At 37.8% G+C, this 72,089-nt stretch overlaps 3 protein-coding genes across 3 annotated transcripts; all 3 read right to left on the bottom strand.

The window, feature by feature from the left end:
* Nucleotides 1–4,509: 4,509 nt before the first annotated feature.
* On the bottom strand, nt 4,510–5,457 carry LOC123810099 (olfactory receptor 4A5-like). Its single transcript, XM_045825552.1, has one exon. The coding sequence runs from the start codon at nt 5,455–5,457 to the stop codon at nt 4,510–4,512; it is 948 nt and encodes a 315-aa protein (XP_045681508.1).
* Nucleotides 5,458–29,339: 23,882 nt separating this feature from the next.
* Nucleotides 29,340–30,287, bottom strand: LOC123809941 (olfactory receptor 4A5-like). The gene has a single exon (XM_045825163.1). The coding sequence runs from the start codon at nt 30,285–30,287 to the stop codon at nt 29,340–29,342; it is 948 nt and encodes a 315-aa protein (XP_045681119.1).
* Nucleotides 30,288–53,202: 22,915 nt separating this feature from the next.
* Nucleotides 53,203–54,150, bottom strand: LOC123809939 (olfactory receptor 4A5-like). Its single transcript, XM_045825162.1, has one exon. The coding sequence runs from the start codon at nt 54,148–54,150 to the stop codon at nt 53,203–53,205; it is 948 nt and encodes a 315-aa protein (XP_045681118.1).
* Nucleotides 54,151–72,089: the final 17,939 nt, after the last annotated feature.

Genomic DNA, 72,089 nt, shown 5'->3' with positions numbered 1-72,089 from the left:
ATGATTTTCATCTGTTTATTGATATGAATCACTTGCTGTTGAGACACTGTGTAATGGTTTTTTCCTTCAGCTCTTTAAGCATGATTTTCTTTAGTTCTTTCATATTTTAAAATAACTACAGTCTATGCCACTGATCTTACAAGTTTCCCCATTACTCAGAAGCATCTGACATGATAAAATGATAAAATGGGATGGTGAAGTCTCTTATGACAGTGCCACTTGAGAGAAAAGACAGCACAAAACAATGCTGGTTTCTTTTCCCAAAGATATGGTATACACTTCAGCCATGCCTATACTTAAATAGAGCCATCTCTCCTGTGCAAAGAATGGACAAAAGTTAGTGAATCAAATGTGGACTCCAGAATGACCTTCATCATTCTTACACCTATTACACATAATATCCCACCTAAGGTATTTTTTATTGAGTTACTTGGAAGTTTGAGCTTGGTATGCCTGAAAGACCTAGTGCCCACAGAGGAATACTTCTAAAAATGAACAGAGTCATTGTTCCCTTAGGTTTCCAATGGAAAATGTCCATGGTTATGTTGGGCTCCCCAAGCTCATGGAACAGGAACATCCCTGTACTGGGTTGAGTGCTTGGTCCTAATTAATGACAGAAAATTACGTTGCCACACACAAATGAAGGCATGAAATACAATGTCTCCTTCTACTGCCATACCCAGAAGACAGCAAGGAGAAACAGGGGGAAACCAACAAAACAGAACCATTATAGATTTGACTCCCATGGTAATTCGGGTTTGACTCATTTAAGTGGATAATATTCTCTGACTAGCCAAGAAATTGGCAGAAAGTGAAAGGAATACAAAATTGGTGGTTGAGAAGTTATGATTGTTAACTTTGATCACATGACAATCTGTGGAAGCTTAGACAGAAGTGGATGTTTTGTCTTATGTAATCATTTCCTTAGGTCTTTCTCTTCCCCCCTCTGCTACTTCATATGAAGAGCATTGGTGGTTCATATTTCAATTAGGTTTGAAGTGGGAGTATGTCTGAGCTAAAATCAACTGATGATATGGAAGTTAAAGGGACTTTTTTAGTCTCTTGCGTTACAGACAGAGTTTTACTTTCCATCCAAAATTTAACTGAATAGTAGAATCAAAAAGGGTTGGGTGTTATGGATGTGCTACATTTGCTCCTGTAGATCCAGCTCTAATCTTTTCGATTTTATTCTGGGCCCTGAGAAACTGGCCACTGAAATGGTCATCAGCCAAGTTAACTCACCCTTTAGCTGTTGGTTAAGTTCAGCCAATAGAAGGAAATAACAGGAGATCAGACAGTGAAGGGACATCAAGGTATTAATTCATCTGCTACTTTCCTTCATGGACCAGTTTGGAAATGGCTGTCTCCCTACTCAAGGCACAGCTCCTGTCAAATGACCCTCCTTCTTCTTTTATAGCTATTTCCCTGTTCAGAAAAAAAAATCTATTCCATTTTGCCTTCATAACTGGGATAGTAATGATGTCCCACCATTGCTAGTCCTGGGTACTTCACCATTTTTTAAAGTTCTTTTGTTTTTAACATTTTTTATTGTTGTTCAAGTACAGTTTTCTGCCTCCTCCCCTCACCCCTCCCCACCTCCCCAGCCCTTCTAACCTCTCTCCCCTGTTTCTACCCCTGCCCCGGTTATTGTCCATGTGTCCTTTATAATTGTTCCTGCTAACCCTTCACAAGTTTCCCCTATAATCTCATCCCCTCCCCCATTTGGTCTTTAATCTTGTGAACTTTTTGTAAATAGTTTACATTTGTTCCTTTGAAGAGTGATACCTGTTCCTTGGAGGACACTTGAGATGATAATTTTTAATGAATACATTTTTATAGAGAAATACCAGAGGCATCCTCATTAGAACTAAGAATAAGACCAGGTTCCCTCTATTCACAGTTATTGTATCATTCTTCCTCTTCTAAGTAATATAAAATGAGAAATATGATATAAAATAATAGAAATATGTTGGAAAGAAAAGTTACTGATATCATTACTGCTTAGCAATATTCCAAAAGGTAACTGAAACTTAAAGTCCTACATAAATACTAAGATTTTTCGTGTTCCTACAAACAATGATTCAATGAGATCAATATATCAATTCTTTTCCAGGTTAATTAGACATTTAATATTCTATCTGTCAAAATTCTGGTAGGTTTCTAAGACCTCTAAAATTATTTTAATAATTATGTGGAAATAATTGTTTTAAAGAGAAACCATTGTTTTTAATAAGAATATTGTGTAGTCAGTATCTTAACATATATGAAAATGTACTTACATGACCCAAAATAAGGTAGTATTGGCTTAGGAATAATAAACCAATCAAAAGAAAAGAGTCTAGAAATAGGTACATATGTATTTGGACTTTATCATAAATATGCCATATCAGTTTAGAACAGTAGGTTGCATTTTTTTAAAAATGTGTTGAAAAACTTGCTTTTATCACAAGAGAAAGCCCATTGTAAAGTAGATTTAAATTCTTTACACACATGCATACACACAAATGCACACATATAAACACAGGCAGCAGTGTAACTGATAAGGTATCTTTAGGAGAAAACTGTAACCATCCATAAAAGTGAACATGCAAACACCCTACTTAAAACGAAGTAATTTCCTTCAGGATGTCCATAGCAGCATAGAGTAGCATCCTGGCCAAATGGGTTCAGAACACGTGGTATATTTACACATGGAATAATGCACAGCAGGTTACTGGTGGGACTACAGAGACAAGTGGCAACATGATTGAATTAGGAAGTCAACATGGTTGATAAAAGACTCAAAAAACTTTGTCCTATGTAGCATAATTTTAATAAAGGTAAAGAATATGAAACTGTATACTCTATAACTTAAGGATACGTACATATGCAGTTATTTTTAACTATGATTAATAAAAAATTCAACATTGGGATTACCTCTGGAAGGAAGGAGAGAAATGGTATACACAGGTAATTTCAATATTGATCAAATTCTGGGTATGAATTGCATATGTTGTTGGTATACATGAAAAAATTCATAACAAAATTTTGAAGTGAGAAAAGTTCTAATTTTTTTTAGTTAGGAAAAAAACTCTTACAAAAGATAGATGATGTTCCTACAAAAGCAATTCCATCTTCTTCCTAGTTTGTGATGTTCTTTATGGGCTACACGCTGAGAAAAAAAAAATTTTAAGATAAGATTGATAATCAAAAATGTTTTTATATAAAAACAGACCATTATTAAGCCTATAATTTAAAGTATTGAAGTTGAATACAACTTTTAGGAAACACATTGCTGTGCAAAATAATACATTTCTTTGCCCAATCTTCTGTGTCATGAAGACAAAATAAGCTTGATATATTCTTTAAAGAATGGCAAAAAGGCACATAATTGCTAGTGAGGAAAACCACGAAAATATGTTTATGACTTGGATTAGTATAGCACTTATACTCTAATCAAGAACTAGAATGTGTTTCCAATGTCAACCATCCCAATCGGGTTCGTCCCAACCTGTGAATATATCTAACATCCCATCTAACAGAACTGCTCCATGATTGTGCATTTAACCAACTATGGTATCATCTGCCATCTAAACATCCTGAACTTCAAATGCACAGGCATCAAAATGAGAAACAAAAGTAATCTTGAAGACAAAATAATTAAGGCAGCTGCAAAAATATGTTGTATGCATTCAACAACAAACATTTAAATTTTAAAATAAAGTACAAACTGAAGTTACCAGAGGGTTTATGGGAGAGGGAAGCTGGGGGAAAAATAGGAGAAGGGCCATCAAGGGTCATGTATTAAGGACACATGGACAAAGCCAAAGGAGTTGGTTTGAGAATGGGAGATGCAGATGTGTGTGGCAGGAAAGTGTGGTGGGGTGAAAATAGAAACACCTGTACTTAAACAATAAAAAAAATAAATAACTAAATAACAACCACTGTTTAAACATTAGAGATTTGTTCTAAACTTTTGCCAAATTGATTTCTCATTATTTGGGCTTAAAACATATTTTCAAGGGTAGCTTCTTTTTCACTTTCCAGAGAAAACAAAACTCTTCTAAAGCCCATTCCATTATGAACAATAGAGAACAAACTGAGAATGACTAGAGTGGAGGAGGTAGGGGGTTAACAAGGAAAGGTGTAGGGGCAAGCCAAGACATCCAAATGAGGAAGTCATCGCCATGGACAAAGTGGAAGACATTGACTGCCAAAGTGGGAGTTGGTGCTACAGGGTAGGGAAGATCAACAGGGAAAAAAACAAGACAACTGTAACTGAACAATAAAAAAAAGTTACAAAATGAACTTATTTTTCCTAGTAATAGGAAAATTACCTGTGCCTTTTTAGTCATCCTTCAGAATTTCTGTATTAAATCAATTCTAACCTCAAAGAATAATTTGTTCTAATTTTTGATATCTTTGTATGAATACAGACAAGCATCCCAAGACAACACATTGAGTTGACTAAGTCATCCCTTGTTAGAATGCATTGCCTGTTTGTTGCTTCAGAATTAGTACCAAGTGCATTTAATTTAAATGACACATTCTCATTCTGTCCTTAATTAACTTGTTCCACCAGAGTTTTTTCATAGCATTTCTCATTTCTGCATTTCTCAAAGTGTATATTAGAGGATTCAACATAGGAGTAATAACAGTATAAGCCACACTTACAAATTTATCAACAGGGAAGTTAGAAACAGGTCTCACATAAATAAAAATGCAGGGAACAAAAAAGAGAACAACAACCATGATGTGGGAACCACAGGTAGACAGGGCTTTGTGCCTCCCTTCCTGACTGTGAGTTTTAAGGGAACTTAGGATGACTCCATAGGATATTAGTAGACAAATAAAGATGACTATAGCCATTGCTCCACCATTGGCAACCATAGAGAGACCTAAGATGTAGGTGTCAGTGCAGGCAAGTTCTAATAGTGGGTACATGTCACACATGAAGTGGTCAATGACATTGGGGCCACAAAAGGGAAGGTTGTACACAAAGAGAAGTTGGATCAAAGAATGCACAAAACCTCCAGCCCCAGACACCATCATCAGCAGGAAGCAAACCTGTCTATTCATGATGGTTATGTAGTGCAGTGGCTTACAGATGGCCACATACCGATCATAGGCCATGGCCACCAGAAGGAACACCTCAGAACCTCCAAAAAGGTGTTCCAGAAACAGCTGTCCCATGCAAGCTGAGAAGGAAATTGTCTTTTGACCACAAAGTAAGTCTAGGATCAATTTGGGTGAAATGACAGTGGAATACACTGCATCAATGAATGACAGATAGATGAGGAAGAGGTACATGGGGGAGCCCAGGGAGGGGCTGGCAAGCAGAGTCACCACAATGAGCAGGTTGCCCACCACTGTCACAATGTAAATGAGAAAAAATATGACAAATAATGCTTTTTGGCCCCCAGGATCCTGAGTGAGGCCCAGGAGGACAAATTCTGTCACATTGTTTCTATGTCCCATTTATTCTTCTCTAAAGCCTGTTTCCAGGGTGAGAGGTCAGGAGAAGGGACCTGTAATGAAACCATGAACACACTATGAAAACATCCATTATGTTTTGGAGCACATCTTCATTATTTTATTTTCTACAGCACTTTACACACAGTAAACATTTGGTGAATATCTATGAGTTCTTCTTCCTAATACCCGATTGCACCTTCCCTTGACAATTCTGTTTCTCCTCAGAAGATTTTTTTTAGGCTACAAGTCAAAGGATCTCCCTCTAAGTCTTAGTGAATTGTCCACAAAGAAAAGTATCAAAGGCCCCACAGCCAGTTGTGTCTTTAATAGAGCCTTATTTGAACTGTCAGTCCTGGGCACACAAGTCAGCAATGACTTACTCTCTGCTGGTGGCAAAAAAAAATCTTTAAATATTTGACATGAAGTCAGTCCTCTGAGTTGTTACTACTTGTGGTGAGAACCTTTATAATATAATTGATGTAGCACCAAAAATCATGCCTCTTTGGAATAACTCACTTAACACTATGAAAAGTTGCTATTAGGTACTCAGTCCTGCATATCTCAAAGGATGTTCAGTCTTCATGGATCTATCATTACATTTCCACACACTGGAATACATCAGACCATGACATTCCTGGCACATTATTCCATAAAGCAATTACTCAGTTGGACTCTGTCACTGTCAGCAAGCTTTCTTTCTTTTTTTTTTTTTACTATCAGTTTCATAAGAAGTTGTAATTTGATCTATGTAATCTTTGTTATCCTATAACCCTTGACACAGAGGCACTATTTAGATTTTCACCAAATATTTTTGAACTTCACTGACTCGTGACTGTCATGAACTCTTATGTTACCAGCGGGTATTATTTTTTCAAAACTCTTGGGGTGACCCTGATATTGAGGAAGGGGAACACAGACACTGAAAAGAGAGGTACAAGACAATGAAACATGGTTATACTTAAAATTTTACCAAGGGGCTGAGAGTGCTCTGAAATGGGGCTTTGGTGCCCAGGTTCCAACAATCAGCATACTCAAGGGAAGAGCCCAAGGTCACTGTAAGAAGGCATGAGATTGAGTCATTTCTGAATGTAATTGCATCTCTATCTCAGTTTCCTCTTTGAGAAGATAAAAGGCTGGAACTAGACAATCTCAGAAACCTTGTCCAGTCTTACTTTCCATGGCACTCTTTGTGCAACCCTATCTTACTTTCTCTTCTACTGGCTTTTTCATATTTTTATAATAAAATAGAAATTTCCAAGCCGATAACTGTTCCTCTAAAAATGTTAACCAGGGGGGAAGAGAGTTTTTATCATTACAGACACCAAATACTGATTTCAAGTTACTCTATTCAGTGTATACTTGTTTATTACCCAAAACACCCTTTGAGGGAGAGTGTACCACAGTAATCAATCACATGGACTCTGGAGATGCATTGCCTGTGTTGAAATCCCAGCCTTGCCACATACTACTATGGGACCTTGGGCAATCCAATAACCTTATCTGTGCCTCAGTTTCATGCTTTTTAGGATGGGGATACCAATAGAGCCTGTCCCTTGGATTGTTGTTTTATTACAAGTAAATACCTAGAATATGGGCTGGCACCCAGTAAGCTTCAATAAATAATAGCTATCATTAATGTTCTTCAACACTTCACTATCAACATTCTATCACAAGGAATCATTTGCATCATTGTTAGTGGAGTAAGAATTATAGGCATAGAAAAGGATAAAAAGAATATTATAATTAATGAACCCCTCTTTAGGCAAAGACTGTATATCACAGGAATTATCTATTTGATTATACATGAGTAGTAGTATTCACCTGTGGTGGAATGTATTTGGACTAGAAGCAAGCAGAATAACAGGGAAAAAAGTGGAATCCATCCATCATAAGAAAAACTGAATAGCATAATATGATGGAAAAAAAGGATCAAATCAGAAAGGAGAAATTATATTTAAGACATAAATATCCACTGGAAATAACTATATTAATGTGATAATTAAGTGAGACTAGTAGTCTTTTAAAATATCTTCTTCAGGAAAATCTTTTCTTGAGGGAGTGTTAGAAGCCTGATCCCCAGGGATCTTCAAGGGAACACTCAGGGAGCATCTTAAGACACCATAAGAAATCAACACAGAGCACAGTTTAATAAAAAAAAAAAACAAGAAAATTTTTAAAAAATAATGATTCCTCAGATTCTCTACATCTTACGGTAAAGGAAAAAATTAAGAAACAGAGAAGAAGTGGCCAACTGTAAATACAAACCTAAATTTTTTGCTTATTTGTTGCAGAGGAAAATCACAAAATCACTTAAATTCAAAGATAGACAAGCTGATTTCATTCCCATAGATTTGGCCGAGGGGGGGGGGTGGATGTGGAGGGAGGATGTGCTGAAAGGTTGAGCCTTCTTTAGAAGGCAGCTGTGAGGACCATTCTGCATGCCTCATTCATGTTGCTGCTTCCAGTTCATTGAGAAGCTCTACCATTGTTGAAGCTGTACTCTGATAAAGACACACCTTTTGAGGTACAGGAGGATATAGGTAGTCTATATCCAATTCTCTTTTTCTCACTCCTTATTTCATGCAGGACTACCTAGGGCCCTACTCTTATTATTCATCAATGTTAGAATTGTCCAAAATAAATCTCTTACTAGCCAGTTAAATTATTAGATATAAAAACTGGGGCTGGCTGGTGTGGCAAGTGGATTGTTATGGGCCTGTGAACCAAAGCATTGCAAGTTCAATTCCAAATCAGGACACATACCTGGGTTGCTGGCCAGGTCTCCAGTGGGGATGCACTAGAGGCAACCACACATTGATGTTTTCCCCACTCTTTCTCCTTCCTTTCCCCTCTCTCTAAAAATAAATAAATAAAATATTTTTTAAAAACTGGGTATATAATCTATTCTCTGTTGTTTAAGTCATCAAAGATCTAATACTATAAAAACTCACAGATAGTATTATTAGACTTTCAACTTAAACTGCTAAGTTAACATTCCTCTATTTGAAAAACATCATTTAACATAGTTTCTTAACAGTAGTATAGCCTTTTAAAAAGATAAAGTAAAATTCCACAGTAACAAAAATATCCTCTGAAGTACTTTAAAATTACAGTTTTATGACTCCACAAGTGATAATAAGCAAGGCACTTCCCTAAACACAGGTTTCTTTCAAATATGTACCATATGGGTTGCTGTGCTAATTTTTATTAAATTAATGGGATAGTATTAGTTAGTAAGCTCATATTGGTTTCAAGGGTACATTTCTATGATACAAGATCTGTGTATTGCACTGTGTGCCTACTACCCAAAGTCAAATCATCTCCCATCACCATAGATTTGGCCCCCTCTACCCTTCATTACTAACACCTACATTCCCTCTGCTTACCACAGTACTGTTGTCTGTGTCTATGAATTTCAGTTTTGAAAATGTTCACACATATCTACATTCCATATCAAAATCAAAATCCCACATGGGGACTGTGGTCAGTAATGTTGTAATAACTATGTATGGGGCAGGGTGGGTACTTGAAGTATCAAGGTGAACAAAATGTGGAGTATATGATTGTGTGGCCACTATGCTATAGCCCTGAAACAAGTACAGAATAATATTGAATGTAAAGTATAATTTTAAAATTTCAAAATGAAAAATTCAAAATCTCTTACAAAGCTTCTAAAATAGAAGATTTCACTTCTCCTTATTTTAAAGCACATGTTATGTTACATCTTTAAATTCTCTCATTGTTTTTAAATTAAGTTTGGCAGGTAACATAAGATATATGCACCCCTATGTTCATTGCAGCCTTATTCATGGTGACCAAGACATGAAAAAAACCAAAGTGTCCCTCAGTAGGTGGCTGGGTAAAGGAGATGTGGCACATGCACACAATAGTACTCCACCATGACAAAAGTTGAAACCCTGCCATTGTGACAATGTGGATGGACCTCAAGATTCTACTAAGTGAAAAAAGTCAGACAGAAAAAGTCAAGGACCAGATGGTTTCACTCAAATGTGGAAAAGAAAACAACAAGCAATGCATTAACAAGGAAGAAAAACAAAAAAATAAAAACCTCATGGTCACAGACAACAGTATGGTGGTTACCCCAGAAGGAAGGTGGGAGGGTAGTAAAGGGTAAAGTGGGTCCTACATATGGTGAGGGGAAAAGATCTGAGTTTCGGTGGTAAACACACAATACAGTATACAGATGATGTATCATAAATTCTCTGATTTTAAGGTGATACAATAATTAGAAATATAAATTTACCATGTAAAATATAATAGCTCATGAACCAAGACTATGAACACATTAGGTTACTTCAAATGCATTCCATGTTTCTCCTTGTTATTTAACAAAACAAACAAGAAACACCTGGCAGGCTCCAATGCTAGGAACCGAACACATTTCATATATTCTGGTTCATTTCCCTATTTTGCTAGCTTAATTTTCTTAATTCAGATTTCTTCCAATGAAAATGTGTATATCTAAGACATGAGCAACATTTAAATATTGTCTATGATTTTTGGTTGTTCTAAGAGCTCACCTCAGGTCTTTCCCTTAGTCTTAAAATTCAGTGCTTCTGTCATTGCCAGTGACTGTGGGTACCTCCTGTATCTATGTGAGACCATGGAACACTGAGTAATGTATAGTGATCAGTAGATGTGGAAATAGCTTCATGTGGCCACACTTCCCATGTTTCCACACAGACTCCGCATCCCCTCAGTCTTCCAGACAAGGGTTGCAGTATCCAACACACATATCTAGGATACAAAGACACTTAAATAAAACATAAATATTTACTTGTAAAATACTTGAACACTCTCACATTCAGGGAAAATTTCTTCAAAGAAAAACAAAGATGCGGTGTTCTCATGGTTTTGTAAAATTGGCCGAATTTGTGGAAATTAACTTGACCAAATCTATTCTTTGCCAAAACAAAAACCCCAGAAATTTTAAAACACTGGATGTAGTTATTTGAATGTACTTCTCCTCAGTCAATTGAGGTAAGGTAAATTAAAAGTACTTTCCTATCAACATTTAGGATAACATTTGTGTCTCTGACCATTAGTCTCTGTAGCTAACAAGACAAATGCTGGGATTTATCTTCCTCAAATACCAATGACTGGGAGTTCTCCCAGGTAGTAGAATTCTTCAGCCTTTCAATCACTCAAACAGTGCATATCCCTAAAGACAGTTTTTCCCTAATTAAATGTATGTCTCTTCCTCTCCCCAACTTCATCCCAGAAAACTGGGACTTTACACAAGTTTCTACAAGCAACAAGAGATATCTATGTTGAGGAAAATATAACAAGGAAATATCAAAGAATCAGACACAGTTGAAGATAGACTTCAGCTTAGGCAGAAAGTTGAGTTTCCAGAAATCTCTCAGGTATTTCTATTAGAAAACTAATTCTTCCACATTTATGGGCAAATCCAGCCTCTCTGGATTTTTACATCAGTTCTGTTTTAAGGAAAAGGGAATGAAAGGTTACTATGGATTAGTATACTAGAATATTTGGAACAAATTCAAATGAAGTAATGACAGTTTTCTTCCCTAGAACAATCCTTAGAGAAAAAGATTTGGGTCTTGCCAAGAAAGAATGAAACACAGTCAAGTAGATGAAAAGCCTGTGCTTTGGAAAGAAAAAATTAAATAAAGTGAATAAAAACTAATGGGTTTCATTTTAGGAAATCTTTAGATAAGGCAAACAATATTTAAGTTTGAATGAAGGGAAAACTAGTTTTGAGTCCTTTTATCAACCATATCCCTAGAAAATGAGGTCCTTACTGCCAGGAGTGTCTAACCTGCTACCCACAGGCATTTAGAGCCAAGGCTGGCTATGAATGCAGCCCAACACAAATACATAAATTTACTTAAAACTTTTTTTGGCTCAACAGTTTCTATTAGTGTTGAGAATTTAATGTATTGTGTGAGACAATTCTTCTTCCAATATGGTTAAGGGATGCCAAAAGTTTGGATACCCCTACTAGGTGTTACAGGTCCAGAGCTCAAAGTCAGAAAAGTGTGGGCTTTGGGGATTTATTGATTTTGATGTTTCAACTATTGTATGGACAAGTAATCACAGTTGTGTAGTTCTGCAGGACTGAATCATTTCAGTGGGATCATAATAACTTCTAGTCCATTAATTCAGTTCTTTATTTTCAGCCTACTACCAAGTAAGTAACTTGCTACAAGAAAGGAATTATTTTCCAACAAGAGCCTGCCTCTACATCAAGTCTGTGATGGCTCCTACTGTAACTTCCCTAGGATGATTTACTATGGTCTGCACTGAGCATCTCCACATCCACATATATTGTCATGAGGGCCTTAGATAAGGAGACATTAAATACCTATCTGAACCAGCTGAAGATTTTAATTATGTGCTAAGCCCACCAAAATTTGGTGCTTTCCAGCTTAAAGAAAATGGACACAATCTACCAACTACAAATATTACACACATTACTTCTAAGATTTAAAGGGTACATCTAAGCACTGTCCTTCTCTTCAGATTAAGTGGCAAAATATGGAGAAGATATCCTTAATTTTAAAAAACTATCTCATATGATAAGAATACTCTGGACTAAATTAGGACTCAGAACTGGAGAACAAATACATGCATAGGTTCAATTCTCCACATTCCTTTCACTGAATGCAAAGAACTATTAATGCTTTCTGTTCATCTGAATGATAGATGTTCACTGGATATGATCATAATTACAATAGCCCTGAAGCTAAATGTACATACTTCAGTAAGCACAATACACTGCAAATATTAACTGATACAGATCTTGCCTCAAAATATGCAATGATCCACATGAATTCTCTATTAGCCATATCTATTGTCATGTTTGGAAAGGATATTTAGATATGAACATACTCTCAATAAGTCAAGCTATTACATTGATAACATCATAAAAGTTTCTTAAATGAAGATGTTTGGGAGGATATGGGAGCTATGGTAAACATTTTTAGTCAACTATCACATTTCAATCTAGTCAAAACACCAAGCCTACACCAACTGGAAAATATATGGGAATAACATACTCCATGACCATTGGAGAATTCTACAAATCCTACCTAATCCATTATGATCTCTCTCACATCCTAGTATAAAACAAGAAAGAAAGAACCCTGACTCCAGGGGACTGAAATGGGAAATTATTCATACAGTGCCATTGGAACCCCATAATGCTAGTGCTCAGATGTTCTTGGAAGGGTCTACTATATGAATATTTAAAGCCTGGGGACTTTGGCAGAAGCCTAATCCCAACATCCTGTTGTGAAAACTTGAATTGGAGATTCAATAATTCCCTAAGGCAGTCAACACATGCAGCTCATTGGAAAGAAAACTTCTGGAGGTCATTGGATTTTCATAGAGTTACAATTGAATAGCATCACAAGTGCCCTTTATTTCATAGGTGATGTCAGAAGGTCATTCCCAAAGGCATGAAAGAGCATAATAAAGCTCCCTAAAGACATGGAAACAGTTTATACAGAAATATGTTATGGTGGACCTAATAAAGATAAGATTTTTAAAACTCATTAAAATAGAAGCAAAGAAAAGCAAAACAGCCGAAAGTTGGTACCTAGAGAGAAAAGAGAAAAAAGACAAATTATTCATATCATAAATAAAAGCAGATGAACATCATACAGATCCCTTATGCAGAGTAAAAGGGGCTAAAACCATGGCAACAATGGATTTGACTTTAGCCCTGATTGGTGTGTCTCAGTGTGTTGGGCATCATTCCACAAAATGAAAGTTCACCGATTCTATTCTCATGCCTGGATTGTATACCAGGTCCCTGATTGGGAAGGTATGGGAGGCAACTGATCAATATTGCTCTCCTTCTTTGTTTCTCGCTTCCCCCCTCTCTAAAAATAAACAAATAAAATCTATATTTAAAAAAAAAGAAGATTTGACTTTGGGTAGTGAGAACACAAATCTATATACAGAACACATGTCATAGAAATGTACACTTGAAACCTACATAATCTTATTCAGCTATGTGACCCCAATAAACTTAATTTTTAAAAAATGTGGAAAAAATAAATAATACTAGGATCCTCAAAATCAACCATTCCATCTAAAGTAGACTGGGAGCATTTCCCCCATTATCTCAGGGGAACTACCAGTGCACTTATAGGCTACTGTGGGCTACAAATTAAACATAAAATGTTCCATGTTAAGTCAAAAATATAATTTAAAAAAGAAAAATAAAATATAAGGCATAATCAACTGTAGTTATGAAAATGTTAACTCAGTGAATTGGATAACTTATATGAAATGGGTGAAGTATGAGGAAAACACAACCTGCTGAAATGACTCAAAGAAATTGATAAGCTAAGTACTCCTTTATCTCCTAAGAAATGAACCATCCTTTTCTGCAGATGATTATGTCATGGGAAACACTAAATAACCTTCAGAGATTACTAGAAATAATATGGAAATTTAGCAAGTCTATAAAATTCAATGTCAAAAAAATTATTCAATTTCACTTCTATATATTAGCATCAACAACAATTGGTAAATAAAAACAATTGAAGCACCTTTTACAATAGCATCTGAAAATATAAATACTTAGGAAAAAATGAGCAACATCCCTGTCTAAAAACTACACATCTCTTCAGAATTAAGATTTAAACACCCAAATAATTGGGTATATTATGTTCAGGAATTAGAAAATTCACAATTGTTAAGACGTTATTTATTTCAAAATGATCTCTATATTCAACTCAATCAGAATAAAACTGAGAGCATGCTGTTTTGGAAATCTGAACAACTGTATTTCCACAAAACAAATACAATCTCTCATCCCACGTGCTGATCTGCAATGTGACTTTGCCACACCGTCATAAATAGCACTGCTGTGAACATAGACATACCAAAAGATGCTCAACACCACTAGCCATCAGAGGTGCAAGTTAAAACCACAATGGGATACCACCTCACACCTGTCAGAATGGCCATCACTAATAAATCAACAAACAAGTGCTGGGGAGGTTGTGGAGAAAAAGGGAACCTTAGTCCACTGTTGGTGGGAATGCAGACTGGTGTAGCCACTGTGGAAAACAGTATGGAATGTCCTTAAAAACCTAGAAATAGAACTGCCTTTTCTTATTGTTGCTCACTTTTGACCCAGAAGAAAAGAAGGCGCTCCTACCATTCCTGAAAGCTTGGATGGAACTGGAGAACATTATGCTAAGTGAAATAAGCCAGGCAGTGAAAGACAAATACCATATGATCTCACCTATAAGAGAAACCCAATGAACAAAATACACTAACAAGCAAAATAGAACCAGAGGCATGGAAACATGGAACAGACTGAAGGTGAGGAGAGGACAGGTGGGAAGGGAATAAGGTTGCAAAGAAGGGGAAGGAACTATGTTCCTTACTAGGATACTAGTAAGGAACATGTATGAATGCCCCAAAGACATGGACAACAGGGTGGGGAATGACTGTGGCAACCAGAGGAGGGGTGTCGGCTAGGCAGAGGAGGGCAAAAGAGAAAAAATTGAACCAACTAATACAATGACAATACAGTATTTTTAATGGATATTCAGGTCCTTTAGCTATTTTTACAAGGTTATTTGAGAATTTTTTCCTACTGAGTTATAGAAATTCCTCATCTAATTTGGATATTAACCCCTTGTGAATTATATGATGTGCAAATATTTTCTCTCATTCTGTGGAGCACCTATTCCTTTGGTTGGTTATTTCCTATGATGTGCCATGGAGTCTGGATTTCTAACTTCAGACCCTGGACTTCAAGCTGATGTGAGGATGGGATGAGATCTTAACTGCCCTGACAGCTTCTGCCACCTCCCACTGGAAGTCCTGAGTTGCCATTTAACAAGTCTGACAATGTCACTGGAGACACTTTGTCTATATAGTCCTTTATCTACATGGAACGAACATAAAAAGAAGGACCCAGAACAACAACCTAATCTCCCAACCATTACTGCTAGGCACTATTCATATAAACAAAATTATCTAGGACACTCCTTAAATGGTCAGCAGTCATCTCAATACTAGAGAGTGACTTCAGACCACAGCAAAAGAATTGTTCAGTCAGGTTTTCCATGAACTAACAGCAGGAGGAGAAGGAGAACCAAGAGCAACAGCCCTAATATTGAACCTTGTAGGTGTATAAAGTTTGACACAGTAAATAGAAAGGTTTTACTTATTAATGGAATAAATAATAAAACAAACTATTTTACCTATTTGGAAGAAATAAGCTTAGATATTTTATCATCATAAAATAAATTCTAATTGGGTTTACAAAATATTTAAATGTCATTTTAGAAACATAAGTTGTTATAAATCATAAAACCTTTTAATTAGAAAATGGAATTTTCCAAATGTGATATGATAAAAAAATCAAAAAGTGAAAGAATATTAAAATATAACATATTTCTGTAAAAACACCCATGATTATAGCATAAATAACATAAGGGAAATATTTATAGCAAATATCAAAAAAGAAAAATTTGTAGCAAATATGCATGTAAATTTAATCTAGAAAGAGTTCTTCAAAACTCATCAGTAAAATTCTCATTGCAATAGATCAAAAATTCAAGAATAAAATTGACAAAGTCAATGGAGTGGATTCTATGTCTCAGCCATTGTGCAGGGAACAGAGAGCACAAAGACAGTGAAGTAGCTTTCCCTGACTTCACAGAGACCATTGGATGCAGACAATTAACCAAGACTTTTATCTTATCACATGAAGTAACTATACAAATTTAAAAATTAACTAAATGCCTGTCTCTGTCCTTTTGAACTACCATAACAGCATATCATAGACCGCTTGGTATAAAACAAATAGTTACTTCTCACACTTCTACAAACAGAGAACACCAAGTCAAGGTTCTGGTAGCCGCACTGTCTGGTGAGGACGTGCTCTCAAGTTCACAGACAGCCATCTTCCCTGGGTCCTCACCTGGCATAAAGGACAAGAGAGCTCTCTGTAGTCTCTGTAATAAGGACATGAATCCTTTTCATAAGGACTCCATATTCATGACCAAATCACTTCCCAAAGGCCCCACTTCCAGATGTAACCATATTAAAAAATATTTACCTCTTAACTCAGCCTCAGAGGTACAGGGAGAGTCACTGGGGACTGTGAGGCCGAAGGTCCACAGACAGTATGTATCACTCGGTACGCATATCTTCTAATATTCAAGGAAAACAGATAAGGGTGCAGCTTCAGTGAAAATAAACAAAACTTATTGCCAGTGTCTAACAACAGAATGTGTCTCTGAGACTGTCTGTATTGCATGGATCCACAGGAACTTAAAACAGCCTGGACTATGTGCAGAACTGTGTCTGGGTGTCAGTCCTTTACAGGAGCTATCACATTTAAGGCTCAACTTTGTGAGGTCTATGAAGTGTCAGACCCCAACATGACAACTATTTAATTATAGACAGCATCTACTATACTACTGAAATCATAAACTACACAACATTTACAGACACTGTTGGGAGGAGATGGCAGCGAGGTAGGTGAGAGCAGAGCCCAGGACTCTCTATGCCCAGCTGGAACACCTGGCTGATCTTTGGAGAAAAAGAGTGAACAGCCAAAGGAATCTCAGTTTATATGTAGTTCAGAGGCAAAAAATTGAAGAGGCCATTCAAAAACAGATAATAAGGAGATTGCTGTAGGACAGTAAGGCCCATGGGATCTGCTCAGGGACCAAGGCTGCTGTGGCCCCCACCCTGTGCCTGCTGAGGATATGGGGAGGACAGTTAGAGCACCAGCTCCATCCCCTACCAGAGCAGGGAGGGCAGCCTGCCACCAAGAAGGACCTAGATGCTGGAAATCTCTGGGGGGAATAGAGATGAAGTGGGAGACACACAGAGGCAGTATACATCCATTGGGACTGTGGACACTGGCACCAGACAAATTGGGGTCCTGGCCTACACCTGGAGAAGGGAGAATTTGGGCATGTGGGATCCTAACTCAGATAGTCTCCAAACCAGGTAGAAGGGTGGGCTGTGTGAAAAGCCAGGCACTTGTGAAGAACATCACACAGCTGCCTTGTAAGGAACTCTTAGCAGTGGCTGCCTGAACCCAAGGGTGATTTCAGCTGCACATGCCCAGAACCTGACAGCAGAGCAGAGCAGAATGTGTGCCCCACTTACTCAGCCTCTGCACCCAAGATTGACTCACACTGGGCACCTAGAGACTGAGTAGCTGAGCAGAATCACAGGCCCCACTTGTCTTGGGCCCCCTCACCCAAGATTGACTCATGCTGGATGCCCAGAGACTGAGTAGCTGAGGAGAACTACACACCTCACTTGTCTCAGGCTCCATGCCCAATATTGACTCACTGTGTGGGCCCAAAGCCTGAGTGGCTGATTTTAGCCTAGCAGTTAATAGAGGAACTGGGCCAGCAGAGGCCAGGAAACTGTGAATATTGCAACCCAAACCCAGTCCCCATCCTCTCAAAACCATAGGAAGGGAGAAAAGCAAAACCCAGCCCACCTCTTCTTGTGGCATCTACGAAAACCAGCAGAACTCATTCAACAGGTTTAAAGTCAGCAGGAGGTTTATCATTTTTCTTTCTTTTTGGATCCTCTCTTTTCTTTTTCTTTCTTTATTTCTTCCCCCAGGGAGACCATGAGACTCGGAGTTATAAAGATTCCAGAGACAGATGAAAGTGGAAGTACAAGGTTAACACCAAAAACAGAGAAACTGAGTAAATGTCACTTTGCTAACCCATGGAGCTGGGATTTTACTGTTTATGTGTATTATTATTATTATTTTTATCATTTTTATTTTATTAGTGCTTTTATTTCTCTTCCTTATGTTTAGTTTTCCTCATTTTCTTTCTCTGTTTAATTGCATTGTTTGACTGGTTTTCCTTATTCTCTTTTTATTCTCTCTTTAATTATCGCTTTAATTTGCCTTCTTTCACTTCACTGGTGTTCCAACAGCACACAACTCTTGATCAGGTACTTTCTATTCCAGTTCTCAAAACTATATTTTTATTGTCATATTATTGTTGTCCAGAACTACTGTACATAATTGTTATTCCATACAATTGTACATACTACACAGCAACTCTCTCTGATCTTATGCTACTTCTCTTCAATCCTGAGCATTATTATTACTGTAGTTAACTCTATTATATCTCACACTACACCTACTTTTTATCTTTTACTCACACTATATCTCCTCATCTAACCTTGCTCGGTTTTCTATTCAGCTCACAATCATCTTCCCCTCTAACAGAGGGGTGAATATTTCTCTTTCTTTCTCTTTTGTAAAAAGTGGCTAGTTGGATGAGTATCACAGTTAACACTGTACTTATCCAAAGAATCTCCTATGTCTTCTCCACTTGCTGGTAGTTTAAACCCCATAAAACGCTCTCCCACTGTCTTAATCCATTTTCCTTACCCCCTGCCACTGATCACATACAAGAATAGGTGGGAGCTGCAAACATCAGTACACTTGCTGGAGGAGAGAAACCACCAACAAAGGAACCACCAAAATGTAAAAACCAAAGTATAACTAGAGAGCCCACACAAACAGAAGAAAGGACAAACATAGAGCATCCAGCCAAGCAGATCAAGAGACCACACCACTCAACCTCATTGAATTCCTATGACAGAAGTTCATCTTACAAAGAGCTAGCAAAGCAAAACATCAGGAACCACAGAAACAAAAAGAGTCACCTAAAATGGAGAGACAAAGAAAGAACATGCAATGCAAAGGAATAACAGACTCTCTACTAAAAGAGCTAAATGAAAGAAAGGTAACTAAACTATCAATATAGGATTAAAAATAATGGTTATAAAGATGCTCAAAGGACTCACAGACAACTACAAGGAACTGAGTGAGAACTATGTCAGTATGAAAAAGGAAATAGAAACTATAAACAAAAACCAGAAAGAAGTGAACAATAAAATCTCATAAATAACAACCAAAATAGAAGGAATTGCAAGCAGGCTGCATGAAGCAGAGGATCAAATCAATGAGCTGGAGGACAAGGTAGAAAAAAAAACATGCAGATACAGCAAGAAAAGCAAAAGAGATGCAGAAAGAATAAACAGGTGGTAAGGAAACTGCAGGACAACATGAAATGGAATAATAGCCGTATATTAGGGATACCAAAAGGAGCAAAAGAAGAGCAAGGGATAGAAAACCTGTTTGAAAAAAGTAATGATGGAAAACGTCCCTAATTTGAAGAGAGAAAATGTCACACAAATCCAGGAACACAGAGAGGCCCAATCAAGAGGAACCCAAACAGGCCCACCTCAAGACACATCATAATTAAAATGGCAACATTTCAACACAAAGAGAGAATCTTAAGGACAGCAAGAGAGAAACAGGAAGTCACATACAAGGGAGCCCCAGTAAGACTAGCAGCTGACTTCTCAATGGAAACGCTCCAAGCCAGAAAAGACTGGCAAGAAATATTCCAAGTAATGAGAACCAGAGGTCTGCAACAAAGGCTACTTTACCCTGCAAGGCTCTAAATCAAGATAGAAGACCAAATAAAAGCTCCACAGACAAAAGAAGTCTAAAAGCATACATCTCCACGAACCCAGCTCTGCAAGAGATGCTAAAGGGACTGCTTTAAGAAAAGGAAGGAAAAGAGTGAGAGAGAGAGAGGAACACAGGTATGAAATGGAAATGAATAAGAAGCTATCAATAATAACCTTAAATGCAAACACATGAAATACTCCAATCAAGAGACATAGAATAGCTGAATGGATAAGAAAGTGTAACCCACACATATGCTGCCTACAAGAGATCCACATCAGGACTAAAGACCTACACAGACTGAAAGTGAAGGGCTCAAAACAAATTTTCCAAGCAAACAAACGGGGGGTGGAGGGGTGGGGACCAGAGTTGCAATTCTCATATCAGACAAAATAGACTACAAAAAATACCATAAAAATAAACCCAGAAGGTTACTTCATAATACTCAAGGGAAGAATCCATCACAAAGACATAAATGTTGTAAATATATAGGCACCCAACATAGGAGCACCAAAATACATAAAGAAAATCTAGGAGGACTTCAAGAAAGATATTGACAGCAACACAATTATACTAAGGGAGTCAACATCCCACTGTCAAAAATGGATTGATCTTTCAAACAAAATACCAACAAAGATATTGTAGCATTGAACAATGCCCTAAAGGAAATGGACTTAACTGATATATACAGAGAGAGCCCTTCATCCCAAAAAAGCAAAATACACATTCTTCTCAAAAAGCACATCAAACATTTTCAAAGATAGACTATGTGATAGGACACATAACAAGCCTCAACAAATTCAACAAAAATTGAAACTATATCAAGCATTTTCTCTGACCCCAAGGGATGGAAACTAGAAACCAACCTCAAGGAAAAAACTCAAAAACACTCAGACTCATAGAGATAGAATAGCATGTTATAAATGAATCGTTCAAGAATGAGATCAAGGAAGAAATCAAAAAGATGCTGGAAACAAATGAAAATGTACTAACAACAATCCAAATCTTAGGGGACACAGCAAAGGCAGTCCAGAGAGGGAAGTTCATAGTGATACAAGCCTACCTAAAAAAAAAAAAAAAATAGAAACACTTCAAATAAATAACATAACCCTACACCTACAAGAACTCAAAGAACCACAACAAAGACAGCCCAGAGCAAGTAGAAGGAAGAAAATAAGCAATATCAGAGCAGAATTAAACAACATACAGACTAAAGGCACAATTTTAAGAATCATTACATCCAGGAGGTGGTTCTGTGAAAAAATAAATAAAATTGACAGCTTTTAAGCAGACTCATCAAGGAAAACAGAGAGAGGACCCAAATAAACACAATCAGAAATGAAAGGGGACAGATTACCACTGATGCCACAGAAATACAAAGGATCATAAGAAATTACTATGGAAAACAATATGCCAAGAAACTTGAAAACCTAGGTGAAATGGAAAAATTTCAAGAAAAATGTAATCTTCAAAACTTAATGAAGAAGAAGCAGAAAGCCTGAACAGACCAATGACAGCTGACAAAATTGAAGAAGTAATCAAAACACTTCCAAACTACAAAAGCCCTGGATTGGATGGTTTCACAAGAGAATTCTACAAAGTGTTTAAGAACTAACCCCTATCCTTTACAGACTTTTCCAAAAAATCCAAGAAGATGGAAGACTCCCAAATTCTTTATATGAAACCAGCATTATCCTAATCCCAAAACCAAATAACAATCAGACAAAGAAAGAAAACTTCAAGCCAATATGCCTGATGAACATAGACACTAAAATCCTCAACAAAATATTGGCAAACTACATCCAGCAATACATTAAAAAGATCATACACTATGACCAAATGGGATTCATCCCAGGGATACAATAATGATACAATATTCACAAATCAATAAAGATGATATATCACATAAACAAAAGCAATGACAAAAATCACATGAACATACCAATGTATGTGGGGAAAAAAACATTGGATAAGGTACAGCAACCATTTATGATAAAAACACTCAGACAAGTGGGAAGACAGAGAGCATTCCTCAATGTAATAAAGGCCATATATGATAGACCTACAGCCAACATCATATTCAATGAGCAAAAACTGAGAGCTTTCCCACTGAGATCAGGAACAAGACAAGGATGTGTGCTTTTACCACTTCTATTCAACATACTATTGGAAGTCCTAGCCACAGCAATTAGACAAGAAAAGGGAGTAAAAGGTATTCAAATTGGAAAAGAGGAAACCAAGCTGTCATTCTTTGCAAATGACATGATAGGGTACATAGAAAATCCTATAGACCCCACCAAAAAACCGCTTGACCTAATCATTGAATTTGACAAAACAGCAGGATACAAAGTCAATACTCAGAAATCAAACTCACTTTTGTACACCAACAATAAAAAAGCAGAAACAGAAGTCGGGGGAAAAAACTCCCATTTGATATAGCAACAAGAAAACAAAATACCTAGGAATAAACTGAACCAAGGAGGTAATGGCTGTACTAAAAAGGTACACAACATTGAAGAAAGAATTTAAGGAAGACACAAACAAATGGAAATATATACTGTGGTCATGGATCAGAAGAATTAACATCATCAAAATGTCCTTACCACCCAAGCAATTTACAGATCCAATGCAATACCTATTAAAGTACTAATGGCATATTTCACAGGTATAGAACAAACACTTAAACAATTTATATGGAACCATAAATGACCCCAAATAGCTGCAGCAATTGTGAGAAAGAAGAGCAAAGCAGGAGGGGTCACAATACCAGATGTCAAACTGTATTACAAGGCCACTGTAATGAAAACGGCCTGGTACTGACATAAGAACAGACACTTAGACCAATGGAACAGAATAAAGAGTCTAGAAATAAACCCAAGTCTCTACCATAAATTAATATTAGACAAAGGGGGCTCTGAATAGCTCTATGTACCAATTCCCCTAACAGGATCATCTCAGTGACCTATCCTCACCTTCACTGACTTCCTTCTGCTCGCTCAGATCTACTGTTGAGCCACTTTAGCAGATTTCTTATTTCAATTATTGTTCATAATTTATTTGTGTTCTTTTTCATAATTTTCATCTGTTTACTGATATAAGTCACTTGCTATTGAGAAATTGTTTCACAGTTTTTTCCCTCAGCTCTTTAGACATATTTTTCTTGAGCTCTTTCAATATATTAAAATAACTACAGTCTATGCCACTGATCTCAAATATTTCCCCATTACTAGGAGCATCCAACATGATAAAATGATGACATGGGATGGTGAAGTTTCTATTACAGTGCCATTTGAGATAAAAGACAGAACAAAAAATGTTGGTTTCTTATCCTAAATGATATGGTATATACTTCAGCCACACCTATACTTAACATCAGGCCATCTCTCCTGTAGTCAGAATACACAAAAGTTAGTGAATCAACTGTGGAGTCCAGAATGACCTTCATCATTCTTACACATATTACACATAACCCACCTAAGGTAGTTTTGATTGAGTTCCTTGGAAGTTTGAGCTTGGTATGTTTGAAAGACCTAGTGCCCACAGAGGAATGCTTCTACCAATGAACACAATTGTTGTTCCATTAGGTTTTCAATGGAAAATGTCCATGGTTATGTTGGGCTCCCCAGGCTCATGAAACAGGAAGATCCCTGTACTGAGCTCAGTGCTTGGTCCTTATTAGTAATAGAAAACTAGGTTTCCACAAGTCAAATTAAGGTATGAAATACAATGTCTCCTTCTACTTCCATGCCCAATAGAGAACAATGAGAAACAGGGGGAAAACAACAAAACAGAACCATTATAGATTTGACTGTAATGATAACTAAGGTGCCAATCACCCAACTGGATAATATTCTCTGACTAGCCAAGAAATTGACAGAAAGTGAAAGGAATATAAAATTGGTGGTTGAGAAGTTATGACTGTTAACTTTGATCACATAACAAGCTCTAGAACCTTAGTCTGATGTGGATGTTTTATTTTATGTAACCATTTCTTTATCTCTTTATCTTCCCTCCTCTGCTACTTCATATGAAGAGCATTGGTGGTTCATATTTCAATTAGGTTTGAAGTGGGAGTATGTCTGAGCTGAAATCAATTGATGATATGGAAGTTAAAGGGACTTTTTATGTTCCCCGTCTTGGGAAAAGAGTTTTACTTTCCTTCCAAAGTTGTAAGTGAATAGTAGAATCAAAAAGGGTTGGGTGTGATGGATGTGCTACATTTGCTCCTGTAGATCCAACTCTAATCTTTTCCACTTTATTCTGGGCCCTAAGAAACTAACCAGTAAACTGGGCATCAACTGTTTTAAGTTCAGCCAGTGGAAGGAAATAACAGGAGATCAGAGAGTGAAGAGACATCAAGGTGTTAATTCCTCTGCCACTTTACCTCATGAGCCACTTTGGAAATGGCTGTCTCTCTACTCAAGGCACAGCTCCTGTCTAATGATGCTCCTTTTCCTATTACAGTTGTTCCCATGTTGAAAAAAAAATCTATTCCTATTTCCCCTTCATATCTGGGGTAGTAATTATGTCCCACCATTGCTAGTCCTGGGTACTTCACCATTTTTTAAAGTTCTTTAATCTTGTAAACTTTTGGTGAATAGTTTCCAGTTGTTCCTTTGAAGAGTGATATCTTGTATCTAGGAGGACACTTCAGGTGTTAATTTTTAATGAACACATTATTATAGGGAAATCCCACAGGCATCTGCATTAAAGCTAAAAATAAGTCCAGGTTTTCTCTACTCACAGTTATTATATCATTTTTTCCTATGCTAAGTAATATAAAATGAGAAGTGTGATATAAAGTATTAGAAAGATATTGGAAAGTAAAGTTATTGATACCATTACTGCTCAGCAATATTCCAAAAGTTAACTGAATCCTTAAGACCTAAATAGTGAGATATTTCTTTCTTTAGCTTAACTTCTTTATTTTTAATATATTTTATTGATTATGCTATTACAGTTGTCCCATTTTCCCCCTTCACGCCCCTCCACCCTGCACACCCTCTCCCACCCACATCCCCTCCCCTTTAGTTCATGACCATGTGTCATACTTATAAGTTCTTTAGCTTCTACATTTCCCAGACTGTTCTTGCCCTCCCCCTGTCTATTTTCTACCTACCATCTATGCTACTTATTCTCTGTACCCTTTCCCCCTCTCTTCTCCTCCCACTCCCCTGTTGCTAAGGTCCCACATGATCTCCATTTCTGTGGTTCTGTTCCTGTTCTAGTTATTTGCTTAGTTTGTTTTTGTTTTAGGTGTCATTGTTAATAATTGTGGGTTTGCTGTCATTTTACTATACATGTTTTTTATCTTCTTTTTCTTAGATAAGTCCCTTTAAGATTTCATAAAATAAGGGCTTGGTGATGCTGAACTCCTGTAACTTGACCTTATCTGAGAAGCACTTTATCTGCCCTTCCATTCTAAATGAAAGCTTTGCTGGACACAGCAATCTTGGATGTAGGTTCTTGCCTTTCATGACTTGGAATACTTCTTTCCAGTCCCTTCTTGCCTATAAGGTCTTTTGAGAAATCAGCTTACAGTCTGATGGGAACTCCTTTGTAGGTGACTGTCCCCTTATCTCTTGCTGCTTCTAGGATTCTCTCCTTCATTTTTACCTTGGCTAATATAATTATGATGTGCCTTGGTTTGTTCCTCCTTGGGTTCAAATTCTTTGGGACTCTGAGCTTCCTGGACTTCCTTGAAATCGATTTCCCTTGCCAGATTGGAGAAGTTCTCCTTTATTATTTGTTCAAATAACTTTTCCACTTGTTGCTCTTCCTCTTCCCCTTCTGGTACCCCTATGATTCAGATGTTGGAATGTTTAAAGATGTCCTGGAGGTTCCTAAGCCTCTCCTCTCTTTTTTTTGGAATTCTTCTTTTTTCATTCTTTTCTGATTGGATGTTTCCTTCTTCCTTCTGGTTCACTCCATTGATTTAAGTCCCAGTTTCCTTCCCATCACTATTGGTTCCCTGTATATTTTCCTTTATTTCACTTAGAATAGCCTTCATTTTTTCATCTAATTTGCAACCAAATTCAACCACTTCTGTGAGCATCCTGATTACCAGTGTTTTGAGCTCTGCATCTGATAGGTTGGCTATCTCTTTGTGGCTTAGTTGTACTTCCTGTGGGGCTTTGATCTGTTCTTTTGTTTGGGCAATTTTTTTTGTCTTCACATGCATGTTATGTAGTAAGGGGTGGAGCCTTAGGTGTTCACCTGGGCGGGGCAACCCAGTCACTGGGTTGTGACACTGTTTGTTAGGCAGGCGTCTGAGAGGAAACAATGGCATTTGCTCCACTCTCTGCTAGATTTCAGTCACTTCCCCCACTTCCACCATGCAAATTGAGTCCTTCTGGTGCTGATTTCCATGTGGGTGGGTTTGTGTACGTTATATGACCCTGTGGGTCTGTCCAATGAACTCTCCTGTGAGGCAGGGAGTCTCTCCTGGCACCTCAACCCCCACACATGTTCAGTCAGTGTTTTGAGGCTTTATTTTCACTGCACCTGGACCCTGGGTTACACAGTCTGCCTCACTCCCCATTTTGCCCGGTTTATCTGCACACAGATATGGGACTGCCCAGTTCACCAACCACTTTGTACACCACGCCCCTCCACAATCAGCCACCTCACTGGGTCTGCCCACTGCTGCCTTGCATGCCCAGGGCCTGCCAGCCACCACTTTGCTGCAACCCCTCTCCACCCAGCCTCCTGACTCCACCCCTCCTATTAGTCTCTATGAATGTGTCTACTTTAATTCCTTGATTGTCAGACTTCCATACAATTCAATTTTCTGTCAGTACTGGTTGTTTTTTGTTGCTGAATTGCTGTTTCCCTTATTTTGGTAGTATGAGGAGGCACAGTGTGTCTACCTACACCTCCATCTTGGCCGGCAATCTTGATTCTAAATACTGAGACTTTTCATGTTCCAAGAAAGAATGACTCAATGTGATGAAGACATCAATTCTTTTATAAATTAATTAGACATTTAATATACTCTCTGTCAAAATCGTACTAGCTTTCTAACACCTCTGAAATTATTTTAATGATTATGAAGAAAATATTCGTTAGAAAAAGAAAGCATTGTTTTTAATTAGGCTATTGTGTACTAGGCCTCTTGAGAGATATCAAAAGCTACTTACATGCCTTAAAATAATGTACTATTGGCTTAGGAATAATAAAGCAATCAAAAGAAGAGTCTAGAAATAGGTAAACAAGTATTTGGGCTTTATCGTAAATATGATATATCAATTAGGAAAGTAGGTTGCATTGTTTTCAAAGTGTTTAAAAACTTGATTTTATCACAACAGAAAGCCCTTTGTAAAATAGATTTAAATTCTTTACACACATGCACACACACAAATGCACACAAATAAACACAAGCAGGAGTGTAATTGGTAATACACTTCTAGGAGAAAACTGTAACCATCCATAAAAGTAAGCATGCAAACAGCCTATTTAACACAAAGTAATTTCTTTCAGGATGTCCATAACAGCACAGAGTAGCAAGCTGGCCAAATGGGTTCATAACATGTGGTATATTTAGACATGGAATACTACACAGCATGGAACTGGTGGGACTACTGAGACATGCAGCAACATAACTGAATTTTAGGAAGTCAATATTGTGGATAAAATACTCATAAAACTTTGTCCTGTGAAACATAACTTTAATAAAGGTAAAGAATATGAAATTGTACACTCTATACCTTAAGGATACATACATATGCAGTTAAACTATTTTTAACTGTGATTAATAAAAAATTCAACATTGGGATTACCTCTGGAAAGAGGAAGAGGAAAGTTATACACTAGTAATTTCAATATTGATCATATTAGGGTACAAAATGCATATATTATTGGCATGTATGAAAAAATCCATACTAAAGTTTTAAAATAAGAAATGTTCTATTTTTTTTTAGTTAGGAAAAAAACTTACAAAACATAGATGATATTCCTATAATACAGTCAAAGCAATTCCATCTTCTTCCTAGTTTGTGAGGTTCTGGAGGGGCTACACACTAAGGGAAAAAAATTTTTAAGATAAGATTGAAAACCAAAATTTTGTTTATATAAAAACAAACCATTATTAAGTCTATAATTTAAAGTATTGAAGTTGAATGCAACTTTTAGGGAACACATTGCTCTGCAAAATAATACACTTCTTTACCCAATCTTCAGTGTCATGCATCTCTTTACCCAATCTTCAGTGTCATGAAGACAAAATAAACTCCATCTACTCTTTGAACAATGGCAAAAGTGCACATACTAGTAAAGAAAAGCAAGAAAATATGTTTATGACTTGAATTAATATGGTATTCTGTACTCTAATCAAGAGATAGATCTATTTTCACTGTGAACCATCCATTTGGGTTCATCCCAATCTCTGAATATATCCAACATCCATTCTAACAGAAATGTTCCATGATTCCTCATTTAACCAAATATGGTATCATCTCCCATCTAAACATCCTGAACATCAAATGTACAGGCATCAGAATGAGAAACAGAAGTAATCTTGAAGACAAAATGTTTAAGGCACCTGCAAAAATCTGTTGTATGCATACAACAACATTTAAATTTTGAAATAAAGTACAAACTGAAGTAACCAGAGTGGTTGGGACAGAGGGAAGCTGGGGAAAGTAGGGGAAGGGCCATCAAAGAACATGTATGAAGGACACATGGACAAAGCCAAAGGGCATAGGTTCAAGGTTGGGAGGGGAAGATGGGTGAGGAAGAGAAGTATGGTGAAGTGAAAATGGAGACAACTATACTTGAACAACAATAAAAAATGAATAAATAAAAACCACTGTCTTAACCTTAGAAATTTCTTCTAAACATTAGTCAAATTGCTTTCTCATTATTCTGGATAAAACAAATTTACAAAGTTACCTTGTTTTTCACTTTTCAAAGAAAAAAAAACCCTTCTAAAGCCCATTTCATTATGAACAATAGAGAACAAACTGACAATGAACAGAGAAGAGGAGGTAAGGCATTAACGAGGAAAGGCGCAGGGGCAAACCAAGATATCTGACTGAGGAATTGATGGACATGCACAATATGGGAGGAATTGACTGTCAAGGTGGGAGTTGGTGGTACAGGGCAGGGGAGAGCAATGGGGAAAATATCAGGACAACTGTAACTGAACAATAAAAAAAAAGTTACAAAGTGAACTTAATTTATTTTTCCTCATAATAGGAATAATACCTGTGCTTTTTTATTCATCCTTCAGAATTTCTGTATTAGATTGATTCTAACCTCAAAGGATAATTTCTTCTATCTTTTGATACCTTTGTATGAGTAATGAAAAGCATCCCAACAGAACTCATTGGGTTGACTAAGTCATCCCTTGTTAGAATGCAATGCCTGGTTGTTGCTTCAGAATTTGTAACAAGTGCATTCAATATGAATGACACATTCTCATTCTGCCCATAGCTAACTTCTTACACCAAAGGTTTTTCATAGCATTTTTCATTTCTGAATTTCTCAAAGTGTATATTAGAGGATTCAACATGGGAGTGATAACAGTATAAGCCACACTTATGAATTTATCAACAGAGAAGTTAGAAACAGGTCTAACATACATGAAACTGCAGGGAACAAAAAAGAGAACAACCACCGTGATGTGGGAACCACAGGTTGACAGGGCTTTGCGCCTGCCTTCCAGACTGTGAGTTTTAAGGGAACTTAGGATGATGCCATAGGATATTAGTAGACAAATAAAGATGACCATACAGATTGCTCCACCATTGGCAACAACAGTGAGGCCTAAGAAGTAGGTGTCAGTGCAGGCAAGTTCTAATAGTGGGTACATGTCACAGATGAAGTGGTCAATGACATTGGGGCCACAAAAGGGAAGGTTGTACACAAAGAGAAGTTGAACCACAGAATGCACAAAACCTCCAGCCCAGGACACCACCAACAGCAGGATACAAACCTGTCTATTCATGATGGTTATGTAGTGCAGTGGCTTACAGATGGCCACATACCGATCATAGGCCATGGCCACCAGAAGGAACACCTCAACACCCCCAAAAATGTGTTCCAGAAAGAGCTGTCCCATGCAAGCTGAGAAGGAAATTGTCTTCTGACCACAGAGTAAGTTTATGATCAATTTGGGTGAAATGGCAGTGGAATACGCTGCATCCATGAGTGACAGATAGATGAGGAAGAAGTACATGGGGGAGCCCAGGGAGGGGCTGGCAAGCACAGTCACCACAATGAGCAGGTTGCCCACCATTGTCACAATGTAAATGAGAAAAAATATGACAAATAATGCTTTTTGGCCCCCAGGATCCTGAGTGAGGCCCAGGAGGACAAATTCTGTCACATTGTTACTATGTCCCATTTAGTCTTCTCTAAAGCCTGTTTCTAGAATGAGAGCCCAGGAGAAGGGACCTGTAATGAAATGGTAAACAAATATGAATACATCCATTACATTTTGCAATACACCTTCATTATTATACCTGTTTACACAAAATAAACGTTTGGTGAAGATCTACAGGTTCTTCTTCCTAATAGCCTACTGCACCTTCCCTAGACAATACTGTTTCTCCTCAGATGATTTTGTATGGGCTACAAATAATAGGCTTTCCCTCTAAGTCTTAGTGGATTGTGGACAGAGAAGATATCAAAGGCCCCACAGCCAATTGTGTCTTTAATAAAGCCTTACTTCAACTATCAGTCCTGGGTACACAAGTCAGCAATGACTTAGTCTCTGGTGGTACCAAAAAAACCTCTCTAAATAAATTGGCATGAAGTCAGTTCTCTGAGTTGGTAGTATTTGTGGTGAGAACCTTTATAATACAATTGATGTAACACCAAATCTAATGTCTTTTTTGTAATAACTCACTGAATACTACAGTAAGTTGCTATAGGTATTATCCTTTTTGTCTCAAAAGATGTTCAGTCTTCATGAATCTCTGATGAAATTTCCTCATACAGAAGTGTATCCAACCATAACATAATTAGCACATTGTTCCCTGAAGCAATTACTCAACTGGACACTGTGACTGTCAGCAAGTTTTCTGTTTCTTTTTTTTTTAACTATTAGCTTTTTAAGAAGTTGTAATTCTCTCCATGTAACCTTTGTCTATCCTACAACCCTTAACATAGAGACACTATTTATATGTTCACCAAATATTTTTGAACTTCACTGCCTCATGACTATCAGGAACTCTTATGTTACCAGTGGGTATTATTTGTTTTCAAAACTCTTGGGGTGACCCTGGTATTGAAGAAGGGGAACACAGACACTGAAAAGAGAGGTACAAGACAATGAGATATGGTTATATTTATCATTCTTCCAAGGTACTGAGAGTGCTCCAAAATGGAACTTTGGTGCCCATGTTCCAAAAATCAGCACACTCCAGGGAAGAGCCCAAGGTCACTGTAAGAAGCCATGGGGTTGAGTCTTTTCTAAATGTAATTGCAACTCCATCTCAGTTTCCTCTTTGAGAAGATAAAAGGCTGGAACTAGACAATCTCAGAAACCTTGTCCAGTCTTACTTTCCATGGCATTCTCTGTTCAACCCTATCTTATACTCTATTCTACTGGCTTTTTCAGATTTTTGTAATAAAATAGAAATGTCCAAGCCTATAACTGTTCCTTAAAAAAGGCTACCTACGGGTAAGGGGGATTTTATTATTACAGAGATCAAATACTGCTTACAAGTTATTCTATTCACTGTATACTTATTTAATACCCAAAACACCCTTTGGGGAGAGTGTAGCACAGTAATGAATCACATGGACTCTGGAAACACATGGCCTCTATTCAAAACCCAGCCTTGCCACTTACCACTATGTGACATTGGGATCTAAATAAACCTTTCTGTGCCTCAGTTTCATCCTATTTAGAATGGGGATACCCATAGAACCTGCCTTTTGGGTTGTTGTTTTATTACAAGTAAATACCTAAAATACTAACTGACACCCAATAAAGTTTCAATAAATGATAGCTGTCATTAATGTTCTTGAATGCTTCACTATCAACATTGTATCACAAGGAATCAAATAGATCTTTGTCAATGTGGTAAGAATTATAGACATAGGCCAAGGATAAAAAGAATATTAAAATTTATGAACCCTTATTTTGGCATACAATAAGATTGTATGTCTCAAGAGTTATCTATTTGATTGTACATGAGTAGTAGTATTCACTTGTGATGGAATGTATTTGGACTAGAAGCAAGCAGAATAACAGGGGAAAAAGTGAGATCCATACATCATAGGAAGAATTAAATACCATAAAATGGAAGGAAAAAAAAAGGATCAAATCAGGAAGGAGAAATTATATTTAAAAATAAATATCCACATGTAATAAGAATATTTATGTGATAATTAAGTAAAATCATAGTCTTTTTAAAAATCTTCAAAAAAATTTCCTTTCTTGAGAAAGTCTTTGAAGCCTGATCCCCTAAGACTTCCAGGGTTTTACTCAGGGTTTCTTATGGCATCTTAAAATGCCATAAGAAAAAAACACAGAGCACAGTTTAATAAAGAAAAGCAAAGAAAATTTTTTAAAAATTAATTCCTCAGATTCTCCTACATCTGATAATAATAGACAAAATTAAATAAGAGAGAAGAATTTTACAACTATAGATACAAACCTAAATTTTTTGTTCATTCGTTGCAGAGGAAAATAACAATATCACTTAAGTTCAAAGATAGACAAGCTGATTCCATTCCCAAAGATTTGGTACATGAGGGAGGGAGAATATGCTGAAAGTTTGAGCCTTCTTTAGAAGCCAGCTGTGAGGACCATTCTATATGCCTTATTCATGTTGCTGCTTCCAGTTCATTCAGAATTTCTACCATTGTGGAAGCTGTAGACTGCTAAAGGCACACCTATTGAAGAACATGAGGATATAAGGTAGTCTATATCCAATTCTCTTTTTCTCACTCCTTACTTTATCCAGGATCTATCTCATGCCCTTACTCTTATTAATCATGAATGTTACATTTCTCCAGAATAAATCCCCTACTTGCCAGTTAAATTATTTAGATGTAGAAACTGGGTTTACAATCTACTCTCTGTTGTTTAAGTCATCAAAGATCCAATACCATAAAAACTCACAGATAGTATTATTAGACTTTCAACTTAAACTGCTAAGTTAACACTTCCTATTTAAAAATCATCATTTAACATAGTTTCTTAAGAGTATAGCTTTTGAAAACATAAACTAAAATTCCATAGTAACAAAAATACCCTCTAAAGTACTTTAAAATTACTGTTCTATGACTCCATAAGTGATAATAAACAAGACACTTCCATGAACACAGATTTCTTTCAAATATATACCAATATGGGTTGCTGTCATAATTTTATATGAAATTCATTGGGATGGCATTAGTGAGTAAGCTCATATAGATTTGAAGTGTACAATTCTGTGATGCATGATCTGAATATTGCACTGTGTGCCTACTACCCAAAGTCAAATCATCTCCCATCACCATAGATTTGGCCCCCTCTACCCTTCATTACTAACACCTACATTCCCTCTGCTTACCACACTACTGTTGTCTGTGTCTATGAATTTCAGTTTTGAAAATGTTCACACATATCAAGCTTCCATATAAGAATCAAAATCCCACAGGGGAAATGTGGTCAGTAATATTATAATAACTATTTATGGGGCAGGGTGGGTACTTGAAGTATCGAGGGGAACACACTATGAAGTATATGATTGAGTGGCCACTATGCTCTGAAACTACTAGAGAAAAATATAGAATGTAAAGTATAATTTAAAAATTTCAAAATAAAAAATTCAAAATCTCTTATCAAGCTTCTAAAATAAAATAGGAATTTATTTCTTCCTATTTTAATGCATTTGCTACATTACAATTTTAAATTCATTATTTTCAAATTAAGTTTGGGGGGTGATATAAGATATATACACCCCTGTATTCATTGCAGCCTTATTCATGGTGACTAAGACATGAAAACAACCAAAGTGTCCCTCAGTAGCTGGTGGATAAAAGAGATATGTCACATACTCACAATACTACCCCACCATGAGAAAAGATGAAACCCTGCTATTGTGACAATGTGGATGGACCGTGAGATTCTACTAAGTGAAATAAGTCAGACAGAAAAAGTCAAGGACCATATGATTTCACTCACATGTGGGAAAGAAAACTGAAAGCAATACATTAACAAGGAAGAAAACAAACAAAAACTCATAGGCACAGACAACAGTATGGTGGTTACCCCAGAGGGTAGGAGGGAGGGTAGTAAATGGTAAAGGGGGTCAAATATACGGTAACAGAAAAAGATCTGACTTCAGGTGGTGAACACACAATGCTGTATACAGATGATGTATCATAAATTCTCTAAATATCTTAAAATAATAAGAAATGTTAATTTACTATGTAAAATACAATAGCCCATGAACCAAGACTATGAATCCATTAGTATATCTCAAATGCATTCCATGTTTCTCTTTGTTATTTAACAAAACAAACAAGAAACACCTGGCAGGCTCTAATGCTAAAAACCAAACACATTTCATATATTTTGGTTCATTTCCTTATTTTGCTAGCTTAATTTTCTTAATTTGGATTTCTTCCAATGAAAATATGTATATTTAAGACATTAGCAACATTTAAATATACTGTATGAATTTCAGTTGTTCTAAGAACTCACCTGAGGTCTTTCCCTTAGTCTTTAAAATCAGTGCTTCTTTCATTGGCAGTGACTGTGGGTGCCCCATGTATCTATGTGTGATCATGGAACACTGAGTAATGTATAGTGATCAGTAGATGTGGAAATAGCTTCAGGAGGCCACACTTCCCATGTGTACACACAGACTCCCCATCACCTCAGTCTTCCAGACAAGGGTTGCAGTATTCAACACAGATATCTAGGATATAAAGACACTTAAATAAAACATAAATATTTACTTGTAAAATACTTGAACACACTCACCTGCTGGAAATTCCTTCAAAGAAAAACAAAGATGCTGTGTTCTTATAGATATGTAAAAACTGGCTGAATTTGTGGAAATTAACTTGGCCAAATCCATTATTTCCCAATACAAAAACCCCAGAAATTTTAAAACATTGAAAGTAATTATTTGAATGTACTTCTCCTGAGTTGATTGTGATAAGGCAACCAAAAGTACTTTCCTATAAGGACTTAGGATAGCATTCATGTCTCTGACCATTAGTCTCTGTAGCTAACAAGACAAATGCTGGGATTTATCTTCCTCAAATAGCCAATGACTGGGCATTCTCCCACTAGTGGAACTCTTCAGCCTTCCAGTCACTCAAACTGCTTATCCCTAAAGACACCTTTTCCCTAATTAAACGTATGTCTTTTCCTCTTCCCAACTTCAATCCCAGAAAATTGAGACTTAAACAAGTTTCTACAAACAATGAGAGATATCTACACCAAGGAAAATATAACAAGGAAACATCTAAAGAATCAGATACCAGTTGAAGATAGACTTCACTTAAGCAGAAAGTTGAGTTTCCAGAAATCTCTCAGGTATTTCTATCAGAAAAATAGTTCTTCTACATTTATGGGCAGACCCAGACCCTCTGGCTTTTTATATCATCTCTGTTTTAAAATAAGAGAATGTAAGGTCATTATAGATTAGTTCATTAGAATATTTGGAACAAATTCAAATAAAGTAATGGCAGTTTTTTCTCCTAGAACAATCCTTAGAGAAAAAGATTTGGGTCTTGCCAAGAAAGAATAACACACAATTAGATGAAAAGCCTGTAATTTCAAATGAAAAAATATATAAAGTGATTCAGAATTTATGGATTACATTTTAGGAAATCTGTAGGTAAGGCAAACATTATTTAAGCCCAAATGGAGGGAAAACCAGTCTTGGGTCCCTTTGTCAGCCATATCCCTAGAAAAGGAGGTCCTTACTGCCAGGGATGTCCAACCTGCCACCCACTGGCCACATGTGGCCCAGGATGGCTGTGAATGAAGCCCAACACAAAAACATAAATTTACTTAAAACCTTTTTTTTTCTGCTCATCAGTTTGCATTACTGCTCATGAATTTAATGTATGGCTCAAAGCAATTCTTCTTCTTCAAGTGTGGCCCAGAGATGCCAAAACTTTGGATGCTCCTGCTAGGTGTTAGAGGCCCAGAGCTCAGAGACAGAGAAGTGAGGGCTTGGGGGATTTATCGAAGTTGATGTTTCAACTCCTGAATGGACAAGTAATCACAGATGTGTAATTCTGAAAGCCTGAATCCATCTCAGTTGAATCATAATGATTTCTAGTCCATTAATTGATTTCTTTATTTTCAGCCTACTATCAAGTGAGTAACTTTCTACAAGAAAGGAATTATTTTCCAACAAGAGCCTGCCTCTACATCAAGTTTCTGTGATGGCTTCCACTGTACTTTCCCTAGGATGGTTTACTATGGGCTCCACTGAGCATCTCCATGTTCCCATATATTGTCATAAAGGCCTTAGAAAAGGAGGCATTAAGTACCTATCTGAACCAGCTGAAGATTTTAATTATGTGCTAAGCCCACCAAAAGTTGGTGCTTCCCAGCCTAACAAAGAAATGGATGAAATCTAGCAACCCTTAGTGTTATACACATTACTTCTAAGATTTAAAAGGTACATCTCAACACTGTTCTCTTCAGGTTAAGTGGCAAAATATGGAGAAGTTATCCTTGATTTAGAAGAACTGTCTGATATGAAAAGATTACTCTGAACTAAATTAGGACTCAGAACTGGAGAACAAATACATGTATATGTTCAATTCTCCACATTCCTTCCAGCTGAATGCAAAGAATTACTAATGCTTTCTGTTTATCTGAATGACAGATATTTGCCAGATCTGACCATGATTACAATAGCCCTGAAGCTGAATTTATATGCTCTAATAAGAATCATGCACTGCAAATATTAACTGATATAGATGTTGCCTCAAAATATGCAATAATCCATAGTAATTCTCTATAAGCCATATCTACTTTCATGTTTGGAAAGGAAATTTAGATAAGAACATACTCTAAATAATTAAGCTGTTACATTGACAACATCATAAGAGTTTCTTAAAGGAAGAATTTTGGGAAAATGTGGGAGCTATGGTAAACATTTTTAGTCAACTATAACTCTCAATCTAGCCAAAATACCAAGCCTACACCAATCTGGCAAATATATGGAAATAACATGGTCCCTGACCATTAGAGAATTCTACAAATCCTACTTAATACATTACTATCACTCTCTAATCCTAGTATATAGCAAAAAAGAAAGAACCCTCACTCTGGGAAATTTAAATGGGAAGTTCTTCATGCAATGTCATTGGGACCCCATAATGCTAGTGCTCAGATGTTCTCAGAAGGGTCTACTACATGAATATTTGAAGCCTGGAGACTTTGGCAGAAGCCTAATCCCAACATCCTGTCTTCAAAACTTGAATTAGAGATTCAGTAATTCTCTAATCCAGGGATCCCATGCAGCTCATTGGAAAGAAAACTACTGGAGGTCATTGGATTTTCATGCAGACACAATTTAATAGCATCACAAGTGCCCTTTATGTCATAGTGTTACAGAAAAGATGACTCAAATGGCTTTGGGGTTTGCGAAGTGGAGTTTTATTCATGCATGCAGACCCAGAGAACATCGTCTCCAAATTCTGGGCCCCGAGCCTAGGCTGGAGCTGCTTATATTCTTGTTACAAAGGCAGAAGGAGGAGGGGGAAGGAGTGCAGCTGCTGAAAGTGAGCATACAGAAGCAGAAAGTGGGGGTTAGCGTACAATCTTGAGATAACTGTTTATCTGGGAATGGCTGCTGTCTGAAAATGGCTGCTGTTCAGCTATGTCCTGTCACAATAGGTGATGTAAGAAGGTCATTCCCAAGAGCACAAAGTAGCATAATAAAGCTACCTAATCAAATGGAAACAATTTATACAGAAATATGTTATGCGAAGACATAGTAAAAAGATTTTGAAAAATCAATAAAATAGAAGCAAAGAAAAGCAAAACAGCTGAAAGTTGGTACCTATAGAGAAAAGAGAGAAAAGCCAAAATATTAATATCAGAAAAAAAAGCAGATGAACATCATACAGATGTATCATACAGAGTAAAGGGGGCCAAAGACATGGAGAAAAAGCACTTGACTTTAACCCTGATCACTATGTCTCAGTGGGTTGGGTGTCATTCCACAAAATGAAAGTTCCCCAGTTCTATTCTCAGTCAGGGCACAAGACTTCATTGAGGACCAGGTAACTGTTTGGGGAGGTATGGGAGGCAACTGATTGTATGTTGCTCTCCCTCTCTTTCTTTATCCCTTCCCCTCTCTCTAAAGATAAATAAATAAAATCTATATTTAAAAAAAGAAGATTTCACTTTGGGTAGTGACCACTAAAAGCAATAAACAGAACATGTATCATAGAAATGTACACTTGAAACCTATACCATCTTATTAAATAGTCACCCCAATAAACTTAATTTTTAAAAAAGAAAACACAATGTAGAAAAAGTAAAATAAAATTAGGATTCTCAAAATCAACTCATTCTGTGTAAATGAGTCTGGAACCATTTACCCCCTTATCTCAGGGAAACTACAAGGGCACTTACAGTCTACTGTGGGCTATGGATTGAAAATAAAATCTTCCATGTGAAGTCAAAAATAAACTTAATGCATAGAAATAAAATTAAAAGAATAAGCAATTATAATTATGGAAAATGCTAACTCAGTGAATTTGATAACAGAGGAAATAGGTAAAGTATAAGAAAAACACAACCTGCTGAAATGACTCAAAGAAATTGATAAGCTAAGTACTCCTCTATCTCCTAAGAAATGAACCATCCTTCTCTGTAGACATGATTATGTCACAGAAACACTAAGGAACCTTCAGAGATTACTAGAATTAGTAAGTGAATTTAACAAGTTTGTAAAACTCATGGTCTAAAAAATTATTCAATTGCACTTATATATATTAGCATCAACAACAATTGGAAAATAAAAACAATTTAAGTACCTTTTATAATAGCATCTGAAAATATAAATACTTAGAAAAAGATGAGCAACATCCCTAATCTAAAAACTACAAATCTTCTCAAGAATTAAGTTTTTAAACCACCTAAGTAATTGGATATATCATGTTCAGGAATTACAAAATTCAAAATTGTTACGATGTTATTCATTTCAAAATGATCTCTACATTCAACTCAATCAGAATAAAACTGAGAGCATGCTGTTTTGGAGATGGGAACAACTGTATTTCCACAAAACAAATACAATCTCTCATCCCACCTGCTGATCTGTAATTTGACTTTGCCACACCCTCATAAATAGCACTGCTGTGAACATAGACATACCAAAAGATGCTCAACACCACTAGCCATCAGAGGTGCAAGTTAAAACCACAATGAGATACCACCTCACACCTGTCAGAATGGCCATCACTAATAAATCAACAAACAAATGCTGGGGAGGTTGTGGAGAAAAGGGAACCCTAGTCCACTGTTGGTGGGAATACTGACTGGAGTAGCCACTGTGGAAAACAGTATGAAATGTCTTTAAAAACCTAAAAACAGAACTGCCTTTTGTGGTTGTTGTTGTTGTTGTTGTTGTTAGTTTTGACCCAGAAAAAAGGAAGGAATTCCTACCCTTCCTCACAGCTTGGATGGAACTGGGAGCATTATGCTAAGTGAAATAAGCCTGGCACTGATAGACAAATACCATATGATCTCATCTATAAGAGGTACCCAATGAACAAAATACACTAACAAGCAAAATAGAACCACAGGCATGGAAACATGGAACAGACTGAAGGAGACAAGAGGTCAAGTGGGAGGGGGATAAAGGTGGAAAGAAGGGGAAGGTAGTAGTAAGGAACAGGTATGAACGCCCCACGGACATGGACAACAGGGTGGGGAATGACTGTGGTAGAGGGAGGCAGGTTGTAGGCTGGGTGGAAAGGTGCAAAAGAAACAACAAATTGAACCAACTAATAAAATAAGAAAAAATATTTTTTAATGGATATTCGGGTCCTTTGTCTATTTTTAACCACGTCATTTGGGGAATTTTCCTGCTGAGTTATAGAAATTCCTCATCTAATTTGGATAATAACCCCTTGTGAAATATATGATTTGCAAATATTTTCTCTCATTCTGTGGGGCACCTTTTCATTTGGTTGGTTGTTTCCTATGATGTGCCATGCAGTCTGCATTTCGAACTTCAGACCCAGGACTAAAGGCTGACGTCAGGATGGGATGAGATCTTAACTGGCCTGACAGCTTCTGCCACCTCCCTCTGGGAGTCCTGAGTTGCCCTTTAACAAGTCTGACAATGTCACTGGAGAAACTTTGTCTATATAGTACTTTACCTACATGAAAAAAAAACAAAAAGAAGAACCCAGAACAACAGCTTAATATCCCAACCATCCCTGCTAAGCACCATTCATATGAACAAAGTCATTTTGGACCCTCCTTAAATGCCCAGCAATCACCTGAACACTACAGAGTGACTTCAGTCCATGCCAAAAGAATCATTCAGTCAGGTTTTCCAAGAACTAACAGAAGGAGCACGAGTAGGACTAGAAGAAACAGAGCCTAAATTGAACCTTGTAGGTGTATAAAATTTGACATAGTAAATAGAAAGGTTTTAATTATTAATGGAATGAATCATTAAACAACTTATTTTACCTATTTAGGAGAAATAAACTTAGATATTTTATCATCATAAAATAAATTCTATATGGGTTTAAACTTTTTTAAATGCCATTTTAAAAAATAAGCTGTTATAATTGATAAAATCTTTTAAGAAGAAAATGGAATTTTTCAAGAGTGATGTGATAGAAGAAATTAAAAAGAAAAAGAATATGAACATATAACATATTTATGTAAGAACACCCATAATTATAGCATAAATGACATAAGGGAAATATTTATAGCAAATATCAAAAAAGAATAAAAATTTGTAGCAAATATGCACATAAATTTAATATAGAAAGAGTTCTTCAAAACTCATCAGTAAAATTCTCATTGCAATAGATCAAAAATTCAAGAATAAAAATGACAAAGTCAATGGAGTGGATTCTATGTCCCAGCCATTGTGCAGGGAACAGAGAGCACAAAGACAGTAAGGTAGCTTTCCCTGACTTCACAGAGACCACTGAATGCAGACAACTAACTAAGACTTTTACCTTATCACAAGAAGTAACTACACAGATTTAAAAATTAACTAAATGCCTGTTTTGTGCTTTTGAGCTATCATAACAGAATACCACAGACCGGGTGGTAGAAAACAAATAGTTATTTCTCACACTTCTAGAAACTGAGAACACCAAAGTCAAGGTGCTGGCAGCTGCAGTGTGGTGAGGGCCTGCTTCCTAGTTCACAGGCAGCCATCTTCCCTGGGCTCTTACCTGGCATGAATGACAAGAGAGCTCTCTGGGGTCTCAGTAATGAGGACACTAATACTATTAATAAAGACTCCTCCCTGGCTGGCGTAGCTCAGTGGATGGAGCGCGGGCTGGGAACCAAAGTGTCCCAGGTTCGATTCCCAGCCAGGATACATGCCTGGGTTGCAGGCCATAACCCCCAGCAACCGCACATTGATGTTTCTCTCTCTCTCTCTCTCTCTCTCCCTCCCTCCCTCTCTAAAAATAAATAAATAAAATCTTAAAAAGACTCCTCATTCATGACCAAATCAGTTCCCAAAGACACCACCTCCAAATACAACCACATTAAGAAAAGAGTTATTTCTTAACCCAGTCTCGCAGGTACAGGAACAGTGGGGACTGTGAGACCAAAGGTCCATAGACAATATGTATCACTCAGTACGCATTTCATCTAATATTCGAGGAAAACAGATAAAGGTGCAGCTTCAGTGAAAATAAACAAAGCTTATTGCCAGTGTCTAACAATAGAATGTGTCCCTGAGACCATCTGTATTGTATGAATCCACAGGAACTTAAAACAGCCTGGACTGTGTGCAGAGCTATGTCTGGGTGTCAACCCTTTACAGGAGCTATCACATTTAAGCCTCAACTTTGTGAGGTATTTGAAGTGTCTGACCCCAAGATGACAACTATTTAATTAGATAGAGCATCAAGTAAACTACTGAAATCATAAAGTTACACAACATTTACTGACACTGTTGGGAGAAGATGGCAACGAGGTAGGTGAGAGAGAGCCCAGGACTCTCTGTGCCCAGCTGGAACACCTGGCCGATCTTTGGAGGAAGAGAGTAAAGAGCCAATGGAATTTCAGTTTATATGATGTTTGGAGGCAAAAATTGCAAAGAACATTGAAAAACAGATGGTGAGGAGATTGCTCTGGGACAGTAAGGTCCATGGGATCTGCATGGGGACCAAGGCTGCTGTGGCTCCCACCTGGTGCCTTCTGCAGGATATGGGGAAGAGAGTTAGAGCACTAGCTTCCTCCCCTACCAGAGCAGGGAGGGCAGCCTAGCACCAGGAGGTACCTGGATGCTCAAAGTCACTGGGGGGAATAGAGACAAAGTGGGAGACACACAGAGGCAGTATACATCCATTGGGACTGTGGATCATGGCACCAGAGAAATCAGGGTTCTGGGCTACACCTGGAGAGGGAGAAGTTGGGCTATGTGGGATCTTGACTCAGATAGTCTCCAGACTGGCTGGAAGGTTGGGCTGTATGAAAAGCTGAGAGCTTGTTAAGAACATCAGGCAGCTGCTTTGTAAGAAACTGTCAGTGGTGGCTGGCTAGCCTCGAGGGTGATTTCAGCTGCATGTGCCCAGAAATGGACAGCATAGCTGAGTAGAACCATGCACTCAACTTGTCTTGGACTCGACACCCAAGATTGATTCATACTGGACTCCCAGAGACTTAGTAGCTGAGCAGAACTGGAGGGCCCGCTTGTCTCAGGCTCCACACCCAAGATTACTCATGCTGTGCACCCAAAGACTGAGTGACTGATTTGAGCCAGGCAGCTCACAGAGGAACTGGGCCAGTGGAGGCCAGGAAACTGAATATTGAAACCCAGACCTAGTCCCCATCCTCTCAAAACCACAGGAAGGGAGAAAAGCAAAACCCAACCCAGGCTGCCTCTTCCTGTGGCATCTAGGAAGACCAGCACAACTCACTGAACAGGTTTAAAGTCAGGAAATGTATTATTATTTTTTTCTTTCTGGATTCTCTCTCTTTTTTTTTTCCTTTCTTTTTTCTTTCCCTGAGGTAACACAATAAGATGTGGAGTTATGAAGGATCCACAGACAGATCAAAAGTGGCAGTACAAGACTAACCATAAAAACTGAGAAACTGAGACAAATGTCACTTTGCTATCCCATGGAGCTGGGATTTTACTGTTTATGTAAATTATTATTATCTTTTCATTATTTTTACCACTTTTATTTTATAGTGCTTTTTTTTTCTCTTCCTTATGTTTAGTTTTCCTCATTCTCTTTCTCTATTTAACTGCATTGTTTGCCTGGTTTTCCTTATTCTCTCTTTAATTATCTCTTTAATTTTCCTTCTTTCACTTCACCCATGTTCTAATAACACACAACACTTGATCAGATACTTTCTATTCTGGTTATCCAAATCATATATTTCTTGTCATATCATTGTCGTTCCAATACTAATGCACAAAATTACTGTTCCATACAACTGTACATACAGCAATCCTCCCTGATCTTAGCCCACTTGACCCAATCCTGAACATTATTATTATTGTGGTTAACTCTATTATTTCTCATCCTATGCCTACTTCTTATCCTTTACTCTCACTATACCTCATCATCTAACCTTGTTCTGTTTTCTGAATTCAGCTCACAATCATTCTCCCCTCTAACAAGAGTCTTATCCCTCTTTCAACTTTTCAAAAAGTGGCTAGTTGGGTGAAATATCACAGTTCAAGCTATACTTATCCAAAGAATCTCCTATGTCTTCTCTACTTACTGGTACTTTAAACCCCATAAAATACTCTCCCTCTGTCTTCATCCATTTTGCCTACCCCCTGCCACTGATCACATACAAGAATAGGTAGTGGCTGCGAACATCAGTATACCTGCTGGAGAAGAGAAACCACCAATAAAGGAACCACCAAAAGGTAAACACCCAAGTACAATGAGAGAGCCCACATAAACAGAAGAAAGGGCAAACCTAGAGCATCCAGACAAGGAGATGAAAGAGACTACACCACTGAACCTCATTGAATTCCTATCATAGAAGTTCACCCTACAAAGACAGCTAGCAAAGTGAAACATCAGGAAGCATAAAAACAAACAAAAACAGTCACCTAAAATGGGGAGACAAAAATCAGAACATGCAATCAAAAAGAATGGAAGACTCCGGACTAAAAGAGCTAAGTGAAATGGAGGGAACCAAAGTATCAGATATAGAATTTAAAATAATGGTTATAAAGATGCTCAAAGAACTCACAAACAACTACAAGGAACTGAGTGAGAACTACATCAGCAGAAAAAGAAAATAGAAACTATAAACAAAAACAGAAAGAAATGAACAACACAATGTCAGAAACAAAAGACACATTAGAAGGAATTACAAGCAGGCTAGATGAAGCAGAGGATCAAATCAGTGAGCTGCAGGACAAGATAGAAAAAAACAAACAGATAGAACAAGAAAAGCAAAAGAGACTCAGAAAGAATGAACAGGTGGTAAGGGAAGTGCAGGACAGCATAAAATGGAATAATAGCCATATATTAGGGATACCAGAAGGAGCAAAAGAAGAGCAAAGGATAGAAAACAGAAAACCTGTGTGAAAAAGTAATGATGGAAAACTTCCCTAATTTACAAGAGAAAAAAGTCACACGAATGCAGGAAACACAGAGAGTCTCAATCAAGAGAAACCCAAAGAGGCTGACTTCAAGACACATCATAATTAAAATGGGAAAAATTCCAAGACAAAGAGAGAATCTTAAAGGCAGCAAGGGAGAAACACAAAGTAACATGAAAGGAAGCTCCAATAGGGCTAGAAGTGAAGGCAATCCTGAGAGGGAAGTTCATAGCAATACAGGCCTACCTAAAAACATAGGAACATTTCAAATAAACAACCTAACCCTACACCTACAAGAACTCAAAGAACAATAACAAAGACAGTTCAGAGAAGTAGAAGGAAGGAAATAACCAACATCAAAGTAGAACTAAACAACATAGAGACTACAAGCATAATTCTCAAGATCAATAAATCCAGGAGCTGGTTCCATGAAAAGATAAAAAAAAATCAACAAGACTTAAAGCAGACTAATCAATGAAAAAAGAGACAGGATCAAAATAAACACAATGAGAAATGAAAGAGGACAGACTACAACTGATACCACAGAAATATAAAGGATAGTAAGAAATTACTATGAAGAACTATATGCCAAGAAATTTGAAAACCTAGGGGAAATGGACAAATTTCTAGAAAAATGTAATCTTCCAAAACTCAATGAAGAAGAGGTGAAAACCACAACAGACCGATAACAGCTGACAAAACTGAAGTAGTAATCAAAAAACTTCCAAACCATAAAAGCTCTGGACCTGATGGTTTCACAGGAGAATCCTACAAAGCACTTTAGGACAAGCTAACCCTATTTTTCACAGACTATTCCCAAAAATTCAAGAAGATGGAAGACTCCCAAACTCTTTTTTTGAAGCCAGCATCATCCCAACCCCAAAACCAGATAAAGACACAACAAAGAAAGAAAACTTCAGGCCTATATTGCTGATGAACATAGACACTAAAATCCTCAACAAAATATTGGCAAACCGCATCCAGCAAAACATTCAAAAGATCATACACCATGACTAAGTGGGATTGATCCAGGGATGCGAGGATGGTACAGTATTTGCAAATCAATAAAGGTAATACATCACAAAAAAGCAAAGGCAAAAATCACAATGATCATATCAGCAGATGAGGAAAAAGTGTTTCATGAAGTACAACACCCATTTATGATAAAATACTCAGCCAAGTGGGAATACAGGGGCATTTCTCAATGTAATAAAGGCCATATCTGAGAGACCTATAGCCAACATCACACTGAATGAGCAAAAACTTAGAGCTTTTCCACTAAGAAGAGGAGCAAGACAAGGTTGTCCACTTTCACCACTTCTATTCAACATACTATTGGAAATGCAAGGCACAGAAATCAGACAAAAAAATAAAAGCCATCCAAATTGGAAAAGAAGAAGCAAAGCTGTCATTGTTTGCAAATGACATGAGAGTGTACGTACAAAATCCTACAGACCCCACCAAAAAACTGCTGGACATAATAAATGAATTTGGCCAAACAGCAGGATACAAACTCAAGATTCAGAAATCAAACTCACTTTTGTACACCAACAATGAAATAGCAGAAACAGAAACCAGGAAAAATTTCCATCTGATATAGCAACAACAAAAATAAAACACCTAGGAAAAAAACTAACCGAGGAGGTAAAAGACTGTACTCACAAAAGTACACAACACTGAAGAAAATAAATTAAGAAAGACACAAACAAATGGAAACATATACCGTGGTCATGGATCGGAAGAATTAATATCATCAAAAATCCATACCACCCAAGCAATTTAAGATTCAACACAATACCTATTAAAGTACCAATGGCATATATCACAAGTATAAAACAAACACTTCAAAAATTCATATTGATCCATAAACCAACCCTAGTAGCTGCAGCAATTTTGAGAAAGAAGAGTAAAGTAGGAGGGATTACAATACCTGATATCAAACTATATTACAAGGCCACTGTAATCAAAACAGCCTGGTACTGGCATAAGAACAGACACATAGACTAATGGAACAGAATAAAAAGCCTAGAAATAAACCCAACTTTCTACCATAAATTAATATTTGACAAAGGGGGCTTTGAACAGCTGTATGTACCAGTTCCCCTAACAGGATCATCTCAGTGATCTATCCTCACCTTCACTGACTTTCTTCTGCTTGCTCAGATCTACTGTTGAACCACTTTAGCAGATTTCTTATTTCAATTATTGTCCATAAATTGTGTTCTTTTTCATAATTTTCATCTGTTTATTGATGCAAGTCATTCACTGTTAAAACATAGTTCTATAGTTTTTTTTCCTTCAGCTCTTTACACATACATTTCTTTAGTTCTTTGAATATTTTAACATAACTAGTCTATGTCACTGTTCTTACAAGTTTCCTCATTACTCAGAAGCATTCAACATGAAAAATGATGAAATGGGATGGTGAAGTTTCTATGACAGTGCCAATTGAGACAAAAGACAGCACAAAACAGTGTTGATTTCTAATCCTAAATGATAGTTATATACTTCAGCTGCACCTATACTTACATCAGACCATCTCTCCTATATTTCTAAGAACAGATAAAAGTTAGTGAATCAAATGTGAAGTTCAGAATGACCTTCATTATTCCTACTCCTATTTACATGATAACCTACCTAAGGTATTTTTTATTCAGTTACTTGTAAGTGTGAACTTGGTATGTTTGAAAGCCCTACTGCCCACAGAGGAATACTTCTACCAATGAACACAGTCACTGTTCCATTATGTTTTCAATGGAAAATGTCCATGGTTATGTTGGGCTCCCCAGGCTCATGAAACAGGAAGATCCCTGTACTGAGCTCAGTGCTTGGTCCTAATTAATAACAGAACATGGGGTTGCCACACACAAATGAAGACGTGAAATGTAATGTCCCCTTCTACTCCCATGTCCAGGAGACAGCAATGAGAAACAGGGGGGAAACAACAAAACAGAACCATTATAGATTTGACTCCTATGGTAATTCAGGTGTGAATCACCCAAATGGATAATATTCTCTGATTAGCCAAGAAATTGGCAGAAAGTGAAAGGAATACAAAATTGGTGGTTGAGAAGTTTTGATTGTTAACTTTGATCACATGACAACCTCTAGAACCTTAGTCTGATGTGGATGTTTTATTTTATGTAACCATTTCTTTATCTCTTTATCTTCCCTCCTCTGCTACTTCATATGAAGAGCATTGGTGGTTCATATTTTAATTAGGTTTGAAGTGGGAGTATGTCTGAGCTGAAATTATTGATATGAAAGTTAAAGGGACTTTTTATGTTTCCTGTGTTGGGGACAGAGTTTTACTTTCCTTCCAAAGTTGTAAGTGAATAGTAGAATCAAAAAGGGTTGGGTGTGATGGATGTGCTACATTTGCTCCTGTAGATCCAACTCTAATCTTTTCCACTTTATTCTGGGCCCTAAGAAACTAACCAGTAAACTGGTCATCAACTGTTTTAAGTTCAGCCAGTGGAAGGAAATCACAGGAGATCAGAGAGTGAAGAGACATCAAGGTGTTAATTCCTCTGCCACTTTACCTCATGAGCCACTTTGGAAATGGCTGTCTCTCTACTCCAGACACAGCTGCTGTCAAATGACACTCCTTTTTCTGTTACAGTTATTCCATGTTCTGAAAACAAATCTATTCCTATTTCCCCTTCATAACTGGGATAGTAATGATGTCCCACTATTGTTAGTCCCAGTTACTTCACCATTTTTTAAAGTTCTTTAATCTTATAAACTCTTTGTGAATAGCTTCCAGTTGTTCCTTTGAAGAGTGATATCTGTTTCTTAGAGGATACTTCAGATGATAATTTTTAATGAACACATTGTTATAGAGAAATACCTCTGGCATCTGCATTAAAGCTAAGAATAATTCCAGGTATCCTTTCCTCACAGTTACTATATCATTTTTCCTCTATTAAGTAATATAAAATGAGAAATGTAATACAAAATACTAGAAAGATATTGGAAAGAAAAATCATTGATACCATTACTGCTCAGCAATATTCCAAAAGTTAACTGAATCTTAAAGACCTAAATAAATACTGAGATTTTTAATGTTCCCAGAAAGAATGATTCAATGTGATGAAGACATCAATTATTTTCTACATTAATTAGATATTTAATATACTGCTTGTCAAAATCTTAGTAGGTTTCTAGACCTCTGAAGTTATTTTAATAATTATGTGAAAAAAATTATTATTATGTGGAAAATAGTTGTTTTAAAGAGAAAGTATTGTTTTAAATAAAAATATTGTGTAGTAGACCTCCTAACATATCAAAGCTACTTAGATTACCTAAAATAATACAGTATTGCCTTAGGATTAAAAACCAATCAAAAGAAAAGAGTCTAGAAATAGGTAAACAAGTATTTGGACTTAATTGTAAATATGACATATTAGATTAGGAAAGTAGGTTGCATTGTTTTCAAAGTGTTCAAAAACCTGGTTTTATCACAACAAAAAGCCCTTTGCAAAGTAGATTTAAATTCTTTATACACATGCACACACAAATGCACACATATAAACACAGGCAGGAGTGTAACAGATAATACATCTTCAGGAGAAAACTGTAACCATCCATAAAAGTGAGCATTCAAACAGCCTACTTAACACAAAGTAGTTTCTTTCATGATGTCCATAGCAGCACAGAGTAGCAAGCTGGCCAAATGGGTTCATAACATGTGGTATATTTAGACATGGAATAATACACAGCAGAGAACTGGTGGGACTACAGAGACATGAAGCAACATGCTTGTTTCTTAGGAAGCGAACATGGTAGACCAAGGACTCAGAAAACTTTGTCCTATGTAGCATAACTTAATAAAGGTAAGGAATATGAAAATGTACACTCTATAACTTAAGGATACATACATATGCAGTTAAACAATTTTTAACTATGATTCATAAAGAATTCAACATTGAGATTACCTCTGGAAAGAGGGAAAGGAATGATATACACAGGTAACTTCAATATTGATCATATTCTGGGTATTAATTGAATATATTCATATGCATAAAAAATATGTTATAAAATTTTAAAATAAGAAAAGTTCTAATTTTTTTAGTTAGGAAAAAACTCTTACAAAACATAGATGATGTTCCTACAATAGAATGAAAGCAATTCCATCTTCTTCCTAGTTTGTGATGTTCTGGAGGGCTACATGCTGAAAAAAAAAATTCTTTTTAAGATAAGATTGGACTTCCGGCAAGAGGAAGGCAATGGTGGACGCACTGTACCTCCATGCACAACCAAGATTAGAACAACAACAATTTAGAGGAAGAATAACACCCAGAACTGATAGAGAATTTATCTGAATGGAAGTAGGACAGCCAAGAAGTTGAAGTAGACCCGTTCATCCAGACCTGTAGGAGGGGCGGAGAGGAGGGAACAGGATGAATTGGACACATAAGGCAACCAGGAGCACATAAGGCATCTGGGGCATGCAGGATCACAGCGGGTGGACCCTGAGTATGCAAGCGGCAGCTGGTGGACCCAGTGAGGCAGCACTGTGGACCAGGACAGAGTGCGCAACCAGGGATCCCAGAGAAGGCACTGAGGTCCTAGGAGAAAAGAGCTACCGCCATTGTTACCTCCCGCCCCCATCCCCGCCCCAACATACGTCACAATCTAGTGACTGGAGTGCCCAGCCCCAGTGAATACCTGAGGCTCCGCCCCTCACTGTAACAGGAGTGACCAGATCAAAAAAAAAAGAGAGAGAGAGAGACATGTCTCAAACAGAAGAACAGATCAATGCCCCAGGACTCATCCTTTGGAGTGACTAAGAGATAGCCAATCTATCAGATGCACAGTTCAAAACACTGGTGATCAGGAACCTCACAGAATTGGTTGATTTGGGGCACAAATTAGATGAGAAAATGCAGGTTACCATAAAAGAGATGAAGGAACATGCACGGAGAACCAATAGTGATGGGAAGGAAACTGGGACTCAAAACAATAGAGTCAACCAGAAGGAAGAAAAAAACAACCAATCAGGATAAAATGGAGAAATAAGAATTCAAAAAAATGAGGAGAAGCTTAGGAACCTCCAGGACATCTTTAAATGTTCCAACATCCGAATTATAGGGGTACCAGAAGGGGAAGAGGAAAAGCAACAGATTGAACACGTATTTGAACAAATAATAAAGGAGAACTCCCCCATTCTGGCAAAGGAAATAGACGTCCAGGAAATCCAGGAAGCTCAGAGAGCCCCAAAGAAGTTGGACCCAAGAAGAAACACACCAAGGCACATCATAATTACATTAGCCAAGGTAAAAATGAAGGAGAGAATCCTAGAAGCAGCAAGAGATAAGGGGACAGTCACCTACAAAGGAGTTCCCATCAGACTGTCAGCTGATTTCTCACAAGAGACCTTACAGGCAAGAAGGGGCTGGAAAGAAGTATTCCAAGTCATGAAAGACAAGGACCTATATCCCAGATTACTCTATCCAGCAAAGCTTTCATTTAGAATGGAAGGGCAGATAAAGTGCTTCTCAGATAAGGTCAAGTTAAAGGAGTTCATCATCACCAAGCCCTTATTTTATGAAATGTTAAAGGGACTTTTCTAAGAAAAGAAGATAAAGAAAAAACATGTATAGTAAAAGGACAGCAAACTCACAATTATTAACAACCACACCTAAAGCAAAACCAAAAGAAATTAAGCAAACAACTAGAACAGGAACAGAACCACAGGAATGGAGATCACATGGAGGGTTAGCAACAGGGGAGTGGGAGGAGGAGAGGGGGGGAAAAAGGTACAGAGAATAAGTAGCATAGATTGTAGGTTGAAAATAGATAGGGGGAGGGTAAGAATAGTATGGGAAATGTAGAAGCTAAAGAACTTATAAGTATGACACATGGACATGACTAAAGGGGGGGGATATGGGTGGGAGAGGGTGTACAGGGTAGAGGGGAGTGAAGGGGGAAAAATGGGACAACTGTAATAGTGTAATCAATAAAATATATTTTAAAAAAAAAAGATCGCCCTAGCTGTCATAGCTCAGTGGATTGAGTGTGGGCTGCAAACCAAAGTGTCGCAGGTTTGATTCCCAGCCAGGGTACATGCCTGGGTTGCAGGCCATAACCCCCAGCAACCACACACAGATGTTTCTCTCTCTCTCTCTATCTCCCTCCCTTCCCTCTCTTAAAAATAAATAAACAAATAAATAAATAAAATCTTAAAAAAAAAAAGATCACAGAACCTGGAAAAAAAAGATAAGATTGAAGACCAAAATTTTGTTTATATAGAAACAAACCATTATTAAGTCTATAATTTAAAGTATTGAAGTTGAATGCAACTTTTAGGGAACACATTGCTCTGCAAAATAATGCATCTCTTTACCCAATCTTCAGTGTCATGAAGACAAAATGAGCTCCATCTACTCTTTGAACAATGGCAAAAATGCACATAACTAGTGAGGAAAAGCATGAAAATATGTTTACAACTTGGATTAGTATGGTATTCTGTACTCCAATCAATAGCTAGGATCTGTTTTCATTGTCAACTATCCCATCCAGGTTCATCCCAACCTCTGAATATATCCAACATCCCATCCAGCAGAACTGTTCCATCATTGTGTATTTAAACAAATATGGTATCATCTCCCATCTAAACATCCTGAACTTCAAATGCACAGGCATCAAAAGGAAAAACAGAAGTAATCTTGAACACAAAATGCTTAAGGCAGCTGAAAAATCTGTTGAATGCATTCAAAAACACACATTAAAATTTTGAAATAAAAAACAAACTGACAGTAACCAGATGGGAGAGGAGAGAGGGATGCCGGGGGGAAATAAAGGAAAGGCGATCAAAGAACATGAATGAAGGACACATGGAGAAAGCCAAAGGGTGTAGATTTGAGATTGGGAGGTAAACATGTGTGGGGCAGGAAAGCATGGTGAGGTGAAAATGGAGACAACTGTACTTGAACAACAATAAAAAATAAATAAATAAAAACCACAGTCTTAACCTTAGAAATTTGTTCTAAATATTAGCAAAATTGTTTTCTTATTATTTTGGATAAAACAAATTTTCAAAGATAGCTTGTTTTTCAATTTTTCAAAGGAAAAAAGACTCTTATAAGGCCTACTTCAACATAAAAAGTAGAGAACAAACTGACCATGACCAGAGAGGAAGAGGTACAGGGCTAACAAGAAAAAGAGTAGGAGGAAATGAAGAAATACAAATAAGGAATTCATGGGCAGGGACAATGTAGGGGCATTGACTGTGGCTGGTGGGGGTTGCTGGTACGGGGCAGAGGAGATAAATGGGGAACAAATCAGGACAACCGCAACAAAACAATTTTAAAAAGTTACATGTTGAATTTAGTTTATTGTTCCTAATAATAGGAATAATACCTGTGCCTTTTCATTCATCCTTCACAATTACTGTATTAAGTTGATTCTGACTTCAAAGGATAATTTCTTATACTTTTTGATACCTTTGTATGAATAAAGAAAAGGATCTCAAGACAACTCATTGAGTTGACTAAATCATCCCTTGTTAGAATGCAATGCCTTTTTTTGCTTCAGAATTAATAACAAATACATTCAATATGACTGACACATTCCCATTCTATCTACAGCTAACTTCTTACACCAAAGTGTTTTCATAGCATTTGTCATTTCTGCATTTCTCAAAGTGTATATTAGAGGATTCAACATGGGAGTAATAACAGTATAAGCCACAGTTAAGAATTTATCAACAGGGAAGTTAGAAACAGGTCTAATATACATAAAAATGCAGGGTACAAAAAAGAGAACAACCACCATGATATGGGAACCACAGGTAGACAGGGCTTTCCTCCTTCCTTCCAGACTGTGAGTTTTAAGGGAACTTAGGATGACGCCATAGGATATTAGTAGACAAATAAAGATGACCATACAGATTGCTCCACCATTGGCAACCACAGTGAGGCCTAAGAAGTAGGTGTCAGTGCAAGCAAGTTCTAATAGTGGGTACATGTCACAGATGAAGTGGTCAATGATATTGGGGCCACAAAAGGGGAGGTTGTACACGAAAAGAAGTTGGACCACAGAATGCACAAAACCTCCAGCCCAGGACACCACCAACAGCAGGATGCAAACCTGTCTATTCATGATGGTTATGTAGTGCAATGGCTTACAGATGGCCACATAGCGATCATAGGCCATGGCCACCAGAAGGAACACCTCAGAACCTCCAAAAATGTGTCCCAGGAAGAGCTGTCCCATGCAAGCTGAGAAGGAAATTGTCTTTTGACCATAGAGTAAGTCTATGATCAATTTGGGTGAAAAGACAGTGGAATACACTGCATCCATGAGTGACAGACAGATAAGGAAGAAGTACATGGGGGAGCCCAGGGAAGGGCTGGCAAGAACAGTCACCACAATGAGCAGGTTGCCCACCATTGTCACAATGTAAATAAGTAAAAATATGACAAGTAATGCTTTTTGGCCCCCAGGATCCTGAGTGAGGCCCAGGAGGACAAATTCTGTCACATTGTTACTATGTCCCATTTAGTCTTCTCTAAAGCCTGTTTCTGGAATGAGAGCTCAGGAGAAGGGACCTGTAATGAAATAGTGAACACACTATGAATACATCCATTATGTTTTGGAGTACACCTTCATTATTATATTATCTACAGGGGTTTACATACAATAAACATTTGGCGAACTTCTATGAGTTCTTCTTCCTAATAGCCTATTGCACGTTCTCTTGACGATTTTCTGTCTCCTCAGATGATTTTGTTTGGGCTACTAGTGAGAGGTTTTCCCTCTAAGTCTTAGTGGATTGTAGAGAGAAAAAAGTATCAAAAGCCCCACAGCCAGATGTGTCTTTAATAGAGCCTGATTTCAACGATCAGTCCTGGGCACACAAGTCAGCAATCACTTACTCTCTGGTGGTGGCAAAAAATTCTCTAAATAAATTGGCATGAAGTCAGTCCTCTGAGTTGGTAGTATTTGTGGTGAGGACCTTTATAATATAATTGATGTAGCACCAAAAATAATGTCTCTTTTGGAATACCTCACTTAACAGAATGATAAGTTTCTATAGGTATTCAGTACTTTATGTCTCAAAGCATGGTCAGACTTCACTGATTCTCTTAAATTTCCACAGTCAGGACTGTATCCAAACATGACATAATTATAACATTGTTCCCTATAGCAATTACTAAGCTAGACTATGTGACTCTCAGCAACTTTTCTCTTTCTTTTTTTCTATCACCTTTTTAAGAAGTGGCAATTCTCTCCATGTAACCTTTCTCTATCCTACAACCCTTAACACAGAGACACTATTTAGATTTTTACAAAATATTTTTGAACTTCACTGACTTACAACTATCACAAACTCTTACATTACCAGTGGGTATTACTTTTTTCAAAACTCTTGGGGTGACCTAGGTATTCAGGTACACAGGCACTGAACAGAGAGGTACAATACAATGAGATGTGGTTATATTTATAATTCCTCCAAGTTACTCTGGGTGCTCAGAAATAGAGCTATGGGGCCCAGGTTCCAAAAATCAGCATACTCAAGGGAAGAGCTTAAGGTCAGTGTAAGAAGGCATGGGGTTGAGTCTTTTCTAAATGTAATTTCAAATCCATCTCTGTTTACTCTTTGAAAGACAAAGGGCTGGAACTAGACAATCTCAGAAGACTTGTCCAGTCTTACCTTCCATGGCATCCTTTGTTCAACCCTATCTTACATTCTATTCTACTGACTTTTTCGTATTTCTATAATAAAATAGAAATGTCCAAGCCTATAACTGTTTTTTAGAAAAGGCTACCAAGTGGTAAGTGGGATTTTATCATTACAGAAACCAAATACTGATTATAAGTTACTCTATTCAGTGTATACTTATTCAATACCCAAAACACCCTTTTGGGGAGAGTGTAGCACAGTGCTGAATCACATGGACTCTGGAGACCCACTGCATGTGTTGAAATCCTAGCCTTACCACCTACTATGTATACTTGGGCAACCTAATAAACTTCTCTGTGCCTCAGTTTCCTCCTTTTTAGAATAGGGATACCAATAGAGCCTGTCTCTTGGGTTGTTGTTTTATTACAAGTAAATATCTATAATTTGGGCTGGCACCCAGCAAAGGCTCAATGAATGATGGCAATCATGAATGCTCTTGAATGCTTCACTATCAACATTGTATCACAAGGAATCATTTGGATCTTTGTCAATGTGGTAAGAATTATAGACATAGGCCAAGAATAAAAAGAATATTATAATTTATGAACCCTTATTTTGGCATACAATAAGATTGTATGTCTCAGGAATTATCTATTTGATTGTACATGAGTAGTAGTATTCACCTGTGATGGAATGTATTTGGACTAGAAGCAAACAGAATAACAGGGGAGAAAGTGGGATCCATACATCATAGGAAGAATTAAATACCATAAAATGGAAGGAAAAAAAGGATCCAATCAGGAAGGAGAAATTGTGCTTAAGAAATAAATACCCACAAACAATAAGAACATTAATGTGATAATTACGTGAGATCAGTAGTCTTTTAAAAAAATCCTCTTCAGAAAACTTTCCTTTCTCGAGAAAGTGTTAGAGCCTGATCCCCTAAGACATCCAGAGTTTACTCAGAAAGCATCTTAAGTGCCATAAGAAATAAACACAGAGCACAGTTTAATAAAGAAAAGTAAAGAAAAATTTTTAAAACTTGATTCTTCAGATTTCCCTATATCTGATGGCAAAGGACAAAATAAAATAAGAGAGAAGAATTTTTAAAACTATAGATACAAATCTAAATTTTTGTTTATTCATTGCAGAGGAAAATTACAAAATCACTTAAGTTCAAAGATAGACAAGCTGATTCCATTCCCATAGGTTTGGAGGGAGAGGGAGAGAGGATGTGCTGAAAGGTTTCTTTAGAACCCAGCTGTGAGGACCATTCTACATGCCTCATTCACATTGCTGCTTCCAGTTTATTCAGAATTTCTACCATTGTGGAAGCTGTAGACTGCTAAAGGCACACCTATTGAAGACCATGAGGATATAAGGTAGTCTATACCCAATTTTCTTTTTCTCACTCCTTATTTTATGCAGGATCTACCTCATGCCCTTATTCTTATTAATCATCAATGTTACATTTCTCCAGAATAAATCTCCTACTAGCCAGTTAAATTATTTAGATGTAGAAACTGGGTATATAATCTACTCTCCGTTTAAGTCATCAAAGATCCAATACTATAAAAACTCACAGATACCTGGCTGGCGTAGCTCAGTGGATTGAGTGCGGGCTGCGAACCAAAGTGTCGCAGGTTCAATTCCCAGTCAGGGTACATGCCTGGGTTGCAGGCCATAACCCCCAGCAACCGCACATTGATGTTTCTCTCTTTCTCTCTCTATCTCCCTCCCTTCCATCTCTAAAAATAAATAAATAAAATCCTTAAAAAAACTCACAGATAGTATTATTAGACTTTCAACTTAAACTGCTAATTAACACTTCCTATTTAAAAAACATCATTTAACATACTTACTTAAGAATATGGCTTTTTAAAAAGATAAATTAAACTTCCATAGTAACAAAAATACCCTCTGGAGTACTTCAAAATTTCAGTTTTATGACTCTATATGTGATAATAAACAAGGTACCTCCCTGAACACTGGTTTCTTTCAAATATGTACCATATGGGTTGCTGTGCTAATTATTTATTAAATTTATTGGGATGACATTAATTAGTAAGCTCAAATGGGTTCCAAGTGTACCCTTCTATGATACATGATCTGTGTATTGCACTGTGTGTCCACTACCCAAAGTCAAATCATCTTTCATCACCATAGACTGCTCCTTGTCTACCCTTCATTACTAACACTTACATTTCCTCTGGTTACCACCGTGCTATTGTCTGTGTCTATGAATTTCAGTTTTGAAAACATTCACACATATCAACCTTCCATATCAGAATCAAAATCCTATATGGGGAACGTGGTCAGTAATATTGTAATAACTATGTATGGGACAGGGCAGGTGCTTTAAATATTGAGCAGAACACACTACAGAGTACATGATTATGCGGCCACTATGCTACAGCCCTGAAACTAGTACAGAATAATATTGAATGTAAAGTATAATTTAAACACTTCAAAAAAAATCCAGAATCTCATATCAAGCTTCTAGAATACAACAGGAAATTATTTCTCCCCATTTTAAAGCATTTGCTATGTTACAATTTTAAATTCTCTCATTATTTTAAATTAAATTTGGGGAATGACATAAAATATATACACCCCTATGTTCATTGCAGCCTTTTTCATGGTGACCAAGACATGAAAACAACCAAAGTGTCCCTCAGTAGGTGGCTGGATAAAGGAGATGGGGCACATACTCACAATACTACTCCACCATGAGAAAAGATGAAACCCTGCCATTGCAGAAACATGGATGGACTGTGAGATTTTACTAAGTGAAATAAGTCAGACAGAAAAAGTCAAGGACCATATGATTTCACTCACATGTGGGAAAGAAAACTGAAAGCAACACATAAACAAGGGGAAAAAAAACTCATAGGCACAGACGACAGTATGGTGGTTACCCTAGAGGGTAGGAGGGAGAGTAGTAAAAGGTAAATGTGGTCAAATATATGGTGAGGGAAAAAGATCTGAGTTTTGGTGGTAAACACACAATGCTGTATGCAGATGATGTGCCATAAATTCTCTGATCAAAGGTGTTAGAATAATTAGAAATGTTAACTTACCATTTAAAATATAATAGCCCATGAACCAAGACTATGAACCCATATTTCATCTGTAATGCATTCCATGTTTCTCTTTGTTATTTAACAAAACAAACAAGAAACACCTGTTATACTCCAATGCTAGAAACCAAACACATTACCTATATTCTGGTTCATTTCCCTATTTTGCTACCTTAATTTTCTTAATTCAGATTTATTCCAATGAAAATGTGTATATTTAAGACGTTAGCAACATTTAAATATGTTGTATGAGTTTTGGTTGTTCTAAGAACTCACCTCAGGTCTCTCCCTTAGTCTTTAAAATCAGTGCTTTTTTCATCAGCAGTGACTGTGGGTACCTCCTGTATGTATGTGTGACCATGGAACACTGAGTAATGTATAGTGATCAGTAGATGCGGAAATACCTTCACAGGGCCACACTTCCCATGTGTCCACACAGATTCCCCATCACCTCAGTCTTCCAGACAAGGGTTGCAGTATCCAACACAGATATATAGGATATAAAGACACTTAAATAAAACATAAATATTTACTTGTAAAATACTTGAACATTCTCACCTGCCAGAAAAATTACTTCAGAGAGAAACAAAGATGCTGTGTTCCCATGGCAATGTAAAAACTGGCTGAATTTGTGGAAATTAACTTGGCCAAATCCATTATTTGCCAGTACAAAATCCCCAGAAATTTTAAAACATTGAAAGTAGTTATTTCAACGTACTTCTCCTAAGTCAATTATGGTAAGGTAATCAAAAAGTACTTTCCTTTGAGGACTTAGGATAGCATTCATGTCTCTGACCATTAATCTCTATAATTAACAAGACAAATGCTGGGATTTATCTTCCTCAAATAGCCAATGACTGGGCATTCTCCCAGGTAGTAGAACTCTTTCACCTTTTAGTCACTCGAACAGTGTATCCCTAAAGACACCTTTTCCTTAATTAAACGTATGTCTCTTCCTCTCCCCAACTACATCCCAGAAAATTGGGACCTTATACAAGTTTCTAAAAGCAATGAGAGATATTTATGCCAAGGAAAATATAACAAGGAAACAGTTAAAGAATTGGATACCAGTTGAAAATAAACTTCAGCTTAGGCACTAAGTTGAGTTTCCAGAAATCTCTCAGGTATTTCTATCAGAAAAATAATTTCATATGATCTCACCTTTAACAGGAACCTAAACAACAAAACAAACAAACATGCAAAATATAGCCAAAGACACTGAAATAGAGAACAGGCTGACAGAGACCAGAGGGAAGAGGGGAGGGAATTTCAGGGGAATTTCAGGGGAGAATGGGAAGGGTTTACAGGAACAAATATAAAGGACACATGGACAAAACTAGGGGGGGTGGAAATAGAAGGGAGGTGGGGAGCAAGGGGTGGGTGGGCTGGGATGGGAGTAAAGGACAGAAAACTGTACTTGAACAATGATTAAAATAACATTGGGGGAAAAAAGAAAAGAAAAGAAAAATAATTCTTGCAAATTTATGGGCACACCCAGCCTCTCTGGCTTTTTATCACTTCTGTTTTAAAGAAAAGAGAATGTAAGGTCAGTATAGATTAGTTTATTAGAATATTTGGAACAAATTCAAATGAAGTAATGACAGTTTTCTCCCCTAGAACATTCCTTAGAGGAAAAGATTTGGGTCTTGCCAAGAAAGAATAACACACAGACAAATAGATGAACACCCTGTGCTTTGAAAAAAATTAAATAAAGTGAATAAAAATTTATGGGTTTCATTTTAGGAAATCTTTAGGTAAGGAAAATGTTATTTAAACCCAACTGAAAGGAGAACCAGTCTTGGGTCCCTTTATCAGCCATATCCTTAGAAAACAACATCCTTACTGCCAGGAGTGTCCAAACTGCCATCCACAGGCCATGTGCAGCCCAGGATGGCTATGAATGCAGCGCAAAACAAAATCATAAGTTTACTTAAAACGTTTTATTTTTTGCTCATCACTTTGCATTAGTGTTTGTGTATTTAATGTATGGCCCAAGACAATTCTTCTTCCAGGGTGGCCCAGAGATGCCAAAAGTTTGAATGCCTCTGCTATATTTTAGAGGCCCAGAGCTCAGAGACAGAGAAGTGGGGGCTTAGGGGATTTATTGAAGTTGATGTGTCAACTCCTGAATGGACAAGTAATCACAGTTGTGTAGTTCTGAAGGCCTCAATCCATTTCAGCTGAATCACAATGATTTCTAGTCCATTTATTCAGTTCTTTATTTTCAGCCTACTACCAAGTAAGTGACTTGTTACAAGAAAGGAATTATTTTCCAATAATAGCCTGCCTCTACATGAAGTCTGTGATAGCTTCCATTGTAATTTCCCTAAGATGGTTTACTGTGGCTCCACTGAGCATCTCCACATCCAAACATATTGTGATAAGGGCCTTAGATAAGGAGGCATTAAATACCTATCTGAACCAGCTGAAGATTTTAATTAAGTGCCAAGCCCACCAAAAGTTGGTGCTTTCCAGCTTAACAAAGAAATGGATGAAATCTAGCAACCCCAAGTGTTATACACATTACTACTAAGATTTAAAGGGTACATCTAAGCACTGTTCTTCTCTTCAGGTTAAGTGGCAAAATATGGAGAAGATATCCTTGATTTAGAAAAACTATCTGACACAATAAGGTTACTCTGGACTAAATTAGGACTCAGAATTGGAGAACAAATATATACATAGGTTCAATTCTCCACATTCCTTCCAACTGAATGCAAAGAACTCCTAATGCTCTCTGTTTATCTGAATGATAAAGGTTTGGTAGATCTGGCCATGATTAAATTGTGCAGAAGCTGAAGTTATATGCTCCAATAAGAGTGATACACTGCGAACATTAACTGATACAGATCTTGTCTCAAAAAATTCAATAATCCATAGTAATTCTTTATAAGCCATATCTATTGTCATGTTTGGAAAGAAAATTTAGATATGAACATACTTTAAATACGTTCAGCTATTACACTGATAACATCATAAGAGTTTCTTACAAGAAGATGTTTGAGAGGATGTGGGAGCTATGGTAAACCTGTTTTTCATCAACTATGACTGTTCAGTCTAGCCAAAATACCAAGCCCACAGCAATCTGGCAAATATATGGGAATAACATGGTCCATGACCATTAGAGAATTCTACAAATCCTACCTAATCCATTACTATTTCTCTCACATCCTAGTATATAACAAGAAAGAAAGAACTCTGACTCCAGGGGATTTAAATGAGAAGTTCTTCATGCAATGTCATTGGGACCCCATAATGCTAGTGCTCAGATGTTCTCAGAAGGGTCTACTATATGAATATTTGAAGCCTGCAGACTTTGTCAGAAGCCTAATCCCAAAATCCTGTTTTGAAAATTTGAATTAGAGACTCAGTAATTCCCTATTGCAGGGATCACATGCAGCTCATTGGAAAGAAAACTACTGGCGGTCATTGGATTTTCATAGAGACACTACTTAATGGCACCACAAATGCCCTTTAGGTCAGAAGTGATGTCAGAAAGTCATTCCCAAGAGCATGAGGTGGCATAATAAAGCTCCCTAATGAAATGGAAACCATTTATACAGAAATATGCTATGGGAGGAAATAATAAAGAAAAGTTTTTTTTTAATCAATAAAATAGAAGCAAAGTAAAACAGCCGAAAGTTGGTACATAGCACCAACTAAATAAAAGAGAAAAGCCAAATTACTAATATCAGAAATAAAAGCATATTGACCATCATTCAGATCCCTCATACAGGGAAAGGGGGCCAAAACCATGGCAACAAAGGATTTGACTTTAGCCCTGATCAATGTGTCTCAGTGGTTGGGTTTCATCCCACAAAATGAAAGCTGCGCAGTTCTATTCTCACAGGGCACACGACTTCATTGAGGGCCAGGTTCCTGGTTGGGGAGGTAGGGGAGGCAACTGAACATTGTTGCTCTCCCTCTCTTTCTTTATCCCTTCCCCTCTCTCTAAAAATAAATAAACAAAATCTATATTTAAAAAAAGATTTGACTTTGGGTTGTGAGCACACAAAGCAATCAATATACAGAACATGTATCATAGAAATGTACACTTTAAACCTACATAATCTTATTAAGCAATGTCACCCCAATTAATTTAATTTTTAAAAAAGAAAACACAATGTGGAAAAAATAAAATAAACTTAGGATCCTCAAAATCAACTCATTCTGTATAAACGAGACTAGAACCATTTACCCCCTTATCTCAGGGAAACTACAAGGGCACTTACAGTCTACTGTGGGGTATGGACTGAAAATAAAATCTTCCATGTGAAGTCAAAAATAAACTTAATGCATAGAAATAAAATTAAAAGAATAAGCAATTATAGTTATGAAAAATGCTAACTCAGTGAATTTGATAACTTAGAGGAAATGGGTGAAGTATAGGAAAAACACAACCTGCTGAAATGACTCAAAGAAATTGATAAGCTAAGTACTCCTCTATCTCCTAAGAAATGAACCATCCTTTTCTGTAGATGATTATGACATGGGAAACACTAAATAACCTTCAGAGATTACTAGAAATAGTATGGAAATTTAGCAAGTCTATAAAATTCAAAGTCCAAAAAATTATTTAATTGCACTTCTATATACTAGCATCAACAACAATTGGTAAATAAAGACAATTAAAGCACCTTTTACAATTGCATCTGTAAATATAAATACTTAGGAAAAGATGAGCTTGATCCTTGTGTAAAAACTACAGATCTCTTCAGAATTAAGATTTGAATACCTAAATAGTTGGGTATGTTATGTTCAGGAATTAGAAAATTCAAAATTGTTAAGATGTCATTCACTTCAAATTGATCTCTACATTCAACTCAATCAGAATAAAACTGAGAGCATGCTGTTTTGGAGATGGGAACAACTGTATTTCCACAAAACAAATACAATCTCTCATCCCACCTGCTGATCTGTAATTTGACTTTGCCACACCCTCATAAATAGCACTACTGTGAACATAGACATACCAAAAGATGCTCAACATCACTAGCCATCAGAGGTGCAAGTTAAAACCACAATGAGATACCACCTCACACCTGTCAGAATGGCCATCGCTAATAAATCAACAAACAAGTGCTGGGGAGGTTGTGGAGAAAAGGGAACCCTAGTCCACTATTGGTGGGAATGGTGACTGGTGTAGCCACTGTGGAAAACAGTATGGAATGTCCTTAAAAACCTAAAAACAGAACTGCCTTTTCTTATTGTTGCTCAGTTTTGACCAGAAGAAAAGAAGGAGCTCCTACCCTTTCTGACAGCTTGAATGGAACTGGACTATATTATGCTAAGTGAAATAAGTCTGGTGGTGAAAGACAAACACCATAGGATCTCACCTATAACAGGTACCCAATGAACAAAATAAACTAACCAGCAAAATAGAACCAGAGGCATGGAAACATGGAACAGACTGAAGGTGAACAGAGGACAGGTGGGAGTGGGATAACGGTGCAAAGAAGGGGAAGGTACTAGTAAGGAACATGTATGAACGCCCCAAAGACATGGGTAGGGAATGACTGTGGTAGCAGGAGGTGGGGAATGGACAGGGTAGAGGAGGGCAAAAGAAAAAAAATTGAGTTGACTAATAGAATAACAAAAAATATTTTTAATGGATATTCAGGTCGTTTGCGTATTTTTAACCACGTTATTTGGGGGATTTTACTACTGAGTTATAAAAGTTCCTCATCTAATTTGGATAATAACCCCTTGTGAAATACATGATTTGCAAATATTTTCTCTCATTCTGTGGGGCACCTTTTCATTTGGTTGGTTGTTTCCTATGATGTGCCATGCAGTCTGGTTTCCTATTTGCAACCCTGGACTTCAAGCTGATGTCAGGATGGGATGAGATCTTAACTGGCCTGACAGCTTCTGCCACCTCCCTCTGGGAGTCCTGATTTGCCCTTTAACAAGTCTGCCAATGTCACTGGAGAGACTTTGTCTATACAGTTTTTTATCTACATGGAAAAAAAAAAAAACGAAGGACCTAGATCAACAGCCAAATATCCCAACCATCCCTGCTAAGCACCGTTCATAGGAACAAAGTCCTCTTGGACCCTCCTTAAATGCCCAACAATCAGCTGAACACTACAGAGTGACGTCAGTCCATGCCAAAAGAATCATTCAGTCAGGTTTTCCCTGAACTAACAAAAGGAGGATGAGGAGGACAAGGAGGATGAGGAGAAACAGCCCTCAAATTAAACCTTGTAGGTGTGTAAAATTTGACATAGTAAATAGAAAAATTTTAATTATTAATGGAATGAAACATAAAACAAATTATTTTACCTATTTGGGAGAAATAGGCTTAAATATTTTTTCATCATAAAATAAATTCTATATGGGCTACAAATTTTTTCAAAGTCATTTTAAAAAATAAGCTGTTTATAATTGATTGTAAGGAACCATTTTGCATGTTGTGGAAATGTAGCTCAGCCCTTATGTGGAAGACACTCACAAGCCCATCCCGTGGCATGACCCCAACTAGCTCTAGGCTTGGGAGAAAGAGCAAAGACTTTCCCTTTAATCAGCTTTAAAAAACAGCAACTAGTTACAGGGATATTTTAAAAGCATTTCAGCAAATTCTTTCTTTCAAGCTGCCTCTTGCGGTCCTTTTGATTTTGCCCTTTTCCCTCCATCTGCCTGCATAAGGAAAAGTATTTAGTAAATAGTGTTTCGGTTTCAACCGGACTCCAAAGATCCCTTTCCAGAAGAATTTAGTGTTAGTCACAGGTTTTGTGTGAGTGCTTTTGGCAATCGCCAAGCTCCAAAGATAAAAGGCACTTCCTCCTCTCCTCCCGAGGAATCAGGCATTCCCACTTGAGTCAGAACCTTACCAGGGTGTCTGGGATCAATTCCCCAGACGTGCAGGGGCCTTATAGGGACCTCCAAAACAAGTTACTCTAACTTCTAGCTCATAAAGTTCGGTCACCTAGCGCTTCGAGCCCCACCCTTGCAGTCCTAAATGCTTGGGGAGGACCAAAAACCCGTAAGCAGGGCTAGGGTACTCTGAAAGCCCAGTACCCATCTCCCTGACTGTTTCAACTAACAGCATATCCGACTACATATAACCTTTAATAGCTGACTAGTTAGGGTTCAGCGCAGGCAGTGGAATCTGAAAAGATAACAATCGAAAAGTTAAAAGGAGCCTTTTAAATAGCAAGAATGGGCTCTGGTTTATCTAAAGAGCAGGACGTTTACCCGCAGGTGTTACAACAACTCCTCCGGGGAGCGGGTTATAAGGTAAAGGAAAGACATCTCCTTCAGCTTTTACAAACTATGAAGGAACACTACCCTGCTTTTCCTGACAAGGGAATCTTAGATATCCGAGGTTTGGGAAAATGCAGGCGATAAGTTAAAATCTTTACAGGACAGTGGTGTTTCTATCGGAGCTCAAGACTTAATAACTTAGGGGCTAGTCGGGACTGCTCTCGTGCCCATATGGGCTAAGAGACTGGAACTAGCTACAGAGGAAGATAAGGAGTCTAGTTCAGAGGAGGAATTCATATATGGTGTAGTGGAAGAACCAGCTATGAAAGTTCTGCCTACAGCCCCACTGGAGGACCAGCATCGTAGCCGTCACTCCTTACATCAACTCTGGGAGCGTTCCTCCTTGCAGGATGACTTACCACCAAGAGAGCCAGAAAATTTAGACAGCTATCAACTAGGGCCATGCGACGATGCCTTTGGCAGGCAGTGGAGGCTGGGGATTTAGATGCCCTTTCGGCTTTCCCCATTATAGTCAAGGGTCAAAGAAACATCCATGAGTCCCTTCCTATTTCCCTTTACAGGGATCTAAAAAAGAGCATTAGAGAAAATGGACTTAAGACTCCATATACTAACAGGCTACTTCAAGCCATCACTGACAGCTATAAAATGGCCCCTTGTAACTGGATTGTCCTGGCCAGGACAGTCTTAACCCCAGCTCAGTTCACCATCTGGCATTCAGAGCACTCTCAGTGAGCTGGCCACAAAGTGGCAGAGTGTTGGGAACCACCCTGACTGGTGTCAGAAGCTGAAACCCCTGCCTAGCTAAGGCTAAGGGAACGCCCTTGGAACTGTAAGCCAGCAAGGAGACAAAAGCTTATCTTCCTGGCAGGAATGCTGTTTCTGCTGCTTTATTCATAACTGAACCCCCCAAAAGCTTGGTCAGTTAGCCAAAGACGGGTAAGATTCCCCACGGGGGAACGACCCTAAGCCAGGCACGATCACTTTGGGAGGCCCCCCAAACAGAAGGACTTGGGGGGCTGCAGCAAAAAGGGGGTGATGGACCCTCGCTCCTCAGCTTTGACATAGCCTGAGTTCTCAGTGTCTGGGAAAAAATCTCCTTATCTCTTGGTTACCTAGTTCCCTTGCTCCACCTAAGCCTAAAACAATGACAGGGTGGTACAGCTCGGTACTGAGAAGTGCGGATTTCCCTGGGTGATCAGGCCTAAGAAAGAACATGTAAATTACTGTGAAACCTTCTTTGTTTAGAATGCTCTCAGTTGAATGAGAAGGGTCTTAGGAGGAAGTTAGTTTGTTCCTCAGTCTTACAGCTCTTTGACCCCAACTCAATAGACCGGCAGAGTTCTTTGTTTTCTGTAGTTCCTTGCTTCCCCTAATGAGTACTGTACTTTACCTGAATTATTATGCAGCATGAGCCCAATAAAAGCAGGTATGGACTGTAAATCAGCGCGCTCCCCACTAGGGGGGGTGGCCATTTCGTCCCTACTTCCCCACAGAAACTAGTTTGTCTCTGTGCATGTTGTTATTTCTCGCGTGTTTATTGTCAAGCCATCCACAGCGTTCCGTGGTCACTGCTGGCCGGTGACCCACGCGCAACAGCAGAGAATGCACAAATGAATAATCCTGTTACCCTCCCTATGCTGCTTGGGTTTGGTGATTTTGCCACCGCTGTGGCTCAAGCCAGGCTTGATCCTCATGCTTTTAATCAAAGTGCTCAAATTGCTCTCAGAGCCATGAGGGCTGTGCCTGATTCTCAGGCCAGGGAAACTTCTTATTTACCAATATCATTCAGGGTGCTATGGAGGCATATATTGACTTTATTGATTGCCTCCAAGAAACTATTCATAGGCAAATAGATAATGACAGAGCAGCCAAATCTCTCTTGTGGCAGCTAGCTTATGAAAATGCCAACAAAGACTGCAGGGCCATTTTAAGACCACTGCAAGCTACTACCAGAGACATCAGTGAGTTTACTAAGGCTTGCCAAGATGAGGGCACACAGCTGCATAAGGCCTCTCTCTTAGCTGCTGCAATTAAGGGAGATCCCAGATGTTACAATTGTGGAAAGCCCAGTCACCTGTGCAATGCCTGTTTGTCCACATCAAAAAGGGGAAAAAGTAAGGACAGGTTTCCGCCCAAGGATTGTCTGCACCGTGGCAAAGGCAGACATTGGGCAAAGGAATGCCATTCTAAGTGTGACAAAAACAGCCAACCTATTCAGGGAAACTTCCAAGGGGGCGCCTGCTCCAGTGCCCCCAACCCCAATTAGAGCTTTCAGAACGGCAATCAGTACCACAGAATTCAAGGAAATGCACAGTTTCTGACCTTCGTGCAGCCACCCGAGGAAGCACAGGGTTGGACTTGGTCACAACCAAGGAGCTCATCTTAAAGGAACAGGACCAAATAATTGCAGCTCCCACTGGTGTCTGGGGACCTCTACCCCCAGAAACAGTCTGTCTAATCTCAGGGAGATCCAGTATTACTACCAAAGGTATTTTTGTTCAGCCAGGGGTCATTGACTCTGACTATCAAGGGGAAATTAAAATCATGCTTAAAGCTTCTGGCTATCATATTAGTCCTGCCCAAACTCGTATTGCCCAGCTGTTCCTACTCCCCTGCATAATCTCAAAGACTCAAAATACAGTGAGGAGGGAAGGACGCTTCAGCAGTACAGACAATCGATCAGTTTTTTGGACAGAATCAATTAAGTTAAATAAATCAAAATTACAAATAAACATAAAGGGCAAGACCTTTCACTGCCTCATAGATACGAAAGCCAACATTTCTGTTATTTCAAATCAGTTTTGGCCTCCAAAATGGCCTCTAACAGATAGTGAAATGCCTGTCACAGGTGTTGGAGGAATTTCTCAACCACAAGTCAGTGTATGGTCTCTTAAATGCTATGGACCAGAAAGACAGGTAGGGAGAATTCAACCATATATCCTGCCTCTGCCCCTTAATATTTGGGGCCATGATCTCCTCAGTGGAGGATGCAAATCTCTCTGCCACATTTTCCCTAGTTGCCACTGCTCTTACAACTCCCCTACCGCTTACCTGGCTCTCCAATATGCCGTTATGGGTTGATCAGTGGCCACTTAAAGGAGAGTAAGTTGAACAGACCCACCTTCTAGTTAAACAACAATTAGAAGCAGGTCATATTGAACCTTCTAACAAAACTTGGAATATGCCTATTTTTGTTGTACTGAAGAAATCTGGCAAACAGAGGCTTATTCATGATCTAAGAAGAATCAATGAATCCTTCCAGCCTGTGCGCCCCCTACAGCCAGGAACCCCTTATCCAGTCTGCATTCCAAAGGATTGGCCACTTTTGGTTATTGACCTAAAGGATTCTTTTCTTTACAATCCCTTTAGCAGAAAGAGATCTGGAGCTTTTTGCATTTTCCTTCCCAGCCTTTACAGAGGTTTCAATGGAAAGTTTTGGCTCAGGGAATGCTTAACAGCCCAACTATTTGCCAGCATTTTGTTCATGCTGCCATTCAGCCAGTAAGAGATCAATTCCCTGATTCAATTATCTATCGTATGGATGACATCCTGATCACAGCTCCTTCACAAGATATCTTACCAAAAACTGCTTCCTTTCCTTTTTTAAGATTTTATTTATTTATTTTGAGAGGGAAGGGAGGGAGATAGAGAGAGAGAAACATCAATGTGCGGTTGCTGGGGGTTATGGCCTGCAACCCAGGAATGTACCCTGGCTGGGAATCGAACCTGGGACACTTTGGTTCCCAGCCCGCACTCAATCCACTGAGCTACGCCAGCCAGGGCTACTGCTTCCTTTCTTAAAAATTCTGTGGCCTCTGCTGGGTTAGTAATTGCTCCAGAAAAAAATCCAGCATTCAGAACCTTGGAAATATTTAGGCTATATCCTTTTTAATAGGACAGTTCAGCTCCAAGTCCTTCAAATTAATCCACCCAAAGATTTTACTCTTAATTGTCTCCAACATCTCCTGGGAACAATCAACTGGATGCTACCCAGCCTTGAAATACCTACCCAACAATTAACTCATTTATTTCATACCCTTAAAGGGGACTCAGATCTTAATTCGCCTAGAGAATTGTCCTCCAAAGTCCTATAACTATAATAAATCAGCATATTCAACAGTGACAACTAACTAGAATTAATTCACAGTTTCCTGTCCTGCTTTTCTGTTTCACAACTTTAGAGACTCTAATGGGCCTTACAGGACAGCTGTCACCTCACTTAGCAATGATAGAGTGGCTTTTACTGTCTCACCAGCCACAATGCACTATTACCACCTATATAACTGTGTTGTGCCATCTTATCATAAAGGGGCATAAGCAAACACAGAAGTTATTTGGATATGATCCTGCCTTTATTCACATCCCCTTAACTCAAGTCTACTTACAATTAGCAGTTCAATCTTTAGAATTTCAGTGTGCCATAGCTGACTTTGTAGGAAGACTGGAAATTAACCTGCCCTCAGATTACTTCAAAACATTCCTTCCTTCAAATAAGGTTAGCAGAAAAGGTCAGCCCAACACCAATAACTGGCATGAGAACTGTGTTTCTTTTTTTTTTTAAGATTTTATTTATTTATTTTTAGAGAGGGAAGGGAGGGAAAAAGAGAGAGAGAGAAACATCAATGTGCGGTTGCTGGGGGCCATGGCCTGCAACCCAGGCATTTGCCCTGACTGGGAATCGAACCTGCGACACTTTGGTTTGCAGCCCACGCTCAATCCACTGAGCTACTCTAGCCAGGGAGAAACTGAGAAACTGTGTTTCTTGATGGGTCCAGAAAAACCAGATGGGCTGCTATTGCCTGGCAAGAGGAAAAAACTGGAGAAATTTTGTATCCTCAGGACATTCTACTCAAAGGGCGGAGCTTTTTGCTGCAATCATGGCCCTGTGGCAATGGCCCCAGGAATCTCTGAATATAGTCTGTGACTCAGGATATACTGTTTATACTATTCTGCATTTAGATCAGGCATTAATTAAGATTTCTATCCACCCCAATCTACTTAACCTATTTTTGACCCTACAGTCCTTCCTTGACATACGAGAACACCCCCTCTTCATTACTCATATTTGATCCCATTCAGGCCTGCCTGGCCCCCTGGTGGATGTTAACAATAAGGCAGATGCCTTAGTTAGTGTCCTTACTGCATTTCAGAGAGCAGAGGCTTCTCATCAGCTTTTTCATCAAAACAGCCACGCGCTACGAAAGCAATTTGACATTCCTCACTCCCAAGCTAAGCAAATTATTAAAGAATGTCCAAATTGCCAAGCCCTTACCAAGGCACCTCCATCTACAGGAGTTAATCCTCGAGGTCTAAGTTCTCAAATAATTTGGCAAACAGATGTCACTCCTTACCCTCCCTTTGAAAAATTCAAATACATTCATATTTCTATTGATACGTACTCTGGTGCCCTACATACATCTGCTTTAGCAGGAGAATCTGCTAAGAATATACAAACCCATTGGCTTGAGGCCTTTAGTCATTTAGGACAGTCTCAGCAAATTAAAACTGATAATGGCTCTGGATACCTTGCCTATTCTACTCAGGTTTTTCTGCAGCATTGGAATATCCAACATAAAACAGGAATACCTTACAATCCAACCAGTCAGGCCATTGTAGAATGGGCTCATCATACCTTTAAAAATCTTCTTAAAAAACAACAAAAAAAGGAAAGTTATGAGTCCTCTCCCCAAAATTTGACTGTTAGCCATGTTTACCTATAATTTTCTAAATTGTGATCAATCACTCCATATTCCAATTTAAAAACATTTTCAGATAAAGGAGTCAAAACCGCCTTACCCTCAGGTTTTATATAGAGATCGATCCTTTGGGAGATGGCTCTTGGCAGGACCCTGTAGATCTCTTAACATGTCAAAGAGGGTATGCATGTGTTTCTATTCCTACAGATCCTGTCTGGCTACCAGCAAAAAGAATAAAACCTTGTCATGAGTGGAATAGATACCAAGCTCTGCTACCTGAAGGCAAGAACCAAACAACTGACAGACCAGATGACCCTAAACAACCAGAAGGAAACCGGATACCCACAGCATCACTCATGGGTCTGGGTCCGCCAACAGAGAAGGACAACAGGAATCCTGTGGAAAAAAAGGGATGCCATGACCACTCTCTAAGTCAGAGGGAGAGGGCCTGGACCCCCGCCTGGACAGGCTTTTATTGTTTTCCTAGGTACATTACAAGGATGGTAGTCCTCATTTACTATGCACAGGTTCGAATTAGGTGATTACCTTTTAGAGACAACAAAGGAGAGAATGTTGCTAATCATATCAAAGAAGAAGGATATTTGCAAATGTAAAGGGAAAAGCAGTTGGATTGTTAACACTCCATACTTGGAGGTTTAGCTCAGATTTTAGGAAGCTTCAGTAAGCCCTTGCTGCCTCAATTCAGGGTGAGGGAGTCTTAGCAAAAGCAAGCCTCATAGCAGCCCAGGTACAATGCAGGCCTGATTCCACACGGGAAAACCTATCCACGGGCATGGTCCTATGTGTCAA

This window comes from Phyllostomus hastatus, unplaced genomic scaffold (genome assembly GCF_019186645.2).
Source record: "Phyllostomus hastatus isolate PE091 unplaced genomic scaffold, TTU_PhHast_1.1 phas_scaffold_585, whole genome shotgun sequence".
In the NCBI taxonomy this organism is placed as follows: Eukaryota; Metazoa; Chordata; class Mammalia; order Chiroptera; family Phyllostomidae; genus Phyllostomus; species Phyllostomus hastatus.
Note: the sequence above shows the minus strand (reverse complement) of the source record. Positions and strands in the feature narration are given on the sequence as shown.

Bases quoted from the DNA above. Each gene is read 5' to 3' on its own strand.
- LOC123809941 (XM_045825163.1), bottom strand. From the start codon at position 30,287: ATGGGACATAGTAACAATGTGACAGAATTTGTCCTCCTGGGCCTCACT.
- LOC123809939 (XM_045825162.1), bottom strand. From the start codon at position 54,150: ATGGGACATAGTAACAATGTGACAGAATTTGTCCTCCTGGGCCTCACT.
- LOC123810099 (XM_045825552.1), bottom strand. From the start codon at position 5,457: ATGGGACATAGAAACAATGTGACAGAATTTGTCCTCCTGGGCCTCACT.